Here is a 62,335-nt window from a genome sequence, read left to right as displayed (position 1 = left end):
CCTTGGGCGGCAGATGGCTACTTGTCGGTCGGCGTTCGGTCGCCGTTGAATGCTCGTCAGCGCCTCCTTTCTTAAGTAGCTTCGGACTTCTTCCGCATTGAATACTCGTTGGCCTTCTTGAGCATGTGGTCGAAATCTCTAGGCTACTTCTTGATGAGTGGCGGAAGAAATCTCCCTCGGCGAGCCCTGGGTGAATCATTCGTATGGTCTCAGGCGAGACCAGGGGATGTCATGGCCACTTGGTTGGGCGGATGTAGGCTCGGCGCTTCCTTGGGCTCTACTTCAGCGAGAAAGGCGACCCATATCTTTAGTACCGTCGACGACTAGCAAAGTGGTGCTAGAACGCGGCTCAGAAATCCTTGAAGCTTCGTATCGAGCCGTCTGACAGCCTTCTGAACCAGCGCTGCGTCGATCTGGAGAGAGTCGTGTGGAAGACTCTGCACGTCACTCCGTCCGTGTACTGGTGCAGCGTAGCCTCATTGTCGAACTGATCCAGATGATCATCCGGATCGGTTGACCCATTGTACGTCCTGATCGCCAACGGGGTGTAGTGTCGAGGCAGAGGGTCTTACAAAATCTCCTCTGAGAATTGTCGATTGATCCGTTCGGGAGAGGTGTTGCTTCGGAGCGTTTTGCCTTTCTTGACACCCTGAACGGGAGCATCGTCCGAGGACGATCCTCGCTCCTAATGCGCTTGGGCTATCTCCAAGGTGGTTTGGAACAGAGCTCGATGGAAGGGGATCGGCGTGGACGGCGCTTCCCCTTGTATATCGGTCGGCCTTCGGTTCTACCCCTACACGGAGAGTTGCTCCGCTCGGTCTTCTTGCCCCGCTCGTCTACCGGCCGCTGATGTCACAGGCTGTGGCGCTAGCCGATCAGCTAGCGCATGTTATTGTTGCTGCTCGATCATTTTTGCTGTTCGTGCTTGCACAAGCATCTCCAGCTCCTCTTGAGTGAGTGTTACGGTGGTTAGTCGTCCAGCGTCTTCCATCCTTTCGGCTCGGATGCAAGTGACGTTCCCACATACAGCGCAACATATGATCCTGTCCGAAAGTCGAAGAGACGGATGCTAGGGATGTGGCGCTCCGCTAGCTGACTCCTCTTAAACCTGCAACCATAGACTACGTCAGTGCCGAACTAGGGAAGGGGTCCCGGCGATGGTCCTCCAATGCTCAAGTCAGTCTCCGACAAAGCAAGAACAGTAGCGCAACAGTAGAAATCGCGTGTCCAGCATACCTCCGCCAATGCTTGGACTTCCTTTATATAGAGCTCACAGAAGCGTGTGTGCACGCTTCCCAGGCTATGCGCCTCTGAGATTTTCTCTGAAAAGACATGCTAGTAAAGTACCCCCGACACAGTATCTTAACGAGTCGAGCATATCTCTGAAGTGACAGTAGAAGCTTCCGTCGTTCAATCTTCTGCCTGACCATACCGCCTGTCAGTGGCGCTAGCTCGCAAAAGGATGTCAAAAGATATCCTGTTGTGTCTGCTACTCAACCGAGTGGAATGGCCGCTCGGTCGGAACTCTATTGTCCCGGCGTTGTCGGTTGTCACGCCGATCGGGATAGCCGTTCGACTGAAAGTCCACTACCCAAGTGTCGTCCATGGCCGGGCCGAGCGGCCCACCGTCCACATGCTCCATTGTTGGGCTGAGCAGGATAGCCGCTCGGCTGGCAATCTACTATCCGCGTGCTAACAAAATTTGATGTCGGAAGTCCTTTGCTTTCGTGAGCGGAAGAGCCGCTCGATCTGCTTCTGCGCGTCCTTTGAGCGTCGGTTTGATTACTCCGTGTTGAAGGCGATAGGTCGATGCTTAATCCTCATTCGGAGTATGATACGCCCGACCAGTCAACACCGTCAACCCGTTGACCGTCTTGACTTTAACCTGCTTTAACCTCCACCGTGGCAGCGGGATGAGGCCCCTCATCATCACCGCATCAGAAGTTAAGCACATAAAACTAGAAATTGTTTAAGCCTAATGTTTCACTTTCATATTTTGCTAGGCTATTGAAGGTAACCATGTGATACGGACACTTTTATGTTGGGATCATAGAAGTCCAGGACCAATGTGAACTTATAAAATTGATCTTTCTAATTAGTCTCATTTTATCCAATTTGGTGCTTCATATAGATTTCACTCCATATTTGTTGTCTCTTGACGACTTGGGTTTTTGTTTACATCAGGTATTGGTAGTCCAATAGCAAACCACAACAGATCAGAAAAAAGTGCCTGCTAATTGGTTTGCAAAAATTAAGAACTTTGAAAGAAATATGAATTTTTTTTAAAGATTTACAAAAATTGCTGATTTTGTGTTCATATTGTTAGGCAGAAAACCACATTTAATAACTCATAATCAGTAAGTTCCAAGTAGTAATTATTGTGAAAGAGATCAACTTATACATTTATATAATCCCTCTAATTCCCTTGTGGGTGGGCATAATGGATTCAAAAAAATTCAACTAGCCAAATCCAACATGTTAACTTGAAGGATAAATACTACTAATATAGAAGATGCAAAGCCGACCCCTACTTCATAGAAAATAAAATCTGATTGTTGGCAACTTAACCTGAGCTATATATATATATATATATATACCCTTACCCTGCACATCAGTGGACTAAGTGCGATCCAAGCGCTCCAGGGTGCCTAGAAGGGCTTCCAGGCACGCGGATCGCTCTCAATCACCCACGGATGTGCAGGGTAAAATTTCTCTATACACACACACACAGAAGTATTACTAATAAAAGATTAAGGCATTCTTATTTTGATGTCATACTATTTGACTGGCAAATTTATGAATTTGTATTCCGAAAAAAAAAATCAGGATTTTCTAAGAAAGCATGTAAATTCAATATGAGAATCAAATACCCACGAACTTTTTATATACAAATGATTTCACAGCTAGGAAGTACCCGAAGTAGAAACATAAAATCAAGACCAAAAACAAAAGTGAAAGAACCTCAGGCTTAGGGGTAACTCCAGCAATGTTCCTTGATTTCTCAATATACTTCAATATTTCCGGATCAGAACTGGCCTTTCTTTTGTTATCATATTTATAAAATCCCTTGCCTGTAGCTTCACCTGCGAAAAGAATAATGAGAATGGCAGATAAGTCCTATCATAAACGACAAGTTGAATGTTCCATATGTTCCAACTATTTGAGGTTAAATATATAAACCCTTTGCGCTAGTTTTCTTAATCTGTTTACTATTCAAGGTTTATATAAGGCAATATTCTTGTCAATAATTCCCAGGAAACTTATTTGAATCAATTTTTGCACCGTATACTTTTAACCTTAATTAATTGTGCATATCTATCAATTAAAAAAGTTGATTTTCTCTCAAATATCCCTGTATCATCTTCATTTTTCCTCTTATTTACATCTATTACAGTTCCCCCTTAGTATTTGCAAATAATGACATTTCTATTACCAATTACATTAACCAGATAATCAATGGTGACCTCAGTTTTAGTGACTAATTTTCATGTATTTTTCTTCACTATTCTCACACTTATTTTTGACACCATACGTTTCACAAAACATGGTTGGCCATATTGTTGTCTTGCAATATATATATACTTAATGCAAGGGGACATGGGGATCACAAAAACAAAAGATATTCAGTTATTAAGTATTAATCACTAAGTTCTTATGCAATAAAAAAGTATGCACATCAAACTCTTGTTTTAGTTTATACATTGAAGAATAGCTTTGGTCTCATTTATAATTTTTTAGTCAATTCAACTTAATTCCATTATTTTTGCACATCTTCCATCCTTTTTATATTTAACTTGAAACTATACTGTTTTATTAATTGGAGAGAGAATTAGAGAGACTCTTATTTAAGTGAGCAGATAAAAAAGAATCACGTACAGTTTTCTCTCACCTTATTTACTTAAATCATTGAACCTTAGTTAACGAAGAAGGAATTGGTTTATAATCTACAATTCCCTTGTTGCGCAAAACATAACATTAGTAATTGAAAGGTTTGAATGTAATTAATTCCTTTTTTACTTTTTTCTTCCTCAACTCTAATAAATATTTTTTCACTCCTTTGATTCCTCCTGCTTCCATTCAAGTAATTAAGGGAATATAGGGTGTGTTTAGATCTTGGAATAAGAAGGAAAGAAAAGGGAGGGAGAGAATAGAGGATAGTTATTCTTTGTTAGGAATCTTTAACAAGGAAGATAAAAGAGTTGTATCCCTAAACCCTAAATCCCTCTTTACACCAACCCAACTATTTTTAACCCTCCACCTTAGGGGATAAGGAGAGAATAGGACGTAAGGAATTAGTATTTTACTTAGTAACCTTATTTATCTTTCTAAAGTATATTTGTGCATGGAAAGGACTATCTTTCCTGTCTCTTCCCTTTTTGATAAAGTTTCCAGACTCTTCTTCCCTTGTGTTTGCTTTAAGGGGAGGAAAGGAGAGAATTAGTTGTGAGAGGAAAAACTAAATTCACATCAACTAATGCAATATCATAATCGAAGAACTACAAAAATTTCATAACCAAAGAAGACCAACTAATACAATTTCGTAATTAAATAATAATAAATTCATCAAATATTAACATCAAATACAAGTATGAATTATCAACAAATAGAATTCAGTAAGTATCAACACACAAACAACATAATGAAAGAACATCAATTAATACAAGAATTAATTGATACTTAATGAATCCATACTTGTCTTAATTGATTGCTACAATCAATTAATACAAGTATGAATTCATAAAGTATCAATAAATAGAATTCACTAAGTATTGACACACAAGCATAACATAATGAAAGAACATCAATTAATACAATATCATAATCAAAGAATATCAACGTCAAATATGAGTAATCAATTCATCAAGTATCAACACACATATCTTAATGAAAGAACATAATGCAATATCATAATTAAAGAATATTATCATCGAACACAAGTAATGAATTCATCAAGTATCAAGACGTGCATGTGCTAGTGCACATACACGCGCCTGCAAACACACATATCAACATTAAATGAGTAATCAAACATCAAGTACCAACACACAAGCCCATATGTATAAGCACATGCTTGACCATGCACATGATGCATGCATACACACATCTCGGAGGATATCAACAAATATAATCAAAAATTGCATCAAGATACGTAACTTGGAAACATCGATAGATGAGCTCAACAGAAAGTTCGATGAAATGGCTTCATCACATTCACACACATATAGCCCTAGTTGAAGGAACCCTCGGAATTTTTCAGAAACAATCAAAAGGAGGACAACTGTGGACCATCAGTGGGATAGAATGGAGAAGATGGCGGAGGACATCTTAACCTCACAAGCTCAAATGAACGAGGAAATCCAGAATATGAATGTTAAGTGCAATAACAAGGACTCACTTTGCACTAGAATGTCAACTCGACTCTCAACTTGGGAGGAGTGTCAAATAAGTGCAGATAATGAAGATGAGCTTGAGGAACATGTAAGTGAGGCCTTGACAACAGAGTGCACTACTCTAATTTAAATACTTCCACGTCTTAAGGTCCTAGAAGAGCCTCCCCAACCCACATGTGAATACATGTTCGACGATACACTCTTTTTGGTGATTATCAATGGTAAGATTGTATTTGATATATCTAAAGCAAATAACCAATATTTTTTTTGAGCATTTTGGTGACAGGTCGTATTTTGCACAACAATCAAAGAAGGAGCAACCTTGGAATGAGTCTTTGAAGGAGCGCATAGTCTTTTAGGAGCTAAGAACCCTTTGCAAAAGGGTTATGAAATTTCTTACGCCTCCTAGATCGAGATTTAGATGAACCAAATACCTTAAACAAGCGCTTCTTGTGAAGCAACCCATATTCTTTTTTGTTTTCATTTAAGCTTTTAGTTTCTTTCAAGTTTCTTTTCTATGTTCATAATAACCCTAATCTCTCTACTTAATTTTTCTTGCCTAATTTCTTTTGGTAGGATTCAAAGTTGTGGAGAAATGTGAACATCAGATAGAGGAGTATTTTTAGCACATCAATATCTCAATCATTTATAGTTATCACTTGGTAACTTCTACTCTAAAAACCTCCTCCATGGTAGATTTTTTGTTTTCATTAGGATAATGAAAATTTTAAATCTAGGAGGATGTGTAGGATTTAAATTAGTTTTTGTCATATTTTTTTGCATAATAAAATCTTTCTAGTTGCATCATACATCATGTTATGATTATTTACTCCTTAATACAAAAATACTAGCATGCTTGCTCTAGATCTCATATGGTTTATTGTGACTTATGGTGCTAGTATATTTAATGATCTATCTTTTTTATCTATGTTGGCATGAATGTTCCTACTATAAGAATTTAAATATTGACCTTATTTTAAGATCTCCCTACACTTTACCTAGTTTTGATAATAGATAACTCTGAAAATAGTCATGATTCATAAAACTTAATTAATACTAGTATTTCCGTGGTGATTTCTCAAACTACATTTTGATTACTGGATGAGACTCGAATCATGTCAACTCATTTGAAAAAATCAAAATATCTCTACTTGCAATCACTTTAAAAAAATGAATAAGGGATATAAAAAAATAGTTGTCGTAACTAGAAATTAGCGAGTTACCCCTTTGAGACCGAATTAAGTTACTAGGGAAATAACTGCTATGTTTCTCTTGATATCAAGCACGCCTTTGAGACCTTGGGTAGATTGAGAAAAATGAACTAAACATGTGACAGGTAAGTATCTATCGTTAGGAACACAGTCCTATGACGACTTGACTAGGCTTAGGGATTAAAAACTTGAAAAATTAAGGTCACTGTTACACTAAGCACGGAGAACTATTAATTAAATTATATTCAAACTATTCTTGTATCTTGCTCGCTAATGAAATTATTTGATAGGATTAGACTGATTCGCCAGAGACTACGATGCAATATTTAGCCACATGAGTCTAGATTGTACTTTTTCCTCGAAGACAAGCAAAATTTAAGTCTGGGTGTGATATGCATAGATTATATATGCTTCTAAGCATTCTTTACGTACATCTACTTGTATTTCATTAATATAATTTATGTTTGTTGCACCCTATTTCATTATTTATATCATACTTTCATTCTATTAGTTCAAAGATCTACTCTTTACTTATTTTGATTATCGTGTGTCTCCCACAGCATGTCATGTGCCTCCCACAGCATACACGGGCATGCCGTGCCCTCTCCATAGAGTTCCATAAGTCGTGTCGTGCCCAAAGGCACAGTCGTGTCCCCTCCGAGCAGTATGACACACGGCCAGGTCGTGCCTCATTTTCTCATCGAGGCACACAATTGTGCCTCCTTGTTCACCGTCTATACAGCACGGTCGTGCCAAAAGGCACGGCCATGCGCATCTAGGGCAGGGAACATGGCCCTGTGCCTCTAAAAGGGAAACTCCTCCCCTTTTCACTTATCCTTAGTTTGGAGGCACCGCCTCCTTCCTTTGGGAAGGGTTTTCCGATAGCCTCTTTCTTCGCCGATCTGCACTATCGATCCTCCTCCGGAGCAAGGAAACACCTCGAAGACACCGGCAATCTCCTCGATAAGCATTTCTTCTTCTCTATCTTATGTTTTAAATATAAGAATGTTTCAATTTGTGTCTTTGGTTTGTATATCCTTCGCAATGAAGTAGATTCTCTGATTCTTAGGATGTAGAGAGTATTTATAATATAATGTTGATGTATGAACTATGTATGTCATTTATTTGTTCAATAAAGTGTTTATGCTATGTTCTATGTGTGTTTTATCTTGTACATGTTTGACGAAATATGTGTATAGTGTATGCATATGAATTGTGGTGGATTGGTTACCGTATAGAGGAGAAGTGCTAGATTGTATAACTACGAACAGTGGTAACCCTTTAAACGGACTTTCTAGAACGATCCGCTTTCTAGGAGACCAATTCTTTATAAAGGAATATCTACTTAGAGTTTACAGGGTTTTCCCAAATCAATATTAGGAAGTGACCTATATAATCTAGAAGTGTATAACCGGGGAGCTTGTGACAAACGGTAACTCTTGAACTGAACTTTCTAGGTTACCTCTTCTACTTAGTTGCATTAATCTATTGTTAGAAAGTAAATCGGACAACTCTAGAATTGTATACCCAGGGAGCCTTAGGGTAATCCTTTAACCGGACTTTCTAGAGTTGTTTCTTTACTTAATGGCGTTAGAACTTGGATAAACTCTCCGGTGCAATCTTCGCGGGGTTGGGCCGAGAACTTTAGCTAGAAATCCTACAGTGTAGCCACAAAGATAAGGAGATGAACAGGGACATTAACTAGCATCATAATGAAATTGAATTTCTAGAATCATTCTGTTGGTGCAGGGAGTATCAGACAATCGAACGTTTTGATTATGGCAAAAGGTTCAAAGTTAAGGTTACTTGTTGCCTAACAAGTGTGAATAAGCTTGTAGGAAAGTCCTAAGTGTTCTTAGGCAAAAATCCTAGAGAATTCTAAGTAGGTGGAAAACCTTAGGGAAAGGTAACCCTAGGTCCTAGGGGGAGGTAATCCTAAGTAAAGGAAAGTCCTAACTACGGTTAGACACGAAGTCCTGATCTGGGGGATTGGGCTAAGTCTTGGCGGGTCGAGTACTTTGAGCGAAATCCTAGAGTCGGGGACTCTAGGTCAAAATCCTGATGGTCACCGACCAGGTGAAAGTTTGGACGGGTCGTGGAACGGACGTTCAGGATGAAGACCTGAAGTCTCGGGTGCTAAGCAAAAGTTCAGTCGGTCTGGAAGACCGGTCTGGCAAAAGGTAACTCTCTTAAGAGGAGTAGGTGACGACGCGTTCTCCGAAAAGGGAGTAGTAGGCATTGATTCGATATAGGGTTTCCGAAGAAAATCCGAAAGTCAGAACCGGATAGTCGGAAGGTTGTCAAAAGTTATATATTGCTTTACTATTATTTGCTATTTGTCTAACTCTGTTTTGTAGGGAAACTAACATTTTGCATGTTGAAGTTTTAGCCTTGATCGGTCAACCGAACCTCCAAGCAAGCAGAGTAGAATTCCAACCAGCTGATCGGGTTCAACCGAAGAAACGGTCGACCGAACGGTGGATAGGCATGAACGTGGTCGGGCAGGGTGGATCAGATCAGATAGGCCAGCGAGGTCAGCAGGATCGGTCGACCGAACAGGGAGATCGGTCGATCGAACGAGAACTCATCCGAAGCGACAGAAGCTGGACAGGAAGCTAGGCCGATTCAGGCAGGATCGGTTGACCGATCAGGCGACGAGTCAAACCTGATCCTGAGATCAGTGGATCTAGATTAGGTCTGGGTTGGCTATAAAAGGAAGGATCGACCAGTTGCTTCACAAGACATTCAGAACAATCTTTTTACGTGTGCGCTGCTCCGAAACAACTCAACAACGCCTAACTGCTACTCCGACAATCAACGAACAACTGCTAATTGTTTGTTGTCGGTATCTGTCTTTTCAATACTTGTACTTACATATTTGTAAAGATTTTCGGATCTATAATGATTGTCCAACGAAGCAATCGTCGGCCTTAGAGTAGGAGTCGTCACAGACTCTGAACCAAGTAAAAGAAACTTTGTTAGCATTGCTCATCGTCTCTTTCTATCTTCTGCTGTGTTATTCTATGTTTTCCGAAACGAGTAAAAAAGTCACGAGTGTTATTCATCTCCCCCTCCTCTAACACGCATCGATCCTACAAATGATATCAGAACTAAGCCGCTCTGAATTGGTGAAACCATCCATCGAACAGGAGGTCCTTTTTGAAAAAGGAAATTATACATCTTTTTTGTTTATAAAATATTCTTATGCCTTTCATTTTCCCTTCAAATTTATTTTTTGAAAAATTCACTTTTACTTTTTCACCATTAATCAGAGTTTATGAAATATTACATTTAACAAAATTTTCTCATAATATTTTTTTATTATTATTTTAGTATTTTCCTCGAAATTTGTGCAATACTACTCGAATAACTTCTTTATCTCCCACATTACTAAGCCAAGACATAATATTGGGAAAGTTTTTGTTTTGTTGTGCAAGAGCTCTTTTAAATGGCTTACCAAGAAAGATTATAGCACCGCACACCCACCGCTCTTGTCCGACAAGAATTTCGGGTACTGAAAAGACCAGATGGAGTACCAACTAAAGACCTAGGTGGAGATATGAGCCATAATCCAAATCGGATTAATACTCTCCATCGAAGAAGGTGTGTCTATCGCCTGTGACAAGTGGGATGCACAAACAAGGAGAAAAATCGAAGCTGATACAAAAGCAATATGTACTCTCCTATGTGGACTGACAAATAAAGAGCTTGATTGAGTTGGAAAGTTCAACAACGCTAAGGAGCTTTGGGAAAAATTGATCGAGCTTCATGAGATTCCATCAAAACCAAAAGACCAAGTCGAACCTGAGTTCGAATCCGAGAATAAATCCCCAGAGTCAACCTCTGGATCAGACTCAGAGGAATCGGATTAGACCGATTTCATAGCACTGATGGCCCAGGAAAAGATAGCTAAATCTGAGTCTGAATTCAAGATGACAATAGTTAAGGGGGAGAATCCTAGAATGGATCTAAAAGGTAAAATTATAAATTCAAATTTTAAATTTCATAGAACTTGTTTTAAGTGGAGGGAGAGAGGGAACCAGAGAAACTAGTGCCCTACTCGTAAGATTCGGACGACACAACTGGAGGAGGAGGAGGAGGAGGAGAAGGAGAAATCGATGCTAGGAGTCCGGAAAGGGAACGAGCACATTGAATACTCTAAGTGCAAACGGATGAGTCACAACAAAAGTCAATGCCCAGAAAGAAAACTCAAAAATCCATAGGGAGAAATCAAGGTTAGTAAATTTATATTACAAAAAAAAAATTAAATTTTTGCAACACATGTCGGTACCCTAACTAATCCTGATTGATATAGGGTTTAGATTCCTCCCAAAAATCAAATATTCATGCTAATGAATAAAGTTCATTCAAATCTATATAACTCAAAATTATTTAATAGAAATAAGAAATTAACTTTTAGAAAATTAGAACAACAAAATAATATTTTAAAAGATAAAATTGATAAATTAGAAAAAATTATTAATAACTTAACCAATTCACAAAATCTAGACTTAGGTTACAAGTCTAAGGTGAAACTTAAACTCTACAAACCAAGCTATAATCAAGTGCCTTTTAATTAAGAAACTAATCAATATACCATAAATTAATAACTTAAACTTAAAACTCAACTTAAAAGGTTAACTTAAAACTTGCAACTTAAAATTAACTAATTAGTGCTTGATTTGTTTGATCCATGCATAATTACCATGAACATAGATATAATTAATTAATTGATAAATGTCAGTCATGATTATTAATTGCTTAATCTAGAATAATTAGATAAGGATTTAAGTTTGATCTACACTTGACTAATTAGACCTAGGATTTTCAAGAAGAAAATTAAATATTTAATTTTTGAAAAGACTGTCTAGAAGTGGTTGATGATCTAATACCCAAGAAGATCTAGTGCCTCGCCAGAGTCTAGAAGTCAATTATTGAAATGAGAGTTTAATGGACTAACTGTTAAACCTTAGTCTAACTCATACGTACATCAATCCTTAGAATTGAATCTAAATTAACCATCTCACAGAACCTATAAGGTTCCCTGATTGACAATCTAGAAAAGATTAGATGAATTTAGGTTTAACTTGAGAATTAGTCTAACCTAATTCAACCCAACCAAATTCAAAGTTAATTTTAAAACTTGATTAATTTTAAAACTTTAATTAATTCAAATTTTAATTTCAAAATCTTAAATATTTTCAAATGTTAATTAATTTTCAAATCATAATTAATTTTAAATTTTAATTTCAAAATCTTAAATATTTTCAACTGTTAATCATAATTTTAAAATTTAAAGTTTAATCTAAATTTAAATTTTAAATTCAAAATTTAACTTTAAATTATTTTTGAAACTCAAACTTAAATATTTTTGAATATCATAAATATTTTTTCAAACTTAAATATCTTTCAAAATTCAATCTTAAAATCAAATCCAAATTCAAAAGGTAAACTTAAACATTTTTAATTCTTAAACTCAAGATCAACATCTAACCAAACTCCATCTCACACAAACACATAAACTTAACATGTTTAATAACTTAGAAAGAGTGAGATAGAAAATCAAGAAAATAAAATTTTAAATATGCTCTTTATCCCATGCTTGGACTTTAGGATACCTAAACTTAAATAATTTACTTAAATCATTTTGAGGCATTAATCAAGGGGGAGAAAAAGGGAGTTAAGTTAATTGATTTTTAAAAGTCAAAAGTATTTTATGTTTTTTTTTTAAAAGCAACTTTAAATATTTTATTTAAAAAAGGAAGTTCAAATATTTCTATCTGAAAAAATAAATTTTTGAAAAATTATTTTTAACTAAGTTTATTTGAAATCTTTCCCAAAATGCTAAGTACTTAACTAGATTTATTTAAAATTTCTTCAAAAGTTAAGTACTTGTTAAAGTTTTTTTTTTAGGGTTAAAGTTTTGATTAAAGGAAAAAGCTAAGATATTTCTCAAAATCTTTAAGTATCCTTTAAAAGTTTTTTTTAAGCTTTAAAAACAAGTTAAGTTTTTTGTTTAACCAATTTTAAAAAGCAAGCTTAAATATTTTTTAATATATTTTTATATTTGGTAGAATAAAAAAAAAAGTACTTTTTACTGAGGTTTTTTTTAACTACTTAACTAAGTTTTTTTAATCTTTTTTCTTAACTAAGATTTTATACATTTTTTTTAAAAGCTAAGCACTTGACAAAGAGCTTTTCAAATTTCAAAAGTTAGCTAAGTTTTTAAGGATAAAGCTAAGAAATTGATGATTTCAGGGGAGCTTAAAGTTAAATAGATTAAAATTTACCCTTTTTAAATACTATCTTTTCAAGTTAAACTATTTTCTCTCTACTTGTATTCTTTTTTATTTATGTCAAAGGGGGAGAGAAAGGTTAAAATTAAATTAAACATAATTTTTTGTAATAAAGGAAAGCATAAGGGGGAGCTTTTCTTTAAATATGTTAAATTGTTTTACTTATGCTCATGCTTAAATTCCGTATTACATTAATTTTTGTTATGCTTTAGTTAAATTTGAACTAGGTTGGCATAATCAAAAAAGGGAGATTGTTGGTGCAAGGAACACCAGACGATCGAACATATGTTTTGATTATAGCAAATAGTTCAAAGTTAAGGTTACTTGTTGTCTAACAAGTGTGAATGACCTTGTAGGAAAGTCCTAAAGTGTTCTTAGGCAAAAGTCCTAGTGGATTCTAGGCAGGTGGAAAATCCTAAGGGCGGTAACCCTAGGTCCTAGGGGAGATAACCCTAGGTCCTTGGGGAGGTAACCCTAGGTAAAGGAAACTCCTAGCTGCGGTTAGGCACGAAGTCCTGATCCGGAAGATTGGGCGAAGCCTTGGCGGGTCGAGTGCTTTAGGCGAAATCCTAGTAGGGGACTCTAGGTGAAAATCCTTATGGTCGCGGACCAGGTGAAAGTCTGGACGGATCATGGAGCGGACATTCAGCATGAAAACCTGAAGTCTCGGACGCTGAACAAAAGTCAAGTCGGTCTGGAGGACTAGTCTGGCAAAAGGTAACTCTCTTGAGAGGAGTAGGTGAAAACGCGTTCCTCGAAGAGGAAACAGTAGGCGTCAGTTCGACCTTGGGTTTCCGGAGGAAATCCGAAAGTCAGAACCAGACAATCCAAAGGTTGTCAAAAGATATATATTGCTTTACTATTATTTGCTATTTGTCTAACTCAGTCTAACTCTGTTTTGCAGGAAAACTAACATTTTGCAGGTTGAAATTTCGGCTTTGATCAGTCGACCGAACCTCCAAGCAAGCAGAGTAGAATTCCAGCCAGCTGATCGGGTTCGACCAAAGGATCGGTCAACCGAACCTGAGTTCAGTTAACCGAATGGTGGATAGGCGTCGACGTGGTCGGGCAAGGTGGATCGGATCAGATAGACCAACGAGGTCAGCAGGATCGGTCGACCGAACGACGGGATCGGTCGACCAAACGAGGACTCATCCAAAGCGGCAGAAGCTGGACGAGAAGCTGGGCCAATTCAGGCAGGATCAGTCGACCGATCAGGCGACGAGTCAAACCTGATCCCGAAATCAGTGGATCTGGATCAGCTATAAAAGGAGAGATTGACCAGTTGCTTCACAAGACATTCAGAATGATCTTCTTACGTGTGCACTGCTCCGGAACAACTCAACAACGCCTAACTGCTGCTCCGACAATCAACGAACAACTGCTAATCATTTGTTGTCGGTAAACTTTGTCTTTTCAATACTTGTACTTGCATATTTGTAAAGAATTTTCGGATCTAACGAAACTGATCGACGATCGTGAGCCTTGGAGTAGGAGTCGTCACAGGCTCTGAATCAAATAAAAGAAACCTTGTTAGCATTGCTGCTCGTCTCTTTCTATCTTCCACTGCGTTATTATGTGTTTCCCGAAACGAGTGAAAAAGTCACGAGTGTTATTCACCCCCCTCTAGCACGCATCGATCCTACACATTCCCCCAAACCAACTTTTCTCTGTTGATCACTTGCTTTCCTCTCTCTTTAGCTCTCTCTCTCTCTCTCTCTCTCTCAATCTCTAGTTACTCTCAACCAACTTTCGAACATCTAAATAATTTGTCGTGCAAAATCAATTTGTGCTTAATCATCAATCTGTATGGGATCGATATTTTTATTATTTGACGACATAGCCATACACTTGCAGGTACACATAACATGTCCTACTCCATCTTTCCCTATCCTACTAATACTACCCTGGGTCGTATTTACACTTATCTTTTTGGTGGCAAGCGAACTCCAACTATCATCAACTTCAACTTTGGACAGCTCAGAGTTGAAACTGTGTTGTACAAGGATCTCTACACTTAAATCCTGCCCATTGATACGAGAGACCTTGCTACCATACAACCCTTCCACTCATTTCTCCTTTATGCCATGAGACAAAGATTAGACATTAACTTCGGTCTACTGATCTTTAAGTATATTATTTATCATTTCAGCATATCCACCAGTTGTCGAGTCTACATGTCATGTTGTCACATTCTAACCCATCTTTTTGCATCTATAGGGATTGATGTTTCTAGCGAAAACCTCAAATCATTGACCGAGTTTGACTAGATAGGACTTAAAAACCTCACATTAGCCAAGATAGTCCTCATAGAGAACGCTCTAGTTCGAAAGGTTAGAAGGAACGCTGCCCCTCGATCTCCAGATATTGACGAAATCACGACTGAGTTCGAGGTTGACCAAACTAGATACTAGATCTTTCGGCTCCTCCAGCACCTCCACCTCCGTTGACATTAGAGGGCCAAGTCACTCGATTTGAAGAGACAATCACTCGTCAATCTCGAGATATGAGGGCCTTGATACAAGAGATGATAGACATGATGCGGACAGTACTCAAGTCAGCCGCCTCCTTCTGACTAGTTGATCCTGGCTTTGACAAACCTTGACTTATTTAACTCTTTGACTCATGATTGGCTTGGTTTGGAACTACAGTATTTTTTTTTTTTTTACTTCTGTAGTATTTTGGATCTAGACTTGTAGTTGATTTATCCTTGACTTTGCTTGATTTTATTACAATTTGCTTATGTTTGAACCTTCTTATGACTTATAGTTTACCTTTTGACTATGATTGAGTTATTGGTTGAACTTAACTTAGATTCTATTATTCATTACTTAAATTGAATTCTTAGCTTGGTTTGCACTTTGCTTTAATATTAATCTTATTTAACTTAAATATTATTTGATATAGTTAACTTATTTCTTTGACTTTGGTCTGAATTAAATCTATCGTTAATTTATCTTTGTTAATTTCTGCAATATTACACTTGACTATATGTCATGTTTTATTTGTATTTTAATCCATTTTTTTATATATGAAAAAAGGGGAGAGAGATAAAAAATAAAAATCAAGTGTTTATTAACTTCCAAATTTAATCCCTTATCTAGTTTATCTCTTATCTTATAGAGGGGGGTGGGATAATTCATTTATTATATTTATGTACTTCTTTCATACATTAAATATAAATTCAAAATTCTTACTTATTGATTACTAACTTTAACTTAGTTTTCATATTATCAAAAAGGGAGAGATTGTTGGTGCTAGGTGCACAACATTTAACCCAAAGTTTTGATATATAACTTGTTCAAAGTAAAACCTAGAATCTCGTGTCACTTTAACCCCCACGAGTTAGGCCTTTATATAGGAAAGTAGATATACACCAAAAGACACAAATACCCTTTTACTTATTCTAACACTCCCCCTCAAGCTTGAGAATATAGATCATATATACCAAGCTTGTTACATATGAAGTCAATCCGGGGACCTCTAAGTGATTTAGTAAATATATCTGCTAGCTGATCATTTGAGTTGACAAAACTAGTAGATATTTCTCCGGATATGACTTTCTCTCTGACAAAGTGACAGTCAACTTCAATATGCTTTGTTCTCTCATGGAAGACTGGATTTGAGGCAATATGCATAGCAGCTTGGTTGTCACATATGAGTGACATTTGTGTAACCTCTCCAAACCTTAGTTCCTGAAGCAACTGTTTTAACCATATAAGTTCTTGACTAGCAATAGCCATAGCTCGATATTCTGCCTCTGCACTGGATCTTGCCACAACATTTTGTTTTTTGCTTTTCCAAGAAATAAGGTTACCTCCGACAAATATACAAAATCCAGAAGTGGACCTTCTATCAGAGGGAGATCCTGCCCAATCTGCATCAGAATATCCTACGACTTTAGTATGTCCTTTGTCTTCATATAAAAGACCCTTTCCTGGTGCTCCCCTGATATATCGAACAATGCGAGTCACTGCATCCCAATGTTCTTTGCATGGAGAGCTAAGAAACTGACTTACTACACTCACTGCAAATGAGATATCCGGACGAGTGACAGTAAGGTAGCTTAGTTTCCCTACCAATCGCCTGTACCGTTCAGGATCTGAAAGAGGCTCCCCCTGATTTGGTAGGAGCTTGACATTAGGATCCATGGGATTGTCGACTGTCTTTGAGTTTAACATTCCTGTTTCTTCCAGAATATCCATTGCATACTTCCTTTGGGATATAATGATCCCATCTTTAGACTGTGCCACTTCTATCCCTAGAAAGTATTTGAGTTTGCCAAGATCTTTTGTCTGGAAATGTTTGAAAAGATGTTGTTTTACTTGTGAAATTCCAAGATGATCATTACCTGTGATGACAATATCATCAACATAAACCACTACATAGATGCAACCAGTAGATGAGTGGCGATAAAAAACAGAATGATCAGCCTCGCTTCGAGTCATGCCAAACTGTTGAATTATGGTACTAAATCTACTGAACCATGCTCTGGGTGACTGCTTGAGACCATATAAAGATTTCCGCAAGCGACATACAAGACCAGAAGACTCCCCTTGAGCAACAAAACACGGAGGTTGCTCCATGTAGACTTCCTCGAGCAGGTCACCATGTAAAAATGCATTTTTGATGTCCAATTGATGAAGGGGCCAATGACGAATTGCAACAATAGACAGGAAAAGACACACAGAAGACATCTTGGCAACAGGAGAAAAGGTGCCTCTATAATCCAATCCAAATATCTGAGTATAGCCTTTAGCGACAAGACGAGCCTTAAGCCGATCAACCGTGTCGTCTACACCAACCTTCACTGTAAACACCCATCGACAACCAACCACCGACTTCCCAAGAGGTAAAGGAACGAGGTCCCAAGTCCCACTGCTCTGTAAGACACTCATTTCATCAAGCATAGCCTGTTTCCATCCTGGATGGGCAAAGACATCACCTGCAGTCTTTGGAACAGAAACAGACGACAGGGAAGACAGATAATAATAATAGGATGGGGAAAGACGATGATAGCTTAAAGAAACATAGTGAGGAGAAGGATTACGAGTGGAACGCATACCCTTTCGAAGTGCAATAGAACATCAGTCGGAGATGGGACCGGAGGAAGCGACGAAGGACTTGGCTCTGGATGTGCCAGCGGTGTCGGTGTTGGTCGGCAAAGCGAGGCGGCGATAAACTGCGAAAGGAGGAGACGAGGCGGGGAGGTGATGAGGCGCCTCAGGAGGATAAAGATAGTCGTTGGTGCGGTGGAGGGAGAAACCTCGGCTGTGGGCGGAAGGACGAAAAAACCGACTCAAAGAATGTGACGTCAGCAGAGATGAAGTACCGACGAAGAGTAGGGGAATAACACTTGTACCCTTTCTGAGACCGCGGGTACCCAAGGAAGACACACTTATGAGACCGAGGAGATAGTTTGTCAATGCCGGGATCAAGAGCATGAACAAAACAAATAGAACCAAAGACCCGAGGTGGTAGAGGATGAAGGGACTGATGTGGATAAAGTACCTGATGAGGTATTTTACCCTGGAGAGTGGTTGAAGGCATGCGATTGATGAGATAACACGCAGTAAGTACGGCATCACCCCAAAACTGATGAGGGACATGAGAATGGAGAAGAAGAGTCCGAGTGGTTTCAAGGAGATGACGATTCTTGCGTTCTGCAACCCCATTCTGTTGAGGGGTATGAGGGCAAGACGTGCGATGCAGCACACCATGAGATGTCAAGAAGGTACGAAACTGAGTAGACAAATACTCGCGTGCATTATCACTTTGCAAAGTTCGAAGGGAAGTACCAAATTGAGTTTTTATTTCAAGGAAAAATGATTCAAAAATAGAAAACAACTCTGAACGATCCTTCATTAAATACAACAATGTACAACGGGAAAAATCGTCTATAAAAGTAACAAAATATCTTGACCCCATTGTAGAAGAAACACGACTCGGACCCCAAACATCAGAATGAACCAAGGAAAAGGGAGACATAGCCCGACTCTCAATACGAGGAGAAAAAGAACGACGAACATGCTTACCCAATTGACACGACGCACAAGATAAAGACTCTAAGTGAGAAAGACTAGGATGTAACTGTTTCAACTTATTAAGACCTGGATGTCCCAACTGAGCATGAATAAGAAGTGGAGATGCCGCCGCCGAACCAACAAAAGAGGGTTGGTGAAGTCGATATAGGCCATGAAATTCACATCCGAAGCCAATCATCCTCCCCGTACTCCGGTCCTGTAGGGAAACGTACGTGTTAGTAAAAGAAATGACACAATCAAGAGATCGAGTAAGTTGACTTATTGACAATAAATTAAAAGGAGCGCCGGGAACATAAAGAACATTATGAACTGAAAGAGATGAAGAAGGATGAACAATACCAATACCCTGGGATTGAGTTTGGGAACCATTGGCCATGGTGACCATTGGTAAATTACCAGAAGTAGTGAGAGAGGAAAAAAGGGATTTATTACCAGTGATATGATCGGTGGCCCCAGAATCAAGAACCCAAGGACTCGAAGAACGAGATATGCCAGCAAAAGAAGTACCAGCGTCTGCAATGGTAGCAGTGGAGCCCGAAGCCTGTCGATCCTCAAACCATTTCAGAAAGTCAGTATAGGAAGGTGTTGAAGTCGAATCAGGTGTTAACTGTGAAGTGGAAGCTGAAGGAGCAGAACTCTGAACAATCTGAGCAGCACGAGGAGGACGACCATGTAGACTCCAGCATTTATCAATCGTGTGTCCCGGTCGGTGGCAATGATCACACCAAGGGCGTCCTTTGCCACCCTTGCGAGGTGGAGGTCCTTTGTGTCGAGAGACCAAAGCTGACGAGTCAATAGGAACAGAAGAAGGCATCGTCAAGACTTTGGCCGGGACACGGAGAAGAGTCGCCCAGGTATTTTCCATGGTCGCTTCTGTGGGGCTGCCCAGGATCTAGTCACGGACATGAGAATAATCTGTGGGCAGACCATATAAAGCCAAAGACATAAAAAATTTCTTCCGATTTTCAAGCTCTTCAACAGGATCGGTCGCAGGTGGGAGCAGTTCATTGAAGTCACAAAGAAGGCTAGAAACTGAACCCAGATAATTTGACATTGAATCCTTAATCTGATTGGCGTTGAGGATAGTCATGAGATCTTCACAAACTTGATAGAGTCGTCGAGAGGTGTTTGTAAAGAGTTGTTGAGCTTGCGTCCAAACAGCTTTGCAGGTTTTGTGAGTACGGAAGACATTCCTAAGAGATGAATGGATGGTGGCTCGGATTATACAACACAACTGAGCGTCAACCTTCTTCCACAGAGGACGATCGACGTCTTGAATATCTTCTTCAGTTTGAGTGAGATGTGTCTCATATCCCTATCCAACAAGCCAAAGTTCAATGTGAGATGCCCAGGAAATATAATTTTTACCATCCAACTGCTCGGAAGAAAGGGGTGCAGTAATATGGTTGGTAAAGATTGAGGTATCTGGCTTTGGGGCGCCAGATGTAGCCATGAATAGAACTGTGGACCGGACTGCGCTTGCTAATGGATAGGTCGGGGAGGAACTGGAGCACCGCTGTGACGATTTCAAACCTGTCTGTTCTCGACGAAGAGGAGAGCAAAATGGCTTCTTTGTCAATAGATAGTGACGATTTATCAATAATATTACAGGCAAAGCCTAAGCCTGAAAAAGTATAATCAACTGCAATCTCAACAATATGACCAGCAGGAAAATCTCAGTGTTGATGATGCCCTGTACAAACGGCTGCAAACTGCTCTCAATGAATTGGAAAACTCAAGAAGGGGAGCGCCGCTGTGCCCTAGCAGCGCGAGAAGAGGAAAACGCGAAGAAGGGCGTCGGGCGTCGGGTGTCTGGCGTCCACGAAACAGCAGGCGGGCGTCGGGCGTCCACGAGGCGGAGCTCAGCGTCCACGAACCAGCAGGCGAAGCTCCACTCGTTGAGGGGGAGAGGCGGCGTCGGGTCGAGCGAACTCGCGCGGTGCGGCGCTGGAGAACTCGCTCGCGCGGTGCGGCGCTGGAGAAGAACTCGCGCGGCGCTGGAGAAGAACACGCGCGTCGCTAGAGAAGAACTCGCGTCGCTGGAGAAGAACTTGCGCGTTGCTGGAGAAGAAATTGCGTGTCGCGTGGTGCGGCGCTGGAGAACTCGCGCGGTGCGGAAGAGAAAGGCTCGGCAGAAAGAGACGGCGCGGATAGAGAAAGGAAATTAGGGTTTTAACTTGGCTCTGATACCATGTTCAAAGTAAAACCTAGAATCTCGTGTCACTTTAACCCCCACGAGTTAGGCCTTTATATAGGAAAGTAGATATACACCAAAAGACACAAATACCCTTTTACTTATTCTAACATAACTAAAGTTAAAATTAATTGTGATCTAACCAATTATGTCAAGTTTATATGTGCAGGATACTTAACATATGTTAGTGACAAAGTCCTAATGGATTTAGGCATCTAAAGCCCTGATTGGGAATCAGGCATGAGCTAAGTCTTAGCTGAAGAACAAATTCCTAGTTGGAGACGAGGTGAATCAAGTCCTAGGTGAATCAAGTCTAAGTGATTATTGCTTCACAAACAAATTCCTAATTTAGGCTAGGTGAATCAAGTCCAAGTGATTAAGGCTTCGCAAACAAATTCCTAGCTGAGGGCAAGGTGAATCAAGTTCAAGTGATTATGGCTGACAAATTCCTAGCTGGAGGCTAGGTGAATCAATCCAAGTTATTAAGGCTAGACAAATAAATTCCTAGCTGAAAGCTAAGTAAATCAAGTTCAAGTAATTAAGACAAAATTCCTAGCCGAAAGCTAAGTAAATCAAGTTCAAGTAATAAAGACCTGGCAGAAAAATTTCTAGCTGAGTGCAAAGTATCAAGTCCAGAAGGAGGAGGTGGAGTCGGTTGGGAGCTAAAGGTTTGGCAAACAAGTCCACATGAAAGCAGCTGGGAGATATGGCTTAGCACCTAGTCAAGATGAGAGGTTGAACATCTAGACTCAATGTAAGTGAAAAAATTGCAAGGAAGCATGTTCGATGATTCCATGCAACCAAATGGAGTACGGGGCGACTAACTGATGATAACCCTCAATGAAGGGATTTCAAAGGGTCCAAGCAACCATATAGGATCTAAGGGACCAAGGATACGGGCGACCGAAGCATGACCGGGAGATGGCATTATCAGCAAACCAAACGAGTTTGGTCAAGATGAAATTTGATCCTTCTCCAGACAACCGGAGGACAAGCGGCCGGAGAGCTCGTTAACGTTATCAACCGGATAGAAGTTGTAACCATGTCAGCAACTCTACAGGCGACTGGGAAGGTTTCAGGCGATCGAAGGAGTCCTCTATAACGAGTTTCAAGGCAGAGCTTGAAAATCACTCATCTACACAAAATTCACTCTTGTTCTCGTGCTCTGAGCGCTCTTTCGCCTTCTGTGTTGCGACACGCTGCAATGCGCACTTCATTTTTGTTTTCATTTGTTTTAGTGTTACCTTATTTGTTTTATTGCGTTTAAACTTTTTAGATTATTTTTCTATAAGGTTTCTCCACCTAGGAGAAATTAGAAATAAGAATCATATTTTAAAAATATTATGTGCTTATACTTCTAGTTTGATTGATCAACTTGTATGCTTAAACTACCAGTTAAACCTATTGCATGCTTATGTCTTGTCTTGATTGAATCAAACTAAGTCATGTTACTCTGATTAATTCAACTGCTTTAATTCCTACCTGCTCATTTTGATTTAAAATTCTTATGCTATTCATCCCTCTAGCATTAAGTTTGATCCTACCATTATCATTAAAAAAATTATATTCTTATTCAGGATTTTTAAGCCAACAACATCATAAGTGATAAGACTATGATTTACCATCTTTTACAAAAAGTACATAAATCAATTGTTTACGTATAAAAATTATTTAACATCAACTAAAATAAAATGCTACACAATTATCTTTAGCACTAAAAATAATTACCAAATTTTCATTTAAGATAATAAAATATCATATAAATTGTATGCAATTTCTACATTTTAAAATAAAAAAGAACACATGCACCTTTAATTTCTTTAGATAAAAGTATGGCAATATGTGAGAAGTAGTGTGGTGCAGTATGGCGCAACAACTCCTAGCATAAGTCATAGTAGTGAGTAATCTAACTCGGTGCGTCCGAGCATGCCCTCCCCCATGTCTTGGCCACTTACTTAGTAGTCACCCGTGATTTACTTCCTCCGTGTTGGCCTAGGGACAGTTTGACAGAAGCGCTAGAGGCGAGCGAATCGCCTTTTGCCACATAGTAGTGAGTAATCCATTGCTAATGGTGTATTGTCATTTTGAATATATAGGCGATTCTCAAGAATTATGTTGCATTTATATTTAATCAAATGATCATTCTTAATTAAGTCATATAAAATATTTGTAAAAATAGAATAAACAATATATAGGCAAGGGGCATTTTTTTAGGTGCAAACCGTTCTGCCCTAAAGTAAAGTTTGTCCAAATCAAAATTTTTGTCAAAGTTTCAAAAATCAAATCAAATTAGCTTATAAGATATTAAAATCATAACAAATTTATCAATTTGGTTTCGTTTATCCAGATTAGCATCCAAATTTAAAAACTTTCAAATATATTTTTTATAATTTATTTTTTGTAGAATAAATTTCACTTTTGCAAATAATAAATGAATTAACATACAACAAATTAAACTTTATAAACTTAATCATTCAAAATAAATCTCAATGAATTTTATTCATAAAAAATTTAGTTTTTATTTTTCAATTTGTTTTGCTTTGCAATTAATCAAAACTAAATTAAGCTGAATTTTATTATGATTCAGTCAACCAACAAACAAGATAATAAAAAAAGTCAGACTGATATCAAATATTAATTTGGTTTGGTTTTCAATTTTAAATAAAAAAGCCATGCCTTTTATTTTCTTTTATTATATTACTTTTATCTTTTTGTTTAAGTATATAAAAATTTAGATTTTAAAGATAAAACAAGCCGAGTTTATTTTCTTAATGTGAAAGGTCTTTGTATTTTTTTTAAAAAAAAAAAATCCTTTAGACTGTTATTTATTGTTCAGTGTAAAACCATGTAGCAATATTTATTCTTTTTCTCAATAATCTTTTGTTTAGTTATCATGAATGATCATCCAAACATAAAACAAATTGCAACTAGAAATATTAATTTCACACATTTTTCCTCCCTTAAATCATTTTTTTATTTAATTTTTTTAGGTGGCATGTTAATTTATTCTGATATAATTTGAGCAACTTCATAGGTATATTTTTTTATAAATTGGTATAAAAAATTTACTGACATTTTCCGACTTTGCCATTAACTCTCAACTTTTATTAGCTGTTAATTAGAAAACCAAAATATTAACTATCAAAGGTCTGAGCACTCCTAACAATTTTCATTTTCTTTTTTCATTTATCACATTTGCAAAGCTTGTCATCATTTTCAATCCCTAAAGTTATACTTTTGAAGTGTAATCATTAAATATATTTCAGCTTTGTATATCTAACCTTTTAATTGTTCATCTTTTATATATACAACACTACCCAAATCTTCATACTTCTTTTCCTTTCTTTTCACAATTTTAATTTCATAAAATATCATATGCTTTGGACTTTGTCATACACTTAAGAAAAAGTTGTCAAAAGCAATAAAAATTTGAAAACATCACAATGCAGTGCAAATGTACGGAAAAAACTTCATATGCAGAATAAAAGTACGAAAATCACCAATAATAATCTTCAAGAATATCAATACCTGTCCTTTTATCTTCGATCATAATTGACATTAGCATGGACTTGTAGACTCGGTCAGGAAAGCTCTCAAGATACTGCATGCCAGTAGCAACTGCAACTCCAAAGCCAACCAGATCAGCTACTCTGGACAAAACAACCAAGGATCATAGTGAGCTGCACAATCCTCTACTTAAGTCAAAATGTCAAAAATTCAGTTTTGCAACTATCTTATTATCAAGTTAAACAATGATAAAATGGGTAACCTTGTAAAATTACTACTTTCACAAACCTGAAAGGGCCCATTGGCATTCCAAATTTGGTGCATGCTTGATCAATCTTATACACATCAAGACCGTAGTCAACAAGTAAGAGTGCTGACTGAGTGTAGGGAAAGAACATCCTATTAACTGCAAATCCAGTACAGTTGCCAACTACAATGGGGGTTTTTCGAATCTTTTTCCCAATATCAAGCAAATCTAGAACAACTTGTGGAGACGTTTTCTTCGTCCGGACTATTTCCAGAAGTGGCATTATATGAGCAGGACTGCAGAAGAAACAGCAGTTGGTGATTTACATCGAAAAAATTGTCACAGGGTGCTCACAAGAGCAAAAAATTATTATTATTTTTCACCTGAGAAACAATCTTACAAGGAGATTTGTAAAACAAAAAATGTGAATATGGATTCATATGAGTAAAAATAGATTACCCAGATATTTCCTCTGTTACCTAAAGAAATGTGCACCCACAATTCGAGCTTGGGACCTGATCTTCTCTCCAATCAAATTGAGATCAATTGTTGATGTATTAGAAGCAAGTATACAACTGCTAGAGCAATATTTCTCAAGATCAGAAAATATTTGCTGTTTCAAGGATACTTTCTCGATAACTGCCTATAGTGGCATATGACGCAATGTTAAAAATCCTCCAAAAACAAACATTCAGAGTCCATATATAAAATAAACATTAATAGAGAGTTGAAAATTTTGCCATACTTCAATGACCAAATCCACATCTTTGAAACTTCCATAATCCAGTACACCCGTGAGTAATGAGAGGGTTTTCTCATACTTCTCCTCTGTAATCTTCCCTTTCCTGACACGACTCTGCAAATTGGCTGAAAGGGACTTCTAATAAAAAATTTAAAATTTGACAAGCAATATATTTAGGGACCATTTTTCAGCAAAAAAAAAAATGTAGAACTTGGTGCTACCTTTAACTCTGTCTATTCCAGCCTTTAAGAAGGTTTCATTTACTTCTTTAATTATCACAGGGTAGTTGCTAAGCAACAAAGCAGTTGCGATTCCAGAGCCCATCAATCCTCCTCCAAGAATGGCAACTTTATTAATCTTTCTTGGCGTCAAACCCAAGTCAGTGATCCCAGGAATCTGTCAAAAAAAAAACACAAAATCAATCACTGTCAGGCAGGCTAGAATTTAATAATAAATGCCATTTTATAAAGTCAAAATCAAATGTATGCAGGAGTAGCAAACCAAATAATATAGGGCAGAGTACTAACGAGTCTAGTTATTTTAGGAACAAGAAATTCAGGTATTTAAGTAAATGATTTCATATAATTATATAAGCAGCCAATTTCAGCAGTTAGCAGATTGCCTTTAGAAAATTGAGAAGATAGGTATTCAACCAAAGTTCTAACAGCTAATCAGTTTCATGATAAAAGTAACTAATGGTTTAAACCATTGGATAATGTGTATGTATGCATGTAGGTGTTTAAATAAATGTATTTGTGTTGATTCAAAATAAACCTTGTTCACCCAAAGTCTAGGTCATTTGAATAGCAAAAAAGGAACAAGAGATATTCAAAATGTTTATTCAATGAAATATCACAGAAAAGATAAGGAACTGACATACACATTGTGAATACATGGTTATATGGTTGAAAGTTGAAGCCCAGTACTTGTCTACTAGGGCTTACACACTCCACTAACAATCACATTATAAAATCCTTGACATTGTTTAAGACGCAACCGCCTACGCAACAAGGGCTTACATACTCCACTAATTTGTCACAGTATATAATCCTTAGCATTGTTTTAAGAGGCAGCAGCTGCTTATGAGGTTTCGACCAAGGACTGCTCCGCCTGATTGCTAGGACAACCAAGTTAGGCAACCTTTAAGAAGCCAAACGGACAGCCTAGGTGACCTAGGTGGCTCAATTCGCTTAGGAGGTTTAAGAAAATCTTAAGGAAAAAATTATTTTTCTTCTATAAGTTGTTAGAAAGTAATTGTAGTTCTCCAAATTAGCCCATCTAACACCTCTCTTTTATCCCAGCCTACCACTCCACCCAACTTGTGTCATCCTTTTTCACTCAATGTCAACGGCATATACTAACTTTCAATTGCTTTACAACCATCTTTAATTCCTCCTCTTCCCTAGTTGTGTTCTTTTTTTCTCTTTTCTTTTTTTATCCATTGTTAAGTTTTTCAATTAATAAGCCCACCTAGATTTTTTTTTCATATTGTGGTTATTTTTCTTGGTTAAATATGAAATATAAAATGTTTTATTGTTATATGTTTAGTACTTATGACTTGTTTATTTATAATTGCAAGCTTTTGATTGATTAAAAGTACAATTATTGTTATCGATAATATATATCTAGAGAGAGAGGAATGTTATATCGAACACCCCGTGAATTTGTTTGAAATTTTTTATAGACTTAATACTATACCGCAACCCCTAAAGTCAAAACCCTACATGGCTAAATACAAAGCTTCAAAAAAAATAAAAATGTTGCGCGCCGCATAGTCGTGCACAAGCGTGTTGCGCAGCATAACTTCTACGTATGTGTGTGTGTCAACTTCTGCACATATGTGTGTGTCTATATCGATGATGTTCTCGTATTCTCCAAACCAAAGGAAGTATACTATGCACATTTACATCTAGTATTTAACTTATTTGAAACACATGGCTTAACAATCTCTAGAAGTAAGATAAAGCTTGCAATCAAACAGACTTTTTGGGAGCAGAAATTGGACAAGGAAAAATCTCCCTTCAACCCCATATTACTCCCAAAATTTTAAGTTTTCCTGATAAAATGGAGGACACTAAGACACTTAGGTTTTTTCTAGGATTACTCAACTATGTCAAACAATATCCGAAAGATATAGAAAAAATTAGTGGACCCTTATATAATAAGACATCAATAACGGGACAAAAATACTTTAATCAATAAGACCTAGAATTAGTTAGACAAATTAAAGACATGATAAAACAAATCCCAATCCTAACATTACCACTTGTTCTGATTATCTAATTATCGAGACAAATGGTTGTGAAACTAGATAGAGAGGGGTTCTTTACCGAAAACCATTCAAATAAAAAAAAAGTAGCCTGGTACACGAAGCTCCCTCCATGTGGAGTCCCAAAAAGGATCCATTGTACGTTGTCTTACCATGCTTTTTATCCCAGGAAGGATCCATTGTACGTCGTCTTACCCTGCTTTTTACAAAAAGCTATTTCCATAATTCAAACCCGTGACATTTAGATCACAAAGCAACAACTTTACCGAAAATATCCAAGTATGAACCAAAATCTACATAAGTCATATGCAGATATGCTTCTGGTCAGTACAAAGAAAAAGGTCATTTAACTTCTCTTGACTACGAAATTTTAGAAGCAATCTATTGTTTAGATGCTTTCCGACTATTCATTTATAGAAAGTAAGAAATCACAGTCCGAATAGGCTGTGAAGTTATACTAAAATATAGCCAACAAATAAAAGGTTTAAGAAAAGGACTTAGTACCAACATATGGTAAAATTTGATACACAATTATTAACAAAGGGTTAAAGATTCAATGGGAACATATTAAAGGAAGTAATAATTCCCTCGCAGATACACTTTCTAGACTTTTACATTAACTTCCTGACTTTTGCAGACATGGATTGACAAAAGAAAGTAAAAACTTTTGCCATGAAAACCATGAGGTTTGGCAATCAGAAACTCTAACAATTCACTCGCTATGAGGAACAATTCCACTTTACAACAAGAGAAAAGTTTGACCATATACAAACTTGTTTACTTGACAACATATGGAACATTCCTACAATCCCAGGTAGTTCGAATTACAAGATCGCTATTATCAATGCCTTGGCTAATTACTTTCAAACAACTATACAAAAGCTAGTTGGCAAGAAATTTTCTTGTTATGTGGTATACTCTGGTACACAAGCAGGAGTCTGGGAAGAAGTGGCAATTGCTATCCAAGGGTGTGGGCATCCTTCCTTTCAAGGTTTCTACTCAAAAGCCTTTACTTCAGCTAGAAGAGTCATCGAGACATCGACCCTAATTTTTTTGTTAACACTCTACTTAAAACTGGTGGAAAAGCACCAATGGAAATAGAGGAACCAGAAAAGACTTATACACAAGCCCTTGCAACAATTCCTAGCTCCACTCTTGCAAAACCTCCTATCCACATACCTACGTATTTAACTTTGGGATAGTTTAAAACTCGATCAAAAGCCACTTCAGCACAAAGGACATCAGAAGCAATAGTATTAGGCCTTCCCAATTCTATTCCTGAAGATATTGCCATCTACATACGCACGTTAGCCGAAATATCTACCTTCCAAATTTTTACTAAGTTATGTGAAGCCTCAAGAGGTACCAAAAGGAATGACAATTATTTATGAAGCAGAATTCAGCCCCAAACTCAAATGTCAAAAAAGAAACAAAACTTGTAAAACTTCAAAAAAATACGAGTGCCAATGTCAACTCGTATATTCCTTTAGAAAAGTGCATATAAAGATAGATACATATGAGCCTACAACAGTAAAAGGCTTCATTCCTCTTAATGGACTATGGCCTTCTTTATAAATTATGGGTACATGATCCTGATTGTATCCAAAACTTCCCAAACAAACTTGGACAAATCATCTCTTTAGCTCTTGAAGAAGAAGAGACATATGTTATCTGTACTATTAACATCTCTCCTCCAAAATAGGTAGATTTGAAGATTGAACCTGCTAGGCATCTTATCAAAATAGACATTGATGAGTTTAATGGACGACAACCAGAGTTTGATGACTATACTTCTGATTATGATATTGATTGGGATGTCTTCCCTTCATTAATGGATCAAGTTAAACATTGGAGAGCCTCTGTCCAAGGATCCAACTGGATATGGGATCGACAAGAAGACCCTAATAAGTACCTCCTAGCCGGCGAAACATACACTGAAAAAATTTATTGCCCAAAGACATGGGAACCATGTTCTTTCCGTTCTCCTTCAAAACACAACATACAATATTACAACACTACCAACGAAAAGCTAAAAGATGGGCTCATAAAGCAAGAGCAACTTCAGCCCTTTCTAGTAAAGCTTACAGAGCAGCTCTTGCCAAGGCTCAAAGAAGCGAGGCCCAAGCCAACAACCCTTACAACCAACAAGCCAAGTTCCATGAAGCCTAGGGAACCAGTACTCCTTCCTTTTCTCACAAGTTGTCTTCCCTCTCTTTCCTCTCTTCCTCTATACAAGCTCTTCTAGTTTCAACCCAAGGGGACAAAGATCTCCCGAAGTGCAAGAAGTCTCAGCTAAGCAAGTTTCGAGTGTAAATCTGTTTATGCCTAAGTTAACAAAGTCCATGTAATGCCCATATGTTTCCATCTGGCTATATCGCATCTATGTAAAATATCTATGTAATTAACTCCTATTTTATGGTCTTATAACATTTCTATGTTTAATAAAGTTATTTCTATGAAGAACTAAACATTATCTAGGGCAAGGGAGGCTTTGCCTTGTTTTCCTAAACTAACATTTACTCGCAGCCATGATTTAAGTAACCAAGAGGTGAACAATAACTATATAAGGAATAATACAAAGTTTGGTTGGTATACTGCCTAAATTCTTAAAATAGCCGAGGCAACGGTTAAACTGTGAGGTCCTTTATAGGTGAGGCTCAATGGAAGAAAAAGAGAGGAAAAATTAGGGTCGAAAAAATGGACAAAAATTTCTCGACCTAGTCTCTCCCAAAGAAAAACACCATACTTTTCATAATTACTTTTCACGTTTACTATTCACTCTTACAGTTCACTGTTTACTATTCACTTACTAGTTACTACTATTCACAATTATTGTTTACAATTACTATTTACTTTTTACAGTTCATGATTACTATTCACAATTACTGTCACAAACCGTTAACTTTGACACAAAGTATGAAAAATGCAAAATTTTACTTTGACATAAAGCACGCAAAAATTTGGTATTAGAGCCATCAGACCTTTTTAAGGACCTTTTTATATGCCCAGAGAAAAACGAAGTATAACCACTCTTAGTAAGCATCCAGATCACCAACAACTTACTACTTATTTGTGGTGCTACTTTTAAGTCAAATGGTATGACTAGCCATTCAAAATGACCTTCTAGACAAGAAAATGATGTTCATTCTATAGAGTCTGGATCCATCTTAACTTGCCAAAAACATGATTTCATATCAAATTTAGAATACCATTTAGAATCTTGTATTTTGTTAAGTAGTTGATCTTTATCTGGAATTTTATACTCATCTTCTTGGCAATTATACGTTTGTAATTGAATATTATTCTAGATTGTCCTCTTTTCTATTCAGCTCCTTTATTTACTATAAAGGCTGGACTTCTATATCTTGAAGTACTTTGTTGGATAGCTTCAAATTTTAATAATTGTTAGATACGCATTGTACATTCTTCTATTTCCCAATTGGTGTAAGTAAGTTTTGTGCTTTTATTGTTAAATCAGGATTGATAATTGCCCGTTTGCAATACATTGTATCTCTTTCCCAATACTTAGTCAGATTATCACATATAATTTCTAACTTTTCTAGTCTCGAGACCACATTGTCTATATCTGTTTGTGTAGATATTAACTGTACTAGCTTTGCTGGGGCTAAAAAATCAACTGGTATTTCTAAATAACTGAATAAATCCTGAAAAATTAAGGGATCCAAAATACTGTGGTCGGCAGTGTCAAAAGAGATATAAATTAGACAGGAGCTAATACAAGAATTTTTATCCAGACACTTACAGTGTGAGTTTGTGGTATTACGTTGAGTTTCTTATTCTTGGACTAAAGATGTAGGCATGGGTACGACCTTAATAGGAGGAGGTGCACAAGGAGCAGGAAGATTGGACGGAGGGGTATCATCCTATACGTATAGTGGAAGGATAGTTAGAGACAATAGGGGAGAGGATATAAGTAGAAAGAAAAAGGGCATAATCTTTGGTAAGGAGAAGGCCACGATCGGATTGAACCAGAAAGTTGAGGCCAAGAATAAGATGGATATTAGAGTGTAAGAGGGGTTTCATCCATAGTTTGGAGAGGGAAAGAGGACTGAAAGTATCACAATTGGTATAAAAACGAAGATGGACATTGGTGACAAACTTTGTACTAGTGAATGTTTTACCATCAAATTGTGTACTAACCAAAGGATGAGTAGTAGTTTTAATAAATGTGGCAGGTAATGTTGATAAAAGGGTTGTTTCATCAATAGTAGAGTTGGTAGCTCCACTGTTAAGAAAAGCATGTAATATAAATTCATGGTCGTGGATGTTGACAAGACAACGAACTGTGATGTCCATAGTGCGACTAGTATTATAGATACTTGGAGTTTTTATAAACACCATGTCTAACTGTTGTGATGGCTTTTGAAAAGTGATTCCTTTACCCTTATCAAGGGCAGGTGGACTTGATGGGCGAAGTTGCTTAAGTTATGCTTCGATTTGATTTAGTTTTGTCTCTAGGACCGCAATCCTTGTTTCAATAAGAAGCTTCATGGGGCCCTTGAGTGGTTATGACTGGGATATGAATACCATAATGATTGTCTAGGCAAAGATTGCAACATTGTTTTCTACAAAGAGAACAAGTTCCTCGTTTGTCTAAAGAAGGATAATAGCTACATATAAAACAGGGGATGTTTGTGGTTCCTGTTTTTAATGTCCACTGATTGGAGCAGTCTGAGTGGGAATCGGGTATATGCTGGGAGGAAAGCCCTTGTTGTAACATCATGTCTACATTTGGTAAGCATATCTCTTCCCATTGTTCTTCCAAATTCTCAAGGTCTTCTTGTATTAAGTCCATATTTATCTACTAATCTTCGTAGACTTGGTAGCAAGGAATTTATTAAAGTATAGTCAGAGGAAGAGGGTACTTCCTCTATCTCTTCAAAGGAGACAATTGAATAGATGGAAGAAGTAGCCGAAACATCTGATTGTATTTCGACTAGGTCCAAGTTTGTACAAGTAACTAGTTGAGCTTCCTAGGTATAAAGGTTTTTCTTTGTAAGATATGTTGAAGATAGATATCTTGGTTCATGGCAAGCAAAACATGTAATTGTATTAGCAAATGTCTTCTTAGGTTTAAATTTTCTTACATGTTTATATGTTTATCCGTGTTTAAGTATGGTTTCTTTTTTCTACTTTTTCTTGCAAAGTACTTTTTCTTTGATTTTTCTTTATGTTTTGACTGTATAGTTCTCATAGGTTGTTTCCCTCGTCTCTTATAGTATCTTTGTTGATTAAGACCGTATTGTTGTGGTGTATAAATTTGACTAAAAAATCATAGTGTTGATTTTTAAGTTATTTCTGTATTTGAATGTAAGTACATTTTTCTTTTAATACTACTATAATATGTTGGATCCGTACTCCTATATTATTATATTGTGGTGGGACTTTTATATCAGCCTAGGCTTTATGAATTTCTTTTCCCAATTCTCTAATAATTTACTAAATAGTCTTTCTCCCAATTCTAGGTTACAATAATTGCCCGAGATTGCTATTAAGGCTACAAAGTCGTTACAAAATGGTTTGATTCAATTCTAACTAAATAGCTGAAGTTGTTCCAGATCTCTCATTGCTTCTCTTTGTCTTAAGTCTAATCTGTATTAGCATCTTTTGTTGTTAATAATCTATGGATCGTGTAGCAAAAATTTAGGATGTTATTTCCTTGGGCTGTCATTCTAGCAATTTCTTCAGGAAATTTGTTATAAGATTCCCATGCCACTCTAGCTACATCTCCTAAATAGTTTTCTCCTATGCATATCATTGCTTCGCCTAATTCAATGTCTAGTTCATGTTTAGCTTGATAGTCCCTTTGGACTAATACAATCCATTGTTCTAAATACGTGTCATACATTTGAGGGTCATCACATTCAACTATATTTAATAACACTGAATTTTTCCCAAAATAAGTAATTTCTAGTGGTTTTCTTTTTCCTATAGTTCTAAATAATGGATTGTTGTTTGTGTATGGAGCAATTCCTGTTCTAGGCGGATGGCCTTAGCCATAATCTCTTGCTCCCATGAAACTTTCATGATATCGTACTGCTACAGGGGGTACATTTAAGGGTGTCCTAGAGGTCCCGGTTGATTATGCTGAATTCATAAGAATTTGGAGTTGTTTTCTGGCAATGATATTTTGCTCATCATCATAATAAAGTTCCCGGTCTTGATTTAGTCTTTGCTGTTATTTTTCAAGATGTTCAAATTCTATTAATTCGTCTAATGTTTTATAGGTTGTGAGGTCAGCTGGGTTATATATGTATTCATCTAAATCATTATAAAATCCTTGATCTTCTTGTTCTTTGTTAGTAGGTATATTTTTGATATTCATTAAGGTAAAGTTTTCTCCTTCCTTTTTCCTCATTTGTATTTTGTAAAGTAGAAGGTTGGTAGTCATTAAATTGTTTGTTAGTAGGTATAGTTTCAATATTCATTAAGTTAAAGTTTTCTTCTTCTTCCTCATTTGTATTTTCTAAGGTAGAAGGTTGGTAGTCATTAAATCTTATTATCATCTTTCCGTGTGTATTTTTATACATGATAGATTCTGTAGGTATGAGTGTTTGCTGTTATGGGTTGAGTTCTAGGTTTCGGAAGGATATGCCTCTGGAAGTCAAAGCTTTAATAATAGTATTAATTTGTACTTTAAAACTATTATTGATTTGTGTCATTGTCTTTCCTAAGAAAATGATATCAATCTGAAGGTTATGTTGTAGGAAATTTCCATAACCTTTGGCTTGAATTTTGATTTTAATATGTTTTACAAAATCTGCAATTGTCATGTTAAAATTGGAACAGAAGTATGTAATGCCAAGATTGTTATTCATGTCTACCTCAATAAGTCCTATGATTGTTTTTTCAGTATCTGAAAATCTGTAGTCATATAAGACTAAAAAGACTTTTGTTCCTATTCTTTTTCTCGTTAATCCTATAAGGTCAAACACTAGTAATCCTAGATGGATATAATTATATCTTCTTTGTAAAAGTATTTTTGTAGGCTCATCTGTCATAATGGTTAATCTCTCTTCCCCTCCATCTGGTAAATGTAGTGGTTGAATCCTATGATATCTGTAAAGTGATGTGGAAAAAGATAATCTTCCTTGGTTATATAATCTTCTTGGATTCATTGTATTTAATTGTTCATTAGAAAAAATTTCTAAATTATTTTCCATATCTATTAAGTCTACTAATTGATATGTATTTGTTGAGGTACTATTTCTTCCTTTAGTTATAATGCTATCTAGCCAAGAAGTTGTGTTTTTTTTGGTCTGTCCTCTCATTGTTTAAGAGGTGCCTGTAAAAGGTCAGTTTGTGTTCTTGTCAAACTCATTGTCGGTTAAGAATGAATAAGTTTTAGGTTGCTTTTTGAGATTATAGTTCCTGTGGATAATTTACTTAGATCTCTTGTCAGATTTTTTATACTTTCTTGCCACTCTGTAGCCTTAGTTGTCTTTTGTAATTGGGTCTCTAGGTTTAACAATTTGTTTTCTATTAATGTAATTATGTGATGTTAGTAAGGCTAATATTGTATCGTTCTGTTGGATTAATACTTGATCTCCTTGTCCAGTGACTTCAAGGTTGTTATAACTGTTTTCTTGTGTTTTTGAGAATTGTTTGGAAAATTCTAAGGCTCCTTGTCCAATGACTTCACGGGTTCGAATTCTGGAAACAGCCTCTTGCAAAAAAAACAGAGTAAGGCTGCGTACAATGGATCCTTCCCGGGATCCCGCCTAGCGGGAGCTTTGTGCACCGGGCTACCCTTTTTCTTCATAGTAAGTATTTTCAAAGTTTAATTTGTTCATTTATATTTGATTTCTTCAAGCGTCAGATGTATTCTTTTGAATTCTTCTGTTAGTTGTGTTTGATTAAATTGTCAGTAGCTCCTTTAGGTATATTAATAATTTTCTGGGTTCTATATTAGATTTGTTTAATTGAGAAAGCTTGAGTAGAGAGTCCTGAGATGTTTTCAAGAAATCTAGATTTTGTTTAAGGCTACTTAGCAACTTTGTTTGTTAATGTAATTTTTCTGTTAACTGTTCGATGAAAACTTGTTATTGGTCTTGTTTTGCAGTTATACTTAAGAAGCGCACGCAGGACAATCATTTTTATTTTAAGATATTTCTATAATTATTTTATTGTCAAGCTTCTAGGCAGGCCTACTGCCTAGTGGCTAAGCAATGGGTCATTTGCCTATCGCTTGGATCTACCTTTTAATAGCTTGGTCCTTAGGAAAGAGTTTAGAGGATAAAACGAAAATGACATATCTAATATGCGCATTCAATGACTGAACATAAACAATATATGATATAAAGTTATAAACATCATTCTGCATGACTCAAAAACAAACATTGTTATATCATCCCGATGCAAGTGAACAATACACAATTTCCATGTTCAATTAGTAGTACCCACTTCAATTCACAAGGTATTTACAGGCAAAAGAATTCATCAAAAACCCCGGCAATGATGATATATCTAAATCTAGTAGCTAAACCAGACACCTTTTGTTAGTAAAAAGGGAATGCAATTGAGTATAAATGTTCTTATGAGTTATATAAACCAATTAAAAACTAGGTCCTTAAAACTAAATGTAATTTATCTTTTTGTTTTAATAACATTTCCCTTAAAGCGATCTTTCTATGTGTGATTTTCATCATTGGTTCTGCAAAAAAGGCATGTAGAAAAATAAAGACACATTCAAACTCCATCTATATGATCATATAATTGACTTTCAGTCATTTTGGAAGTGGCAATTTGTTCTCTAAGCAAGATCCTATGTTATTAAAAACTTGAACTACTCATTGGAAAAGCTTCAGCATGAATTCCTATCGAAAATTAACAGTTATGGGAACAACGAACTATGCCAAAGTAGAGGCAAGAGAAAGGCTATGGAACTAGTATTTAAACCTTTGATGTTGCACGTAGTGCGAAGAACACATGAACTAAACTCTTGCACGTGTCAGATCGAACAAGTGTTTGAAAGGAGTGGACTTCCTGCAATAAGAAAAGTTAATTGTCATTAGAAACTACTTGAGATGCATCCATCCAACTATATTCTACTATGGTACAAGTGAAATTGGTTTACCTTCCACAATCCAGCACGAGGACCAGAAACTATGCCCTCTTCAATCACATCAATACAAACCAAAGGGTGTAGGAGATTGGCAGCCTGCTTTTGAGCCTGAGCTCTTGCAAACTTAAGAATTTCCCTAGCATCTCCAAGGGATTCTAATTTATCAGTTTTATAAAGACTCTTGATCCATGGTTTTCTACACTCAGCAATTTCCAAAGCCCAGTAGCGAGCTGTCTTCAACAATTCATCAGATGATGAGAGAGCATCAACCAGACCTAACTTGTATGCTTCCTCTCCTTTCACGGACTTGGATAACTGCAAGAGATGGACATAGTCATATGCCAAAAGACCTCCAAAAAGAGAGTTAAGGAGACAAAACTGATTGTACCAAAATAATTTCAAGTGCTTTGGTAAGTCCCACAAGGCGCGGAAGGCGCTGTGTTCCTGAAGAACAAAAAAAATCAACTAACCATCATTAAAAACGGAAGTGTGGCTTCTTTCCATGTCAGTATAAGAGGAACAGTTCTGAATAAAATCAATATACTACACAGTTCTTACATATGAAAACCATAGTAAATGATGATGCTTTGTTAAGAATTAAACATTTCAAAAGTTCAACCATTGACCTAATTTTATATGAATAATGTATTACGTGACAGATGGCTCCATGAAATCTAAAAAAGGTACCCATAAATAGGCTTCTTCATAGAGTTGAAGCCAACATCACCAAACAGATCAAAGGTTTAAAATTTCAAGTCCTAGTTTCAATTTATATTTTTATAAATATTTGATTGTTATAAATGTTTGTTATCGAGTCATATATGAGATGCTGAATGTTGAATTTAAATTTTGATATTATCTTATGAAATATTTGATGTTTATTGAATAAAAGTCGATTTAGAATTAACTAAAGTGTTCAAAGTAGACATTAACTAAAGTGTTCAAAGTAGACATGGCACGATCAAGTAGGTTTAAATTAAATTTAATTTGATCCGTTTAAAATTAAACTAAATTTATATATAAAATAATTTGATTTATTAGTAGTATATTTTATGAAGTTAGAAATTATATTATATTTAATATTTTATCTTCCTTAATAATTTGTTGCTCACCTCCTTAAAGGTTTTTTTTTCTCTATGTTTATCCCGTGGACAGATAAAAAAAAAATAATCATCCTTAACAGGTATGTTTCTCTTTCTTTACTCTTGTACAAATGAAGGGAAAAAAAAATAAATGAAAGAGGGATTAATAAGGAAAAAAATTAATGGATGGAAGAGGAAAAAAAATTAAGAAGAAAAGAAAATTATCTTGGTGCAGGAAACACCAAACGATCGAACATGAGTTTTGATTATGTCAAAGGGTCCAAAATTAAATTGTCTTGTGATCTAACAAGGTTGATTGAGCTTGCATGAAAGTCCTAAAAAAGTCCTAATGGATTCCAAGCAGGTGGAAAACCCTAGGGATGGTAACCCTAGGTCCTAGGGGGCGGTAACCCTAGGTGATGGAAAGTTCTAACTGTGGTTAGGTAGATGGAAAACCCTAGGGGGTGGTATCCCTGGGTCCTAAGGGGTGGTAACCCTAGGTAGAAAGTCTTGGCGGGTCGAGCGCTTTGGGCAAAATCCTAGAGTCAGAGACTCTAGATGAAAACCCTGGTGGTTGCGGAGCATGTGGAAGTCTGGACGGGTCGTAGAGCGAACGTCCAACATGAAGACCTGAAGTCTCGAGTGCTGAGCAAAAGTCCAGTCGGTCTAAAGGACCGGTCTGACAACAGGTAACTTCTCCTGAGAGGCGTAGGTGAGGGCACATTCTCCGGTGAGAGAACAGTAGGCGTCGGTTCGACCTAGGGTTTCAGGAGGAAATCTGAAGTCAGAACCGGACAGTCCGAAGGCTATCAAGTTATTGATTTATATAGTATTTGTTATTTTGTCTAACTCTGTTTTGCAGGAAACTAACAGTTTTGCAGGGTTGAACCTAGTCTTGATCGGTCGAGCGAACGTCTGGATCAGTCGACCGAACCTCAGTACAAAAGCATCAGAATTCCAACTCTCGATAAAGTGTTGACCAGAGATTCGGTCGACCGAGCCTCGAAATTGATCGACCAAACTGAGGATAGACAGAGACTCATTCGAGCCAGGTTGATCGGATCAAATGAGGCAAAGATCATCAGCTGATCGGTCGACCGAACGGCGGGATCGATCAACCGAATGAAGGCTCTATTCGGAGAGACTGCATTTGGACGGAAGGACGGGTGGGTTCAGTAGGTTCGGTCGACCGAATCATGGGATCGATGGACCGTTCCGAGTCGAGTCAAAACTTGATCTCGAGATCAGAGGATCTAGATCAGGTTTGAAGAGGCTATAAAAAGAGGTCTCGGCCAACACTTCAGAACACCAAAAATCTGCGCTCCTATGTGATGCTCTGAAACACTTCCACAACGCTCAACTGCTACATTGACAATCGACGAACCTTTCCATCATCTTTGTATTGTCGGTAACTTAGTTTAACATTGCAATTGTACTTGTTCTTCTTGTAAAGATTTCTCGAGCTTATAGTGATTTGCCCAACGTAAGCGATCAACAATCGCGGGCCTTGGAGTAGGAGTCGTCACAGGCTCCGAACCAAATAAAAGAAAACTGTTAGCGATTGTGTTTGTTTCTTTTCTTTATTCCGCTGCGTTATTCTGAGTTTTCCGAAACGAATGAATTAGCCATGCGTGTTATCTCCCCCTCCCTTAGCACGTCATCGATCCTACAAATTAATGGAGAAAGGAATCACTGTTTAAAAAAAAAATTTCAATTTAAAATTAAAAATTCAAAGAAAACAGCAGAAATAATAAAAATTAAACAAAAAATCGCAGCTACTGCGGCAACCTAGTGTTTGCGACCAAAGATGCATTATTGTAATGAATATACATCAAATGAATATATTCCATATTTCTACGTAACTGTAACATCAAAGTGTTGGATCGAGTCGCACGTGAGAAGAGGGTGAATCATGCGGTTTGAAAATCTCGTTCTTTTCGATTTTCAAATCAAAATACGAATGCAGCGGAATAAGAGAATAGACAAATGAAAAACAATACGAACACAAACGGTTTACTTGGTTCAGAGCCTTAGACGATTCCTACTTCAAGACTCAAGTCCCGCGGACCTATCAATGGATAATCTACTAAAAAAAACCTCTTCTGGTACCTCCGGAAGAGGTGATGGAGTACAAAAAGATCAGAAAAATGTAACAGACTACACTTTCCGTTTACAGAAATTAAGTACAGAAAAAATGACTTTGTTACCGACACGTCAGGATCAAATCGAGAGAGCACGAGTGTCAATGTCGATCTACAGGCTGCGATCGGAAGTCCTCGGAACAGTTGTCGGGCGCAGCAAAGTCGCAGCAGTTTCGCAGCAAGAAGTCGGAGAAGTCAGAACCTCAAATAGACGAGTAGTAGCTCGTATAGTAGTTGTTGGTTGATGTTTGGTTAATACTGCCTTATAAAGGGACCTTATAAAGGGTATGGAAGGCGCCTTCCATTGAAGGCGCCTTCAACATGGTAAATCTGATCCTGACTTCACTATGCCTTATCTGCAACGGGGTCCAAAATTTATCCCTAGGAAGGTGCCTCAAGCCATTGAAGGCGTCTTCCATGAAAGTATGAAGGCGCCTTCCAATGCTTGAAGGCGCCTTCGGGTACTGTTCATCCGAAGACTTTTTGCTCCTTTTTCCCTACAAGTTGTGTTAGTCCAAATCTAAAACATCTAACCTGCAAGCACAGTGATAATAAGGAATAATAATTAGCTCCCAAGACCATGAACTAGTTAAGGTCTCAAATTAAGGATCCAAAATGGACCTAACTTGGATCGACGCTTACTGTCCCTCAACCGAGACGCGTCCTCACTTAGTCACTCTCCTCCACTTACCTTTACTTACCAATTTGTTATTGGTTGACTAGCCTCTTAACCCACCATGTCTTTATGCCAACTATCCGGTCTGTAGACCCAAATGGACTTCTGCCGGTTGTCCAGTCCCGCGGACCCAACCGATCTTCTCGCCAGATATCCGATCGGCCTGTTGACCTATCTAGACTTCGCACAAACTATCTGGTCTCATAGACCTAGCTGGATTTCTACTTGGTGTCCGGTCCTACAGACAATCAATTCCTACACACTTGGTAAAGTAATCAGATCACAAAAACACCCAACTTAACTCACTTGTCATTCATCAAAACCTGAGTTAGACAGTTAGTGCAAACTACACCAACAATCTCCTTTTTGATACAATGACGGCTTGGGTTAAAGTTATGAAAAGATATGCAAAAACATATATGAAAAATAACAAAAGAATAATCTAAGTTAGTTTCGTTTCATTCTCTTGGTCATTTTAGGGTTAATTTATTCTGATTTTCTTTGATTTTCTAACTTAAACTCTTACCCTCCCCTTTGGCATTCATCAAAAAAAATACACAGAGAAAGTAGGCAAGTTACAAAAAGTGAGTCTTGCAAATTAAGCACGGAAGATCAAGTTTGTCAATTTCAAAATTTACAGGTTAATTGGAGGGAGTAGTAACTGTAACCAAAGACAATTAATTTGTTTTGAAAAATACTTTGTAAAGTAGCTTTCAAGATATCTAAATTTATAAAGCTAGATTTGACAACTCATTTTAAATTTTTTTTTTAAAAAAAATCATTGGTTAGGTAAGCAATAATCTTTTTCAAAATCGGGAGTTTGAATGTTTTAACTTGAAATGCTTTAAAAAATATTTTCGAAGTATGTTTAACTTAGAAATAGTTTTGAAATGCTTAGAAAAAGTTTTAAACCAAAAATATTTTTAAAATATTTTTCAAGCACAATTGATTTGTAGGATATAAGAAAATTGAAAACACGTTAACAAGAACTTTTCAAAATAGGTTTTAAAATGGTTTTAAATTATCTCCCCAGGACCTAATATAAAAATATTTTAAAAAAACGTTCTTAAATGTCTAACCACTAGTTACTAATTGACTACTAGATGATAGTAGTTTTCATTTGGTTAGTTAAATTAAGTAAATGCATCCAGTTAGTGTTTGACTAAAAATGGATCACTTAACCTGATCAGTGTTTGGTATTTTACGCTCAAACTTGTGTTGATGCACTAATATAAGTATCTTAAGTCCAGGCAATCTGCCTACGCATCTCACATCGTTCTAAGTTTATGAATACGCAATCAAGGTAAACCTAATGTGTTTGTGAGATGCTCAAATCCTAGATCTATAAGAACATGTTTTCTATGGGGTTGACCTAGGCTCAGGCTAAAATCAATTTTGAAAATTTAAGAAAATGGTAGTTTTAAGATAAGAAAAGAAAAGATTTTTTCTTAGAATTTTTAAATTATTTTAAGAATTTATTTGACCTATTCTATGAAACATATTCCTAATTGTCGACGTAATTTACTAAATTCACTTTCAGCGAGAGGTTTGGTAAATATGTCAACTAAATTTGATTTGGACGCAATATAATTGAGTTCAATATCGCCTGTAGTTGCATGATCCCTGATGAAGTGATGTTTGATTTCGATGTGTTTGGTTCTTGAATGATGCACTGGATTTTTTGATAAGTTGATTAAACTAACATTATCAATTAGTACTTTTGTATTTTTAAGGTTTAGATTGAAATCTTTTAGGATATGCATCATCCATAATAGTTGTGCAACGCATTCTCCTATTGCTATATATTCCGCCTTAGTAGTAGATAAAGTGACACAATGTTGTTTTCTACTAAACCAGCTACAAGTGATGGGCCAAGTAATTGGCAACCACCACTTGTACTTTTTCTGTCTAATTTGCAGTCGACATAATCTGAGTCAGAAAACTCTATAAGTTCAAAATTAGTCGTTCTAAGGTACCACATACCTGCGTTGGAAGTTCCTTTTAAGTATCTAAAAATTCTTTTAATATTGGCTAAGTGTGACTCATTGGAACATGTTTGGTACCTTGCATACATACTAACTACAAATAGAATATCAAATCGACAGGTAGTTAGGTATAGTAGGCATCCTATGGCGCTTCTGTAATATTTGAGGTCTATATATTTTTCATTTGGATCATTATCTAGGATTATGTGATGGATATTGGAGTTTTAATTTCTTTTGAGTTTTCCATGTCAAATTTCTTAAGTAATTCAAGTGTATATTTTTGTTGATCAACGTAAGTTCCTTCATTTGTTTGTTTGATTTGTAGACCTAAAAAGAATGTTGGTTGTCTTACTAGACTCATTTCGAATTCTTGTTCCATCAATATTATGAATTCTTGTGTTAGTTTTAAATTAGTTGACCCAAATATTATATTATCTACGTAGATTTAAGCTATAAAGAAATCTTGATTGACTGTTTTGACAAATAGGGTTGGGTCTACTTGACCTTGTTTGAAGTTTTTTGAGACTAAGTATGTGGTTAACCTCTCATACCACGCTCTAGGAGCTTGTTATAGGTCATAAAGGGCTTTCTTTAGTTTAAACACATAATTAGGGTATTCCAAGTTTTCAAACCCTAGAGGTTGACCTCCATATACCTTTTCCTTAATCAATGCATTTAGAAAGGTTGATTTAACATTCATTTAATATAATTTGAAAGCTTTATAGGCCGTATAGCTTTAATAACATTCTAATTGATTCAAATATGACGACCGGGGTAGAGGTTTCATCGTAGTCAAATCCCTCAACCTGACTAAAACCTCTTGCTACTAATCTGACTTTATATCCAACTGACTAATGCTAAATAGATTGTATTCGAAATTTTCAACAAGTAATATTTTTTTAACAATAAAGTCAGTTTTGAGTTCGATATTACCTATCACAATTATCTTGAGTTTGCCGTTATTTTTAAAGGCAACTGTTCCTAAGCTTTTTTATATGTTAGTTGAGTGAACTTGAAACATCCACTATCCAATATCCACTTTGTTTTCTACAAAAGGTAGGAGTTATTTATCAATTTAATACATTAATTTGAATTTGAATTTTAATTTAAGTTTTAGGTTAAATTTAATTTTAAGTTTTAATTTATGTTAAGATTTAATTTATGTTGAGTTTTAATTTTAATTTAGGTTTTTAGACTTTAATTTATTTTGATTTAATTTATTTTATTTTAATGTTAATGTTAATTTAATTTAATTTAATTTAATGTTAATTTAATTTGATGTAATTTATTTTAAATTATTTTAATTTAATTTTAAATCCTTAATCATCTCACCCGCAATCAGGGAATCTTATAATTTTGTGAGATGAGTTAGACTGAATTTCAAAGTTTTGTTTAAACTTTATGTTAGATTCAAGTTTGGCTTTGGATTCAATACATAGGCATTTTTTGGATAAACTTCTAAGATATGGTGAGTCATCTGGACATCATTAGTGTAACCATGCCTTCAAAATTTTTCACTGAACTTATTACAAAACTTTGGTCTAACCAGTTAGGATTACTAAGGGGTAGATTCAGTTAATTCCACTCAGTCAAATGCACCAGGTCGAAACCATATCTTCCTAAGCATACATAGACAAAGTTTCCCTAACCTACTATCATCCAAAACTTCTCAAGTACCGTTTATTAAGTTAAACTATTGTCTCTATTTAGACTAGTCCTAATTACCCATCCAAGTAAATTATTGATTTTGGAAATACCAACTAGTTTGGAGTCTCCCCTGAATTATTGAGTTTTGGGTTTTAAGTTTTGGGTTTATATCGATAATTATAATAAACTTGATTATAGTTTGAGTTTAGATTACCTTTGGTTTTACTTAATTTAGGCTAATTCAATTTTATTTGATTCCTTTGGTTTGAATCTATTGGAGGTTTAATTTTTGAGTTTGAGATTGAGTTAGTTGATTTATTTTGATTTATGTAGTGAATTTTATTTCTAGGCACACAGTATTGATTGAGTCCTACTTGCGTGGTTAAGCACGCTTTCGGAACCTAAGCCTTGGTTTCGTTTTTATTTTGTTTGAGTAATGATATAAATGTTTTGTGAGTTGAACTGGACTTGTTTCCGAATCCGGACTTATTGTGCACAGCTCTTTGTGATCAAGTATCATATCAAGGTACTTGGATCTAGTTGTGAATTTCTCTAGTAGTTCTTTTAGTTCAACTATTTCGCCTTTCAATTTGAAATTTTCCTCTTCAAGTTTTGCAACTTGAGTTGGGATTTCAAGTTGAGTCGGCTCAATTGTTGAGTCCGAATTTAGTTGTTCATTAAGTATTTTATTTTCTTTAGTTAGTTCGTTTATTTGATCTTCAGATGCAGTCAATTTCTTATGTAAACATGCTATTATTTTAAAAAACTTTTTACTTTAAGTAAAATATACCTCATCGAAACCTTCGAAAACGAGTGCGGACTCGTGGCTCGATTCGAGTTCGGACCCATCTTCTTATTCACTTTCCGATTCTGATCCGTATGCCATCAATGAGAGGTAGTTGGTATGCCTTGGTTCGTCGGTGTCTGATTCTTCTACGGATGATTCATCCTAAGTCGCCTTGAGGACTTTTTTCTTCTTGAGATTCGGGTAATCGATCTTGTAGTGTCCCTTTTTGTTGCATCCAAAGCATGTAACGTTTGTCTTGTTGTTGGAGTTATAAGTGGAGTTGATCTCTGTAAGTCCTTTTTGGTGAAGTTCTTCTTTCTCCTGGTGAACATTTTTCCTACCAGGTTCACCAGGTATTCTTTATCGTCTGAGTCAGGGTCAAACTCGATTTCAAGATCCAGCTTGGTTCTAGATTTTTCTTTTGACATTCCTGCAAGAAGAGCAATATCTTTCTCAGGTTTAACGTTAATCTGTTCGTGTAGCTCTAATTCACAAAAAAATTGGTCTAATTTTAGTTTAGATAAGTTCCTCGAAATTTTGTAAACATCCACGATGGATGAGGGAAGGCATTTAGGATATACCTTATCAAGTCTCGGTTCTCCATCTGATGATCGCTTATGTGGAGCCCGTTGAGGATATCCTTTATCCTCGCGTGTAGCTGACTGAGAGATTCTTCTTCCTACATTTTTATGTTAAATAGCTTATTTAAAAATAAATCCCTTTTAGTTACCTTTACGTCGTTGATTCCCTCGTGTAGTTCTATGAGCTTGTCCAATAGCTCCTTTGCATTTTTGTGTGGGCCAACGTGGTTTAGCTCCTCCTTTGTTAACCCGCACTGGATTGTGTTGAGGGCCTTGAAGTCAATCTGGGCCTTCTTCTTGATTTCCGTATTCCAATTTACCAAGTCCATTGGAATTCCGGCATTGTCAACTGGCGCCTTGTACCCTTTGGTGATGCTAAATCATTGGACAAAGTTAGTCTTTAGATAGACTTCCATTCGCCTCTTCTAGTAGGGGTAGTCGTCTCCTTTGAAGAGGGGAGGACGAACAATGCTATATCCTTCGTTTTGGGTGAAATAGAAAGCTAAAGATGGGTGTCAAGACTTGGTCTTGGATTAGCATAGTTTTGCAAAGATAAAACAAATATTGAAGAGCTCGAGTTGTGTTGCACCTACTTCGAGTTAAAACCGAATGAGAAAAATTATCTGAAGGGTAAAGTTTTACCAATTCGAATAAAAAGAGAAAACACCAAAATCCGAAAACGATTCCCCTGGCTTGATTGGTGGTTGCACCAATTCAGAGCAGAACTCTGAGAACTTTGATACCACTTATTGGATCGAGTCGCACATGAGAGGGGGGGCGAATCACGTGGTTTTGAAAATCTCATTCTTTTCGGTTTTCAAATCAAAGTATGAACGCAACAGAATAAAAAAATAGACAAATGGAAAATAATACGAACACAAGCGATTTACTTGGTTCGGAGCCTTCGACGACTCCTATTCCAAGACCCAGGTCCCGAAGACCTATCGATAGGTAATCCACTAAAAAACCTCTTCCGGTACCTCCGGAAGAGGAGATTGAGTACAAAAAGATCGGAAAAGTGTAACAGACTACACTTTCCGTTTGCAAAAATTAAGTCCAGAAAAAATGACTTTGTTACTGACACATAGCGATCAAAGCGAGAGTGCACAAGTGTCGATGTCGATCTGCCGACCACGATCGGAAGTCCTCGAAGCATGTCGGGCGCAGCTGATTCGCAACAAGAAGTCGAAGTAGTCGGAATCTCAAATAGACACGTAGTAGCTCGTATAGTAGTTGTTGGTTGATGCTTGGTTGAGACTGTCTTATAAAGGTCATGGAAGGCGCCTTCCATACCCATTGAAGGCGCCTTCAACATGGTAAACCCGACTTCACTGTGCCTTTCTACGACGGAGTCCAAAATTTATCCCTTGGAAGGCGCCTTCAAGCCATTGAAGGCGTCTTCTATGAAAGTGTGAAGACGCCTTCCAATGCTTAAAGACGCCTTCGGGTACTGTTCATCCAAAGACTTTTTACTCCTTTTTCCCTGTATGTTAGTCCAAAATTAAAACATCTAACCTGCAAGCACAATGATAATAAGTAGTAATTAGCTCCCAAGACCAGGAACTAGTTAAGGTCTCAAATTAGGGATCCAAAATGGACCTAACTTGGATCGACACCTACTGTCCCTCAACCGGGACGCGTCCTCACTTAATCACTCTCCTCCACTTACCTTTACTTACCAATTTGTTGTTGGTTGACTAGCCAACTATCCGGTCCGCAAACCCAACTGGACTTCTACCGATTGTCCAGCCCCGCGGACCTAACCGATCTTCTCGCCAGATATCCAGTCGACCCATTGACCTATCGGGACTTCGCACCAACTATCCCACTGACCTAGCTGGATATCTACCTGGCGTCCAATCCTACATACCATCAATTCCTACACACTTGGTAAAGTAATCAGATCATAAAAACACCCAACTTAACTCACTTGTCATTTATCAAAATCTGAATTAGATCGTTTGTGCAAACTGCACCAAACACAAAGATTTTGTTTAGGGATCAAGTTTCTGACATCAATGGAACAAGAAAAAGATTTATTGCATAATAATTCAGTCTAAATAAAACAATGTCTGCAAGAAAATTTTTCATGTGCCTATGATTGTAAAGATAATTTTAGAGAGAACCTCCAAATCCTGGGATGATTCCAAGCTGAAGTTCTGGCAGACCTAGTTGGGCTGTTGAAGTTGATATGCGTGCATGGCATGCCTATTACATGAGAAAGATATTATGTCTGTCATTGAAATATGATCTAATGTGCATATGCAGAACAAATAACAATGCATTATACCATTGCAATTTCCAGTCCGCCACCAAGAGCTAACCCATCTATGGCAGCAACTGATGGTTTTCTTGCGCCTGAGAAGCATAACAGCCATTGCAAGTTCATGATAGAAATCACCAGATTTGTACTTTGATACACATGTTTAACATAAAAAAAGACCCCCATTAACTACCTTCAAAAGTGTCAGTGATGACATCTATTGAAACATAGCCAACCTTCATTTGCTCAGCTGTTGAATTAGTAATTAAACAAGAGAATATGATGTAAACAAGTTGACAACAGTTATATATGCAATGAGAACCAGACATACTTTTCCCACTTTGAACACCACCAAAGGCAGAAATGTCAAAGCCTCCTGAAAATTTACCCTTTGCACCTGTATAATGTCAATATAAGATGACACATGCAATCACAGAGGCTACAAGGTGCTAAAGAATATTAGAGCTCAAGCTCGCACACACCTGTAATAACTATTGCCTTCACATCATCTCTGCTCAAAGCTTGTTCATAACTTCCTTTCAAACTCAGCAATACTGGAAATGATATAGCAGAAAAGGTGAAAAAAAAAAAATGGAACCAAACGACATAACATTGCTAACCAACCAACAATTCATATATTCTTAGGAACGGCTGAGAAAAGTATCATACAAAAACCTAAAATTGGGAATTATGCAGTGAAAACAACAAAAATATCCCAATGTTTGTAGTAAAACAAGGAAATTAAGAGTCAAAGAGAAACGCAGAGAATAGTCTAGTATTCTGAGTGAAATAAAGAAATAAGGAATCAAAAACAGATTTTTATCACCTTTATCAGTTTCCCATTTTATTGCTTCGAACAGTTTTTGACAATTTTCTCTTATTTATGGATCCATGTCTCTGTTCATCTAATGGATTTTGATCAATCCCTGTGAATATCAAAAGAAAACAAATTTTTCCTTAAGTTCTTGACAAAGGCCTTCCTAAATTTGTCATGTTGGGAGTTCCTAGTCAATGATCTTCATACAAATTCCGAAGACATGCTAATGGCCCCTTGTAAGACATGCTAATGGCCCCTTGTAAAAGTAGAACTTTTCAACTTCACCGTCTCCATAAATAAAACGCAATGGGTATAAACAATACTATTGATTGTTATAATATCATATTGACCCAATTAAATTATAAGAACATCATTTATTGAGAAAAAACATAGGAAGAGGTAGATATTTTAATTCTTTGAAAAAAAAATCTTTAATAATGGAAACCATATATCCAACTACAAGCCAACACAACGCACTTAAGCAGCGAAGAAGACGGAGATCTCGGCAATATGCTACATGACCAAGAGCAACAGAAAGACCCGGGCAGGACAACAAAAAGGGAGGGGAAGAGGAATCACCGTCAAGTGAGAGGGAATTGACGGGTGGGTTGATGATTGTGATCAGGGCAACGCCGTCAGCTCCCACCTCCATCACCGTTCTCCCAATGCTCGCCATCGTCGCCGCTGACTTTTGCTCTGCTTCTTCTTCGGAGGTTCACTTCGATCTGTTCGCCGATCCCGTGATGAGGAGGACAATCGAGACTCTGCTTATAGACAGGGAACATTGATGGTAAGGAAGCGTGGGCCATAGATGCGATGAAGGGATTGGGGCCTGGCCTGAGTTGGGTGGGTGGGATCGTGGGGGAAGACTGATCGGTGGCTGGTCCCGAATTTAGCAAGTGATCGTAATATTAGTCAACATTAAATAGATTATATGACACAAATTTACTATTAATTGATATACATTCATTTACAGGTTAGCTAAGTGACGTAATTTAGCAAGTGAAGTAATACTAGTCATCATTAAACCTATTATATGAATATAATTGCGCAGAGTGAGACACAAATTTGCTATTAATCGATATACATTCATTTACAGGTTAGCTAAATGACGTAATTTAGCAAGTGAAGTAATATTAGTCATCATTAAATCTATTATATGAATATAATTGCGCAGAGTGAGACACAAATTTGCTATTAATCGATATACATTCATTTACAAGTTAGCTAAGTGACGTAATTTAGCAAGTGAAGTAATATTAGTCATCATTAAATCTATTATATGAATATAATTGGGCAGAGTGAGACACAAAATTGCTATTAATCGATATACATTTATTTACGATTTTAATCAAGTTGACTGTTGGACTAGACTTGATGTAGAGAAATTGTCTATTAATTAATATAGATTTCTTTTCACTCTTATCAACCTGTCATTATCCTAACAAAGAGATATGACAAATGCATCTAAGTCATGGGTGACATATTCTAATTCATGATGGTAAAAGATAAATACGTTCATCTTCAACATCTCTGTCAATCTATCCCAGAGCTAACACAGAGGAGGTAAATCACGGACGACTACTAGCCTTTGAAATGTGACTAGCACATAAGGGAGATATTTACTTCAACTTTTCCGAGATTCGAATCTCAGACCTCATGATAGTAACATCTCATATGCTAGTCACTAGATCGTCCCGAGAGAACGACATACTCTAAGTCATGCTCAGTGATCTGGTGGGTTCAAGATCAAGGATGAGATGACTCTTAGACATCCTCAAGTTCTTTAGGTAGCTCAAATGCATATCAAGTCGACTTCCATTGGATTAGCTCCTTCCAGGTCAGCTATTGTTGTGCTAAGTAATTAATTATACGGACAAACTCGAGAGACTAAGTCAAATTTAGAGAAAAATAATCAAAAGGAAAGACACCAGTGAAGAAAATGTAGAAAAACGCTATCTACCTCTTAAAACAATATCATTACCTTATATAGGAGATGAAGAGGAGGTAGAGGTGGCCTCTATTCTCAAGGGATAAACTTCGTCCTCGTCCCACAATCTGCATGATCTTTTTGTAATTGAAACTGGTTGTTATTGGTATAGATAACACCAATAATCAAACATATATTTTTGATATCTAACAAATAGTTTAAAATTAAACTAAATGTATTTGACATGTGAATTAAATGTGCAAGTCACTCAACATGTGAGTCCGAGCGCCCAAAAGGTCTAAGCACCCGTGCTACATCGGAGATAAACTTTTATCTCATTTCAAGCATTTAAAATTCTTCCAGGTGGCTCGAGCAAGGCTATAAAAATAGTCCTGCTCCCAGAAGCTAAGAACAATAAGAAAAAGAGAGAAATAATACTTGTAATTGATTCAGTTTTAATTTAGCTTTCTAGTAGTGAGATTTAACTGATGTAAGAGGCTTCTCCACTCAGAGGAAAATTTTAGTGAGTTTTATATCTTCGTTGGATTAACAACCTCCCCGATTATAACCAAGTAATTTCTTTGTGTCTCGTTTTTTTAGTCTCTTAATTATTTTTTATGTAAGTATTGATAATTATTAAGCTACAAAGTTCGAAGAAGGTTCTTTTTCTTTGCAGGGCTATTCACCCCCCCCCCCCCCTCCCTTTAGCTGACACCAAGGATCCTACAAATGGTATCAGAGCCAGAATGTCTCAGAAGAACTAATTGTCGACTGAAGCACCGAGACGATGGCTGAACTGACATCTGCCCGCCGAAGTTCGAGGATAATTTGCGTTATAGAAAAAACGCATGGAGGTATTTTTTTGAAACTGAGTTTGAAATTCTTTTGATAATTAAATATGGTTTTGTTGCTCCCAAAGACCAACAAAGAAATGAAAATGAATAATACCAATGGAGCAAGAAGGAGCAAGCAGACTTCATATCAAACGGACGAGCCAAGTTCCACATACTCAATGTACTTCCACCCCAAGAAGTAAATCGGATCGAAAATTACGAATTAGCAAAGAAACTTTGGGAGAAGTTCCTAGAACTACACGAAGGAACTTCCGAAGCATAGCTCGCGAGACGGGCTCTGCTTCGAAACCAACTAACAAACCTCCAGAAGGAAGAAAGCGGAACAGACTCATGTTACGTCACCGTAAGTGCACGGTTACGTCGTCAGTAATACAAAAGATATCGAATCTACAGGGATTGTTAACTAAGCACTAGTCAACTTCGCACGGCGAATTATCTAGACAATCTAAAAATGGTTCACAAACACTAGATAGAAAGAAAAGAGAAATGAGAAAGAGAAAAGAGCGTAAGTGAATGAAGAGGATTAGATACTAGGATTTAGGTTTCGTTGCGATGCTAGTTAATGTCCCTATACATTGTTCATCTACCTAACTCCATACTTACACTTGTGTAGGAGTTCTAACTAAAGTTCGATACAACCTCGCGAAGATCACACCAAAGAGTTTACCCAAGTTCTACCGCCATTAAATAGAAAAGGTAATTTAGGAAGTCCAATTATAGGGATCATCCTTCTGTCACAAGGGTCCACAGTCCTACATTCCTAGATTACACAGATCACTTCCTAACGGTAGATTAATACAATTAAGTAGAAGAGGTAATTTAGGAAGTCCGATTATAGGGATCATTTTTCTCACACAAGGGCCCATGGTCCTACGTTCCTAGATTACGTAGATTACATCCTAACATTAATTTGGAAAAACTCTTTAAACTCTAATTAGTTTTCCTAGTAGAGAGTCAATCCCCATTTCAAGGAATTACCGTAGAAAGTAAGGGATATCTTCATTCACAAGGTCTCATGATCTTACATCCCGAGGCTCTTCCTCTACATGATGATCTAACCCTATATCACATGGATTGATCTCACATATATTTTGTTAAACATATACAAAGCACAACACATAGATCATGATATAAACACTTCATTGCATAGGAAAATGTCCAATTATATAGTTCATACATCACAACACATCACAATTACCTCCTATATCCTAGATATGGAGATCTACTCCATTGCAAGGAAATTACAACCAAAGTCGATAAGTAAAATAATCTAAAACTCAATACATCGAGATAGAGATAAGAGAATGCTTATCTTTGAACCATAGCGTCCTTGGAAACACTCCCTTGCTCCGGAGGAGGACGGATCGACTGCGAAGATAGAAGATCTAGGGTCTCCCCAAAGGAGAGAACCCTTCCCCAAGCAATGGGGGAAGAGCCGCAAGCCAAAAGATGCCCAAGATAAGTGAAAAGGGGAGAACAACTCCTTTTATAGAGCAGGGCATGACCACCACACGGCCCGTGACATGGTCGTGTGGATCTCACACGGCCTGAAGGTGTCTACTCTCGAACAATGATGTGAGCCAAGAAGAGGCATTGAAAGGAATTGGGGGACCCATGACGAGGTCCAAGAGTAAGAGAATGAAGCAAGCTTTGGAAGGCTTAATAATGGGGCTCAAGGAAAAGGAGGATCAATGCACAATGGAGGCAACAACTAAATGGATCACATTCCTTCAAATTGAAAGTGAAATTGGACCAACATGAGGACCATTTTCGTATGTATTTTTGGGATTTTTTTTCTAAAGTGACTTTTGATATCCTTTATGGGCTTTAATGCATTTTTGAGAGTCCCTAAGCAAGTATAATAAATATCATGCATGCATGGTTACATTAAGCTAGTATTAGGGATTGGTGGTTGTATTAGTGGATAATAAATACCATGCATGCAAGCATGATATTTATTACATAATTAGTGCATAGTGGATCTTAAGGGATGTTAAATAGGAGAACTCTTGTATGGAAAATCAAGTAAGTTTGAATGAAAATTTTAGTTTCTCTTTGGTGAGAGCTTTCTTCTAGTTCTTAGGCAAAGAACTAATTCCGATCTTATCAAGGCAACTTATGGCGATTAAACCCCATGATTTATCACTCACCTTCTCATCTTGCTTGAGTGTGACGTCAATACTCTTCCACAAGCTGAATTTCAAAGCAATCCATTTACTACAAGGTTCTTTATCATTTGGTATCAGAGCCTTGGCTCCTTGATTTTCAAGTTTGAGTTGTGTTTTCATCTTTGATCTTGTCCATCCTTGTTGATCTCTTCGTCCCTATCTGTCGTAAATTTCTGTTCACTATTTGGGTCCTCAACTCAAAGAAAAAAAAAAGAGGATTTTTTTTTTAAAAAAAGAAGGAATCATTAGTCATTGGTTTCTGATTGAAAAAAAAAAGGAGGATTTTGTTAGAGTGTATACTAAAAGTCTAGCTTTTTGTATAAATATTTATCTAGAAATAAGAATTGCATTGGTCAAATGTCTACATTTATGTTAAGTGTAGTTGTTCAATTATTTATATTGTAGATAACATGGTGTGTGATGTCACACACAGAAGATCATGTTATCAATTCTTTATAAATTATAAACAATTGCTCACGACTAAGATGGATAGGAACAAACCATTGGAATAGTCGTAGTATAATTTGGTATTAGTTTATCTTGACTATAAAATTACACTAGTACACTCAGAGTGTATTGAGCTGGACCATTTAAGGTAAGTTCTTTTTATACTGACTAAATAAAAGAACAAAACCTTTGTTATTATGGACGTGTGTGCTCTTAATCATGATATAATAACAAGCACATATACTTAATATTCATTTCTTTGATTTATCAAAAAGTGCGATTTAGCTCGATAAATCAACAGGCCCGATAAGTTGGGAAATAATATTATTTATATAGTGTGTTGTTGATTAAAGAATGAAACTGTGTCCTAGTAATCTAGGTTCATAATGTCCCCAAGAGGAGCTCATAAGGATTATCATGTAAACCCTGCAGGTGTACATAGTCCGACATGACAATAAGGTTGAGTGGTACTATTATTGGAGCCAGATATTAATTAAGTGAGTTGTCAGTAACTCATTTAATTAGTGGGCATTCGATATCTTAAATACAGGGAGATTAACACACTCATGATAAGAAGGAGCTCATATAGTAATATGATATTGGTGCAGTAGTTCAATAATAACTCTTTAGTGGAATGAGTTATTATTGATGAACTCGACTTGGGTGTTCGGGGCGAACACGGGAAGCTCAAATTCATCGGGAGACCAAAATCAATTCCTCCTCTCGGTCCCTATCGTAGCCTCTTAATTATAAAGTGTTATACTCACTCATACCCACCTTCTTACCCATCCTAGGTGGCCAACCAAGCCAAGCTTGGAGTCCAAGCAAGGGTCGGCCACATCAAGGCATGGATGGGTTGAAGTGTGGTCGACCCTAGCTTGAACCCAAGCTTAGGTGGCCGGCCACAATAAATTAAAAGGATTTTATTTTTTTTTAAATCTTTCTTATGTGGAAGCCATGGTTTTAAAAGAGAGTTTAAAATTTAAATATTTCCTTTTATAACTTTCTACAAAAGATTAAGAGAAAAGTTTGATATCTTTCCTTATTTGTAGTTAAAAGGAATATTTTAATTTTTAATAAAACTTTCTTTTTATGAAACTATCCTCATGATTTTAAAAGAGAGTTTTAAAATTAAATCTTTCCTTTTATAACTTTCTACAAAAGATTAAGAGAAATATATCTTTCCTTATTTATAGTTAAAAGGAAGATTTTAATTTTAGAGAAAACTTTCCTTTTTGTAAATCATCCACATGTTTTAATAGAGAGATTTTAATTTATAAAAGTTTCCTTTTATAACCAACGATGAAGGAAATTTTTTAAAGAGAAATTTTTATTTTAAAAATTTTTTAGAAACAAATTAGGAAATTTTAATTTTTGTTTAAAACTTTCCTTGTATAGAGGATGTTGAGGTGGCTGGCCAAATAGAAACAAGAACGGAAATTTTAATTAAATTTTCCTTTCATTGGCAAAGAGGATAAGGAAGGTTTTATTTAAATTTTCCTTATTTGCCAAGACCAAGGAATATAAAAGAGAGGGTAGAGGTGTCTCACCTCATAATAATCTATCTTCTATGTTGGTGCAACATCCCTCAGGTCAAGGTTGACCTGGTTGACCAAGCTTGAGTCTTGGTTTGAGTTTCGATGTTTGACAATGCAAGGTTGATTAAAGAATAGTCAAGTAGGTCAAGGATGACCGGATACTTGACTGGGAAGTCCTAACTGGGATGTTAGGCAAAAGGAAAGACCTAGTGAGTGAAGCTAGGCAGGAGGAAAATCCTGGTGAGTGAAGCCAGGTGAAAGGCCTAGTGAGTGAAGCTAGGCAATTGGGAAGTCCTAGTGAGTGAAGCTAGGCAGGAGGAAAATCCTGGTGAGTGAAGCCAGGTGAAAGACCTAGTGAGTGAAGCTAGGCAGGAGGAAAATCCTGGTGAGTGAAGCCAGGTGAAAGACCTAGTGAGTGAAGCTAGGCAATTGGGAAAGTCCTGGTGAGTGAAGCCAGGCAAGAGAAATCCAGATGGGTCAAGATTGACCAGACATCTGGTGAGAGTCCAAGTAGGTCAAAGGGATTGACCGGATACTTGGCACGAGGAAGAAAAGTCCAAGTAGATCTTAGGGAGTGACCGGATACTTGGCAAGAAGAGAAAAGTCCAAGTGGGTCAAAGGGATTGACCAGACACTTGGTGAGAGAGTCCTAGCTGGTCAAGGGTGACCGGATGCTAGGTCTTATGTACCAACAAGTCATGGTTGACTAGATGTTGGTTTAGGGGGCTTTGGACTTGGTTTTGGGCAAAAACCAAGATCTGGATTGATTAGCCGATTGATCCAGTAGGTTTGGATTGATCCGTGGATCGATCCAGCAGATCTGGATTGATCCGTGGATCGATCCAGCAGATCTGGATCGATCCGTGGATCGATCCAGAAGATCTGGCTCGATCGGCCGATCGATCCGGTGAGTCCCCGCGAACAAAACCCCTCTGGATCGATCGGTGGATCGATCCAGAGGTCCCAATCAATCAGTGGATCGATTGGGACGCTGCTGCTTCGCGCGATAAGTGCTGGATCGATCCGTGGATCGATCCAGGCGTTTTTCCAGAGCACAGAGGCGCTCTGGATCGATCCGTGAATCAATCCAAAGCCTCCCCGATCGATTGGGAGCATTCCAATCGATCGGGATTCGACCGTTAACGTCGATTTAAGCCGCAGGCGTTCATTTCCTTCGGCATCTCTTCACCGATTCATCTCAGATCTTCACCAGCTTCTCCACAGCTCTTCTCAAGCTCGAGATCGCCAGTTCTTGAAGGTTCTTGGAGGTTCTTCCAAGTCAAGAGGCGGATCAAAGCAAAAAGAAGAAACTAGGGTTAGGGATTTTGCTCTCATTGTAAGCTTGTAAGCTTGTAAGCTTGTATTTCATTACCTTTCCCTTTCTTCTTGTATTGAGTCTTGTAGGGCTTCTCCGCCCTTGGTAGTTACCATAAAGGAGAGTTTTATTAGTGGAGGGTGTGTGTGTAGGTGTGGATCCTTGGACTAGTCACCTCTTGTGAGGTGGATACCAAGTAAACCAACCTTGTTAGCGTTGTGTGGTTTATTTCTGTATTTTCCGCTGTACATCTTTGAAGAAACAAGCAACGCCGAGCAACGCCGAGCAACGAGCACGCGACGAGCTATTCACCCCCCCCCCCCTCTAGCTACTTTTCGGTCCCAACAAGTGGTATCAGAGCGAGGCCGCTCTTCACCGGAATCATCGCCGGAAGGGGCAAATAAAACAAGCAAAGCTAGAGGGTGAAGAAGTTGGAGCAAATTCATCAAAGTCAAAGAATTCAAGAAGCTCAACTTCAAGATGCAATTCCAAGATGGACTTGGATTTGACACAAGGGTGGCTCCATCGTACACATCCACAAGCTTCGATTCTTGGAGATCAAGAATCAAAAATTTCTTGATGATGGAGATAGAGCAATGGTTTGCTCTCATGGAAGGATTTGAAGCTCCAACAAACTCCAAGGGCAAGCCTCTCAAGAAAAGCAAATGGAGTCAAGAGCAAGTTCAAAGGAGCAAGGCAAATGATAAAGTGACCAAGCTTTTGGTCAACTTATTGCCAAGCAATATTTTGGCTCAAGTTGGAGAATTCAAGGATGCCAAGGAGCTTTAGAGCAAGTTGGCATCAATTCATGAGATCCCCTCCACTGTACCGAATCAAGAGGAATCCAAAGAGGGCGACTCATTGGAGCAAGATCTAGAGGAGGACTCAGAAGTTGAGAGATGCTCAACTTCCGAAGAAGAAGTTCAAGAAGAAGCTTCATCTTCGAGGGAATGCAATCAAGGGAACAAGAAGGGAGCATACTCCTTGTTCCATGTACAAGATGATAAAGCCTCCACCTCTAGGATTGAGGGGGAACAATCTTTGGTGACACCGGATCAAGAAGAAGGAGAAGCTTCTACATCCGGGACAAAAGAAGAAGAGTATGATGAAGCTTCCACCTCCACAAGTCAAGCAAAATCAAATGGAGGAGTATCATCTTCGGATCAAGAGGAAGCTTCTACCTCCGGATCAAAAGGAGAAGATGCCACCCCTACAAGCAAAGGTATAACAATTTCAATTAATAATAAAAACTATATTATATGCTTTGAATGTAGGGAAAAAGGGCATTACAAAAGTAAATGCCCTAAATTGGCCAAGAAGAAGGGCCAAGTGGCACAAAAAGGCAAGGAGAAGCCCAAGGAGACCATCCCCGGAACAAAGAAGAGCAAGGAGCACATTGTGTGCTTCTTGTGCAATCAAAAGGGGCATTACCGAAGTCAATGTCCTAAGAGGAAGAAGAAGGTGGTCAAGGCTCTTGGAGGAAGCTCAATTCAAGGGGGAGCCTCCAAGGTAAAAAAGAAGGTAACTTTTATTGAGCCTACCCCTTTAAATTATGGTAAAGAGCATTCTAGTACTAATCTATATCATTTTAATGCTATTTATCATGAAAATAGGAGGCATGATAAAGTTAAAGAAAATCATGTAGCTTTTCATGCTAAAACCACTACACCTAGGGCTAGGAATGTAGATAAAAATCTAGGCAAGAACACTAAGGTCAATAACTATAAGCCTAGAAATAAAAATACTCATGGATTTAATGGAAAATCAAAAACTAAGGATTTAGTGATAGAAAATCAAGTCTTGAGGTCAAGACTTGACAAACTAGAAAAGACCCTAAAAAGGATGGAAAATATCCTAAAAGGGCAAAATGAGCAAAACCTAGGTTTAGGAGTACTACAAGGGTCATCCAAGGGCCATAGAGGTTTGGGATACAAACATAAAATCAAAAAGGATGTACCTACTTACCATAGGGTTTCATATAGCTATGGAACCAACCCTAAGTCTAGAGGTCAAGTCAAGGATACAAGGGAGGTTATCCCTAGAAGTATCTTTGCAACGACAAACGTGACTAAGACCTCTAAAAAGGCTAAGAAAGTCACTAACAAGGTCACAAGGGAAGCAATCCCTAGGGTTGACTTAGAAAAAGTGACCAAGGCTTCTAAAAAGCCAAACAAGGTCACTAGGAAGGTATCTAGGGAAGTTATCCCTAGTGAATACCTAGAGCATCCAAGGAGCACCAATAGGTTTTGGGTTCCTAGGAGCATCTTCTCTACCCCATAGATGGGTTAGAGAGTGTCAACTCTAAGAAGAAGGGTAGTTAACCCAACTTTGAAGAAATTGATACTCAAGGAGCATTTTCAAAGTTATTATCAACTTTTGAAAATGAAATGGATTTATGATTTACTCCTTGAAAGAGTAAAATGTGCCAAATTTGAGAAGTTTTGGTTTTATTTTAAAATGGCACATATTGGAAAATCATAAGACCTACCAAGTTGGGATTGTTGGGATTTTGGTATGTTCTTAGGAAATTAAAGGCAATTTAAGCCTTAATTTAAAGTGCTACTCTTGTGGAAAAATGAAATATGCCAACATTTGTGGAATAAGTTTAATTTCAATTGGCATAAATTAATCAAGAGAATTAGAAATGCCCATTTAGGTTTTGGCACTCTCTTGAAGCACTTTGGGCAATCTAGAGTTTAAGTTTTAGGATTAGCTAAGATTAATGATACTTAGATAGGTAATCTAGGTATTTTATTTATGCTAGACTTTGCCATGATTGTTAGCTCATTATATGCCATGACATCATGTTTTATTTTTGCACTCATGCCTTCTCATGAAAATATAAAAATACCATGTCACGCCATACATACATCATGTAGTTATAAGAAAATTTTCTTTTGAAAATTATTTCTTTTTGATGTATGTCATAACATTATCATGCATTATGTTTATTTCCTTAAAATTAAGGACAAATGCCATTTATAAACAAGTGGAATCAACAAGTAACATCCTTGGTGGATGTTTACCACTCAAAATGCCTAAATAGATATGCATGATCCCTAGATTAGAGCAAAATCAAAATTTACATCTCACAAACACCTATAAGATGACTTGTATGTGTTTTGTGCACAATAGATACAAGTGAGATGTTAGGATGATGAACAAAACTCAACATGTTGATTTAGTGCATTTCTTTGAGTTTTAAGTTCATCAAAACACATAGTTATGTGTTTTCCCATCATTGGGAAAGCTAATGTACAAGTCATGTGCATTAAGCCCAAGGAACATGGTGGGATATTGGTTTTGAAAATGTTTTTAAAATGATTTTGGAAAACCTTGGTGAAGGCTATCTTTTGATAGTAATCACCATTGAATAGTTAGACACAAACTTGAAGAAAACACTAAAGTTTTTGCAAGTTCTCAAGTTTGTGTCAATCCTTGAAAATATGATGTATTTTCATAGAAAACTATTTTTCCATGATAAATTATACCCTAAATAATGTCTACACAAATTTTTATGATTTTTGGAATTTTGTAGAATTTTTTAGGGGTTTCTGAAATTGTCTGAAATTGAATTTTAGCAATTTCATGCCTTCAATCGATCAGTGGATCGATTGGAGTGCCTCAATCGATCAGCCGATCGATTGAGAAGGCATTTCTTGCGAGCAGAAGCTCACTGGATCGATCAGCCGATCGATCCAAGAAGACTGAATCGATCAGTGGATCGATTCAGCAGGGGTCAATCGATTGGAACCTAACTCCAATCGATCGAAGATGTTGATTTTGGCTGGGAAGGTCTGATTTCAGCATCTTTGAACCTATTTTAGTCTAGATAACCATTCCAAACCCCTGAAAATACATTTGTATACATAAAACGGGTGTTTTCGTGTGGAAAACAAGGATGGATTGGTTAAGGAAGGCTAAGTTGAAGTTTAGGTTGAGGTTTGTTTCAAATTTTGAATATTTGAACCTCAAAACTTCTAAAATTGGGTTTCCTAAAGCTTTAGGGATTCCAAGTCATTGTTGGTGCAATGATAGAAGTTACCACCATGTCTTTATGGGGAGGGCCTCTTTAAAGACATAAAAAAATTATTTTTCATGAACCTTGGAAGGTGGTTAACCTTCCGTTAAGAACATGCTCAAGGTTGAGCGTTTGAACCTTAATGGGGAGTGGATATCCTCATTGTTCAAGTGGTTTCAAGTGGATAATGCTCAAGGATGGGCATTTTCCTACATTGGGGGAGAATGTAGGGTTAAGGATAATGAAGGGTATGGGACCTTCATTATCGTGTTGATCACAACGAGTGAAGTTGTGAACAACGATGAGCAACTCTTCAGGGGGAGAGTTTTCAACAAGTGAATTTGTTGATGTGTGCCCAAAAATGGGGCATGGTTTGATGTGTGCCAATAGGGGGAAAATGAAAGGGAGTAAGTTAGGCTTTTATCACCAATGAAAGGGAGTAAGTTAGGCTTTTATCACCTAGAGGGAGTTTGCCCTCTTAGGGGGAGAATGAAGGGCTTAACTTATGTATTCATTACCTAGTGGCATGAAGAAGGTTTAGGCTATGGGATTAGCCTAACTTACATGTGGTATTGTAAGTGATAGTGTTGGTATTGTCAAACATCAAAAAGGGGGAGATTGTTGGTACAACATCCCTCAGGTCAAGGTTGACCTAGTTGACCAAGCTTGAGTCTTGGTTTGGGTTTCGATGTTTGATAATGCAAGGTTGATTGAAGAAGAGTCAAGTAGGTCAAGGATGACCGGATACTTGACTGGGAATGTAACGACCCAACTCCTGGGTACTAAGCTGTGAGCCGAATCGCTACATTAACTATTGCAACTACTGTGCTGTACTGTGCGGAAGACTGGGTAAAATAAAATTTTACTAAACTATTGTAGTTGCCTCTGTTAACTCTGTGAGAGTGAGATTTCATATCCAACTATCTTCTAGATATTCATAGCTATACTGAGGAGGTGAAACTGGAGCTTTGGATCGGTCCGTGGAACGATCCACTGACACCCACGCGAACACTGGCTGGATCGGTCTGCCGACCGATCCAGCTGCTCACTGATCGATTGGCGGACCGATCAGTGGCTCATTGATCGCGCACAGGAACG

At 37.2% G+C, this 62,335-nt stretch overlaps 1 protein-coding gene across 1 annotated transcript; it reads right to left on the bottom strand.

Annotated features, from left to right (window-relative positions):
* Nucleotides 1-2,847: 2,847 nt before the first annotated feature.
* Nucleotides 2,848-49,726, bottom strand: LOC122025893 (glyoxysomal fatty acid beta-oxidation multifunctional protein MFP-a-like). Its single transcript, XM_042584695.1, has 15 exons — nt 49,544-49,726; nt 48,630-48,701; nt 48,479-48,544; nt 48,341-48,397; nt 48,175-48,242; nt 48,011-48,092; nt 37,374-37,429; nt 36,998-37,300; nt 36,820-36,906; nt 25,853-26,027; nt 25,635-25,756; nt 25,369-25,532; nt 24,931-25,185; nt 24,664-24,785; nt 2,848-3,083 (listed from the first exon to the last, which is right to left on the bottom strand). Exons 1-15 carry the CDS (start codon nt 49,638-49,640, stop codon nt 2,863-2,865), a joined length of 1,947 nt encoding a protein of 648 aa, XP_042440629.1. The 5' UTR covers nt 49,641-49,726; the 3' UTR covers nt 2,848-2,862.
* Between the last annotated feature and the right edge of the window lie 12,609 nt (nt 49,727-62,335).

This window comes from Zingiber officinale, chromosome 1A (assembly GCF_018446385.1).
Source record: "Zingiber officinale cultivar Zhangliang chromosome 1A, Zo_v1.1, whole genome shotgun sequence".
Taxonomy (NCBI): Eukaryota; Viridiplantae; Streptophyta; class Magnoliopsida; order Zingiberales; family Zingiberaceae; genus Zingiber; species Zingiber officinale.
This window is presented reverse-complemented; position numbering and strand designations above follow the sequence as displayed.

What these genes read in the sequence shown, in the direction of transcription:
- LOC122025893 (XM_042584695.1), bottom strand. Translation starts at nt 49,640, where the DNA reads ATGGCGAGCATTGGGAGAACGGTGATGGAGGTGGGAGCTGACGGCGTT. An exon ending in AATCATCCCAGGATTTGGAG is followed by an intron (nt 37,430 to 48,010) that starts GTTCTCTCTAAA and finishes TTTGTTCTTCAG; the next exon opens with GAACACAGCGCCTTCCGCGC. An exon ending in TGGAATAGACAGAGTTAAAG is followed by an intron (nt 25,757 to 25,852) that starts GTAGCACCAAGT and finishes AGTCCCTTTCAG; the next exon opens with CCAATTTGCAGAGTCGTGTC.